Here is a 72,089-nt window from a genome sequence, read left to right as displayed (position 1 = left end):
ACTTACGAAGCGATAAAAGAAGATTGTTTGGCTGATTTTGAAACACCCCCACGCTCAAATGAAGACTAACATCATAGCCTACTCTGGCGTACTGTTTCGCAAAGTGCATGAGTTGGTTTTTTTTTCTAAGGTTACTGGATTCAGCGTGAGTTTTCACATACAGTAAATACTAAGCAAATCTCATACCACAGTGCTGTTAAGTTCTGAGTTATGGCTCTCACTTTGATTTTGTTTGCACAGTGGGGGTGTTCCTCTTTTCTTCTCTTCTTTCCTCTCCATTCTTAATAGAAGATGCTGTTAGAAGTCTTCTCCCATGGGAAGAATGCGACAGATCCCACATTGTTCATTGTTGTTTGCCTCTCCTTGAAAAGAAAGACAGCAAGAAAAAAAAAAGAATCTCCACAATGGTGTGGGCTGGGATTGGGGGGGGGGAAATGGAATTACAAAGATCACATTTTTGTCTTCTTTGATCTGTTGTGTTAAGAGAAGGTTTTGGTGAGTTGGTGTATGTGTGTGGGGAGGGTGACAATGTTTGCATGAGTGTGTCAGAGCAAAGTATATGAGAGAGAGAGGGACAGTAAGCCAGAGCTGCAAGGAGGCGGAGGAGGGTACAGTGATGTGTAGCTGTCCTTGAGGGTTTGAGATGCATGCAGGGAGAGTGGGCTGTTTATTTACTGCAAAGACGCTGTCTCCCTCCAGGGCTTTCCAGGGGAGCTTGTCCCCATCACTACCTCAGCTCCTGCACCTTCCCTCCAGCTAAAGCCCCAGTTAAGCTCCACCCAGCTAGGCCAAGGCAGCAGAGAGAGAGAGAGAGGGAGAGAGAGAGAGGGAGAAAGAGAAAGAATGACTCTCTTCCCATAGCCCTTGGCTGTGTTCTTTCCTACCCCCGTCTGGAGCTGAAAATGGGGGAAACCACGCAGCGCCTCTGCCTCGGCACCAAGGAAAACAAGCAGACTCCTAATGCCAAAGAAGTGCTTATTAAATCCCAGGCAGCCTCGCAATTGCGCTGTGCAGCCAGTCAAAATAAGAAATTGTTTGTTGTTGGTTTATTCACCCTGCCTCCCTCTTATTCCACATGCTTTCTTAACCTCCTCCGAATCAGCCCCGGACTTTCTGTTTTTCTCCATTTCGTTCTCTTCTCCCACCCCCATTCCTCAACCTCCCTCCCTCCTTTTCATCTCTCTGTTTGTGAGAAATGATGTGTGGCTGAGGCAAAAACATGGGACATGACAGCCAAGCAACGAAAACATGCAGATGTGACAGTATGAGAGGGCCACTGGAGGGCAGAGAGAAGGAGGGAGTATTAGGGAGAGAAAATGACAGGCACAAACAGAAAATCTGATAGAGCTGAGACAACACATTGCAAAAAAAAAAAATGAAAAAATGTATTGTGCAGGAGGGAGGGAGAGAGAGCCTGGAGGGATGAAATATTTGAAATAGTGAAGGAGATTGTTAGTGAGGAGGAAAAGAAAGGGAGCGGGGTTGGGGTACACTTTGAACAGCAGATTGTGGGGGCGCATGTTGTCGAGGTGGCCCAGGTCCCTGGTGCCCTCCTGTTTCATGGCTCTCACAGCCTGTCAGTGAAAACAGCCCAGCCATGTAGACAGCTGTGCTCAGGAGGCTGCGGGGGCGAAGAGGAGAGCACAGAGGAGAGCAGAGGACCTTTGTTTGCCATTTTTGCTCCTCATCTCCATCAATGTCCTGATTTTCCTCCCTGCTCGCTGCATATCCATTCAAATATTTTTGGGCTGTGCCATGTTGGTTCTCTTCATTTGCCAAAGCACCACAAAAGCCATATTTACATGTCGGTTTGTTGTGAGTCAAGTCAAACAGTGTAGACGAAAATGTGCCCCTTCTTTGTCTAGTGCCCCGTATTAACCCAATTCCTTCAGGCTATATTGGATTTTTGGAGAAAATGGGTGAGTGTTTATGTGTCAGCATATTAGAGGAGAAGAAATCGCACTATGCCGGGTGACGCACGGACACAGCGACCAGGCTGCCATTTCCACTCACTCAAAATCAATCACGGGACTGTTGGAGTGATTTTTATTGGCCCTAAAAAGTCTTAGCCACGGGCTAATAGGGATGGATTCATCTTCGCTTCTCCAAACAATACATCTCCCAACGTGGAAACTTAAAAGACTATGACAGCTTGTCATCCACAGCGTCTCTGTGCGTTTGTACCTTTTTGTGTTCACGTCCTCAACATCAGAGGGATCACACAGATCAATGCTCTCTCCTCTTTGCTTTGAAGGGACAAGTGCTGTCCCTGCGGTGCCCCCCTCCAAACCACCCCATGCACACCGACCTTCTCTGTGGCTGATGAAGGCCTCCTCATCTCCCTCCGCCTCCCTCCCCCCTGCTCCCCCAGCACTTCCTGCCATCTCAGGCCTTGTTTACGAGCCTCTCCGCTGGAAGGACAGGTTAATAGAGGACCTGGCTCAGCTCAGGCCCGCCTGCTTCCTATTCACTCCCTAATAAGACATTTCATCTCCTGCATTACCTGCGGCAAAGCTTTCTCAGAAAGCACCGGGTCCAGTACAGGTTGTACATGTGTACTCTGATGGTTTTAAACAGTAAACACACAAAAAATAAGGATGCAGATTTTCATTTCCTTTCAGTTTCTCTATTTAAACACCTTTAAATGGTGCTCCGGAAAAGAACTACTCCATCATGTACCAATGCGGTTGCAAGAAATACCTACCCAAGTTGGAGAATGTAAATTAGCAGCTCTGTGCTTCACATGCCCACGGGCTTCAGGCTCATGAGAGGCAACAGGAAGCCTGCTGCTTTGAGCCTGTATGTGTGAACAAGCGTTACAGTCGTACATACCGTCTACCTTGTACTGTATGCTATAAGGCTGCTGGAGACCGCCTTAGACAAACCACAAAACAAGCAAATGTCTGATGTGCGTCTTTGTTTCAAGAGCACATAAGAAATTGTGATATGCTATAATAAATTGAATTGACCTAGTTCACCATTATGAATAAACAGATTCATAAATAAATCTGTGGAGGGAACATTAGGAACTAAAAATGTGGTGTGATCATCTGTGAGGGGCTCACACATGTAAATAAAGTAAATTGTTGCATCTTAACTATACTTTCCAGCTGCTCAAGCTCAGATAAGAATATTGACTTCAGAAAATTCAGCAAAATCCCAGATGTTGTGTTACTGCATATACCTTTGTACAATAACTGTGTATGGTAATATATTATGGGCCAAATTTTAAAGTAACATATGGTGGTAGTTTGGTTGTCTTTGATCAGAGTCGGAGCTCTACGTGCCCATCCACCACCCCAACCTCCAAACTCTCCCCAACTCGCTACAGAAAAGTCACAAAAGGGAATCATTTCAACTGATACTGTTTGGCTGAGTTTCCTAAATCATCGCATGCATCTAATAGAAATTAATCCACCTCTTCTTTTTTTCTGAGGATTTTGAAAAAAAATGCTTTTGTGTTTTCTAATATTTTCCTTCCTGTGTGTGTTTGGCATCTCCCACCACACCGCAGCTCACAATTAAAGACAGAAGAACAAACTAATGAAAGTAGCTCTCAGCGCACAAGGTTACCTTGTAAATCAGCTCCCAAGGACACAATAACAACCTCCTGAAAACACTGAAACACAGGGACTGTGATCTTTTTTTTACTGGGGGACGAATGAAAGACAGGAACTGCAGGAACAAGGAGCCAGGCCTGGTCCATAATGCCTGGACTTTAGGTGGTTTAAATCACCTTGACTGGCTGAGCTCTGAAAGCGAGCCAACTCCCTCCCATCCAGAGGGAGGCCAGGGAGACGTGGCGTCCAGTAAACAATGTTCTCCTCACCCTCTGCAACCCTGGGAGGGAGAGGAAACGCCATGTCCTTGGGGCTTCAACTTTGACCTCCCTCCTTGATGAAATATGGGCCCTGCCCTGTGGTGTAGACTTGTTTGAACTCAAGTCTCTAATGGGTGAGGGTGTGTGTGTGTTGTTTTGTTGTTCATTGTGTCTTTGTGTTTGTGTGCATTGGGGAGTTGCAGAATACAGTTATGTGATTGCAAATAACTCAAAATAATGGCTCTCTGGATTACTGAATAACATGTCTGGTGAGAAAGCGATGCTTTGATTGTGGTTCTGCATCATTTGAAATAATGGCCTTGGCATGGTTTAGGTTTCAAACTCATTCTGTGAATGAGAATAAATTGTTAACTTTCTACTATATTGATTTTGGAAGCGAAGAAACATAATTGTATTTCAGGGAATTGGTGTTACTTTTGTTCTCTGATGTGTTACTTATGAATCTATGCAATTGTGCATGTGCTAGAGGAGTTTTATTATTACAATGAGAGAGCAGAGGTTGAGAGGTGCTGCGAGAATGTTTACATAGGCCTCGCTGCCGCTTTGATAAATGTGCTAGGAAATAACCTGTGTGTAATACCAGTTACTCCGTTCATTCATATTCGATATGATACTTGGCACATGATCCATCAGCAAAGCACAGTGACCTTTACCACAGTGATGAGCAGCTTTTCACTCGTATGTTTCAGATAAGGGAGGATTTATGCCTTATAAAATAGCCCTATACGGACTTGAACTGTGACATTTTGGGAGGATTTAGGAGGCTGTTTTGTCCTTCATAAGTCGTGTCTGTGTGTACGTCAGTGCTCATTTCGCCTCATTTCATCTACTTCCAAAGTCGAGGCTTAAATCTGAGGACGACCGTGCTGTTGCCATCAGGGCTTTGGAGTGACCTACCTGAGGAAATAAGGCTGCAGGATCAGTGTCTTCTCTGAAATCACTTCTTACAACCCTTTTTTTCAATCATTTTCACTCAGAACTGTGATATTTTGGTGCTTTTATTGTGTCGTTTGTAGCAATTGATGTTTATTCTATTAATTTATTTATACCAAAATTCTGCATTCTGCAAATTTCTCTACTTTTTGTTTCTTGTCTTTTTTCTTTCTGTGTAGCTTTACCGGTTTTCTTTTGTAATACTGTCTTCCTGAGTGTCCTCTTGCTTTTGCCTTCAAATTTGCTATATGAATGAAGTTATTATTGTTACTTCTGTGACTATTTTTTCATACGCCACTGTAAAAAAAAAAAAAAAGGTTGCTAGTTTGTGGCAATAGCATGTCAAAAGCAGAAAAAGAATGCACAGTTCTCATGTATTTGCTTCAGGACAACAAGATTTTTACAAACGCAATTGATGACGAGGTAAAATGACTTTGTATCATTTCATGTTTGGTGTCGGCTCAGTGATGGATAACAGGTCAAAATTGGCATTGATATTTACTATTAATAACGGGCACACAGGAACACACAAATGGGATTTGAAATTTTCCACTTCCCTTCAATTCCTCCCGCTGTGGCTGTTAGTTGAGGCAATTTGGAGTCATCTCTGTTTCCATGGCACATCTGAAATACAAGCCGTCTTTGTACAAATTGATCCGTCAGATGTCCCTCATACTGTGCCTGGTGTTCCCCTAATTGACAATGCACATGTTTCCATTTCTGCTCTTATAAATTTCAAATGGCGGATGAAAAAAAAGGAGGCTGCCTTTCGCCGAATGCAAAAAGCACCTTCAGACTATGGATGGTGGCCACAAGTGTCGTAACCTAGCAACCAGGAAGTCGCTGTGTGAGAGAGTGCAGAGAGAGAGAGAGAGAAGAGAGGGGCTTCCTCTAGAAAAAAAAACAAAAACCGTCACACTCGTTCTAGTTTATTCATGCCTTTGTTTGACCAGCTATTTTAGGACCTCTGGGTATTTTTCCCTCACCCAAGGATTCATTTATTTTTAGCGTCATCTCACGCTTCCTGTCTTTTCTTACTGCTTAACCCTTTTTCTATTTCTGTTGTGCTGCCTGCATCTGTTCCACAGAACCGCATGGGAGAACCAAAAGGGAGGATGGTGGCAATGTGTGTGTTTGTGTGTCTGTGTGAGAGAGGGCTTATAGGCAGAGGGGAGGAGAGAGAATGAGGGAGGAGAAGAGACGGAGGGAGTGTTTTCCATCTGTTTTTTGACTGAATGTATTCTTTTTGTTTGAGGCCATCATGCCGGGCAGCATGTTTTGTTTTTGAATATGGTTGTTTCACCATCTGGGCTATTACCTATTACAGAACATTGTCTTTGTCCTTGTTTACACCACATTTGTGTTAGCTGTGTGCACACACTCATGTTAGACTTAACAACACTCTTATATGTGTACTCTTCTGTTGTTTATGCAGAAACACAGACTGGTCTTGCTGCTGCTATTTTTATCAAAATGTCAATTTTAAGGGTAAGGATGGCAATATTGAATATTTTTGTTTTTGTCAAACCCTTTAAAGAACAAAACCAGCAACATGTTTGTCTCTCAAAATTTCTGACTTCTCAGCTCATCTGTACCACTCAGCCCATTCCTCCTTCCTATCTAGGATCCCATAACATTGTCACAACTGACAGACAAAAAGCGCATATCAAAGAACTCAGTAGAACTAGACATTGTCTTACATGCATTTTTCTTCCATGTCAAAACCTCATGCCTTCATGATGCATAAAGCAAGTCTGCTACCGAAAGGTCAGCAGGAGATTGGAGTGTAGTTGCAGCTTCAAGTGGTTACCCTCAAGCAGAGATTAGAGGAAGCAACAGTGATCCGCTTAGTCCAGTTCTCTCTAAGTCTAGACCCCAAGATTGTTTCCAAAACTGACTACTTTTTAATGCCGTACTTCTAGATATGTGAAAACAGAGCAGCTAACTTTGAAAATACTCACAATATATGTGCATTTTTGACTTTTTTAAGTAAAAGGTTAAGGCGATTACTGTACCAGTAGGAAAGTTTAGTAAAACTGGAAGAAAAACTGTATTTCTGGGACTATTTTCAGCAGTTTATTTGCTGTGCTGGTATTTATTTGTGGCACCAGACTCATGTATGTGGGGCTGGGTTAAAATAAACTACAGGGCTCTCATTCCATGGAAGAAACATGCTGTCAGTGCAACAGAGTGGTTCATTGATGTGTTTTTGGTAACAATGAGGTAATATTTGTTAGGGTGATTAGTAAATTCTTGCTTGTAGTCTGTAAACAGGGATTTGTTGACACTACAAAGCATTTTTAACATACTGAAGTTCAAAAATCAAAGAATAGTCTTCAGTTGCACAAAACATTGGAGTCTTAATAATGATATATCTGATTTTGTTTGCATTATTAATTGTCCTGTGTCCCTCTCCTCTGTGTGTAACGTGTCATCATACACATGGATGCTCTTTGAGTCTGAATATGAATTGGATGTCGCCTCTTAATCATCTTCGAATTTGCATAGTCAAAGCAGCGATCATTTACATGATGGCATAGGTACAATTCATTTCAGCCTCAAGTCCCTCCCTCGCTCCTCCTGAATGAAGCACCGCAGCCCCAGACTGAGCGTCTGCGGGGAACGATAGGAAAAATAAATGAGGAAATCATATAGGGATGCTCCGTAGCTGATGCGTAGCTCTCTAGCGGCGATGTGATTTTACTGTCATTGGCTGGAGAAAGGGCAAAGCAAAGGCGCATTGAAATGGGGGAATAAATAGACAAGCATACTGCAGTGCACAGGGAGAGCGGGCCTGCCAATGAAGTCCCAATCTATTCCCCTCACGCTCCCTGTTCACTCCCATTACAGACCTCATCAGCATCAAATCCCCACTAGCAGCAGCAGCAGCAGCAGAAGCAGCAGAAGCAGCAACACACCCTCCCCCACATACAGTATGCTCCCCTCTTTCTCACGGATGCAAACACGCACACACATACATTTGCAGGCCTTGCAAAAAGGAGGCTATTTGTTTAAATCTTCCAGGCAGTCTGTTTGCATGTGTGTTTGTGTGTATGCAGTTTTTTGTGCGTGTCACCTCCAAACTACAAATAACATCAGCCATTCGGAGAGTTGCTTTAGTTTTCCATGATTATCTATAAACTCTAACCAGCAATTTGAGCTGACAGGGAAGATACTTTCTCAAAAGAACTAGATGTTTTAGCTTGACTCAAACCTTTATTATGTAAATTATGAGCATATATCACAGTAAGTAATTTCTACACAGATGCAAGATTTTTTTTTCAAAAGGAAACAGGGAAAACATAACACTTTCACTGAAATGCTAATTGCTAGTTATTTAGCTTCATGGTGATGACCAGCTGGAGGTCATAGTTTCCATTAACCACTACATCGCTGCCTTCTCTGCCCCGTCCTTCTGTCCTCTCCATCCCGCCACTCCACTCGAGGCAGTGGGCCGATACCTCAGCTACATCCAGACAGGCACCACCACCGTCTCCACCTCCACCAACAGTCCTACACTGCTCTCTGTCCACCTCAGCTCAGCTCAGCTCAGCTAACATGACAGGCCGGGCAGATGATGATAAATGCAGAGGAGGAAAAGCAATTACTGGATCAGTTAGGTGTAGTAGAGAGCGCTCAGGGCACTCATTACCAACAGACTGCAGAGTTTGGGGATGCTCACACACACACACACACACATACGCAGATTGCACACACTTGCATCCAAACCAGATTTAAATGCATCAACAGCAACTGTTACATATGACAAAGTGTTGATTTGTTTCTTTATCTGTTTTAGACTTGCATCTATTTAAGCGGATTGAACCACCGAATCCATCATTATTCCTTTAATGCGGAAACACGCTTTAATGACAACAACACAAAACGAGATCAAAAGTGGCAAGCGGATGACAAAAACACTTTCACACACGCATAACATGAATAGGTTAATATCAGCACGGCGGTAATGCGGCGTGCATTCGTTGATGCGAGCTATACAGTTGTGTAATGCGCCATCTGCACACCTGTCAAAGCCGAGGAAGCTGCATGTATAGAATGTAAGCCAGGGAGGATAAGGAAACCGAGGTGATTGACAGTAGCACTGAGGTTGTCATAGGGACAGCTGCAGTCCTCGTCGTCCCCTGAGGAGGATGTAGAAACACTAATAATAAGGGAGAGAAACGTACATACCAAGAGGAGAAAGAGGGAGACGGAAGGAATAAAGGGAACGAATGATTTGTATTTACCCTGCAAATGTGCATGAACACAGACAGAGACACACACGCATGCACATGAGCGCACACTCTTTCTTGCAGGCTAAAACAGAGGCAGTTGCCTGAGCTGTGTGTGTCTATGTGAGTGGTGGGTGGTGAGATCGCAGGTCAGGCCCACGCAGTCCCCATTCAGCCGTACAGTGTTGAAGCACGCACCGGCTACACAGAGGCCAGAATGGCGGATGGAACGAATAGGAGCTCATGCATACACACACACACACACACACACACACACACACACAAATTAATGCATGCATTCACACACACACATAGCAAGCCTCTTGTGTCCACATCTCCTCTGCATTGCTGCCCCCTAACAGGATGATTTTTGCATCATCAAGAAAGCCATCAGCCTGGATCGAGTCAATAAAAACATGATGATGCACATGCAAATCAGAGCTAATGTAGCTGTAGGATAAGCAGCGTTTCAAGGCATCATCCTTCCTTTTGCCCTCACAAACTTTCATTTTCCTCAGATTGAATGTCCAGCCACAGTTACACAAGAGTCCATGGGTCTTAATTGTGGGTTTCCTTTACCGCTACACACAGTAAACATGTGATTACAAAAACAGCTTGATTCTGCTGGACATCTAATCACTGGTTGCATTTGCGGTTCACCCCGGTATCACTTTCCTTAATCTCAGCTGTCAAGAGGAGGTGTGTGTTTGACTTCGATAATGGGTATGTTTGGTTATTTGGGCTCGCTAGGGCCATTCTGTCACATGTCTGACCACATTTGGACTGGACAGGATGTTCTAAACAAGTTATGCTTGAGCACCGCCGAGAGAGAGAGGAGAGAGGATGATGTAGTGCCACTGTAGGTGGCAGAGATACACAAAGTCTCAAAGTGTGTTTACGTGCGTTTGTATGCGTACGCGTGTGTGTGTATGTGTGTGTATGTGCGTCAGCGCCACAGTGAATGTTTGTGTATATGGGCGAGTGGGGGTGGCAGGGCTATAATCTGCTCCAAACTGCTTGCGGGCAGAGGCGAGGTGGGCGAGACAGTGATACAGAAAGAGAGCAAGGGAAGGAGAGAGGAGAGGGTGGGGGGGCAGGGAGGGGAGAGAGGGAGGGAGGGAGGTGAGAGGACAAGCAAGGAAGAAATGAGTTGGCAGGAGAGAGGAAATACAGAAAAGAAAGGAGAAAAAAACAAGACAGCAGAGAGGGAGGGAGGGAGAGGTAGAGGTGAGTGGAGAGCAGAGTGGATTCGTGCAGCTTACTGATGCTCTGCAGCTACTGTACCCACTGTCCTCTCTCCTCTCCCACCCATTGTCATGCCGGGCTCCGTGGGCGCCAGCAAGGCAGCTAATTCCTCTGACATTTACGCCGCTTTCTCAGCCCTCGAGTGATGCAAGCCCGGCCACAGTCGCCGTCAGCACCCACAGCGGCTTCAAGGTGGACAAGAGACGGGGTGCAGACCAGCCGATGGACCCTAACTGGGGCTCATCCGGAGAGGAGACCTTTTAGAAACACTCTCTGAGCCAAGGTCCTGGATATTGTGTTGTATTATACAGTAGGTCTTGAATAAAATAGGATTAGTGTGGGTGGAAGAATGAGAGGAGATAACAGCAGCGGGCGAGAAGAGTGAAAGAAAGTGATGGAGAGGAAGAGGAGAAGGATGGGAGAAATGGGAAGTTGATAGCGTGAGGAATTTTTCCACTCTTCCCTGCCAATGTATGCACTTGGGTTTTAAAAGAACGAATTTCATGAATTCGCTTAGCATTATCAAGAAATACTTTGAAAGAGTACAGCAGTTTGACTTCTTGTTCGCCTCACATACATGTACCCACAATCCCTTGCTGCTTTGTAACCTTTGCTTTCCTGTTCATCACTTTCAGCCATCTTCATTTAAACTTATTTACTGACACGGTTTACATGTTTTATGCCAGTTATTCAAATTCTTATAATAGGTGATTCACACATACAAATGCCAAAGTACTTAAAAATGTGTTCTTGCTGTTATTCCTACTTCTTTATGTTTCCCTATTTCAAACTTACTGCTAATATTGAGATGGCTAGCTCATGTTTTAGAATATAAATGCAGGCACTGGAACAACAATGCAAACTATCAATTACAGCCGCCAGTGTGTGGATTTGGCCTTGTGTTGTAGGAACTGTGTAGCGGAACGATAAATAGGAAAGAAGGGAAATAAATAAAAATGAAGGGAAACAATTGGACAGACAGTTTGAATCTTTATTCACGTAATGAAAAACTAATGACATGTCGTATAATGGACTTTGTTGTGTAATTTCTTGGGACAAAAAAGAAATAATGTAGTCAAGTAGGAACAAATTTTACTTGCCTGCAAACTAGGCCAACACACTCATTAAGGCTTATTTGTGGCTCATTTCTTGTCTACCCAGTGGAGGATATCTGTAAGTTTCTCATGATAAAGTGATCACCTTTAGTAGTCTAGTGCAAAGATTTAAATATGATTTCACTCCAGTGGTTTTGCCTTTTGTTGTGGTATTGCTTTTTTTAGACTCAGAATCAGGGGTAGAGACTGCAGATTTATAGTGTAACCACATCAACTGTGTTATCATATGTCTTCATTTCAAATGTGGGAAAAAGTACGATGCTTCTGTTTAATACAACAGCTATTGTGTGAGCCCTCACAGTCTGTTATTGGGTATCCTGGAGGCTCACACGGTTCACTGTCTCTACTGTATCTTATCTTCACCTCCATTTGCCTTTTTCTCTCTGCCCTCTCATCTGACTCACTTCCACCCCTTGTAGTCTCCAGGCCTCACTGATAAAATTGTCAGGACACTCGCAGAGCTGGAAGGAACAAACCGACACATGCATACATCCACAGACACGTTCATTATTATCTTACGTAATCCTCCAACATGTATATTAAGTTAGTGGAATTCATCATCAGACGCCAACTGACACCAGACGTGACATCTGAATCAGACAGCCTTGAGAAAAACTTTTTTTGACAATGGACACGAGGCATCCTCTTAAACAGCAGTCACTCTTGTCATTCCTGAATTGCCTTTGCAAATGACTGTAAAGAGAATGCAAATATCTCTTTGTGGGTTTTAACGCTCCGAGCTTAAACATGCAAATGATAGATGGAATCCATTCTCCTGCAGACTGTTGCTTTGTTGACTGTTCCATTCACTGTCTGTGCACTGACTCTCCCTCTCTTTTTTCTTTCTTTTTTTTAATAAATGACTCAGAGGCCCAAAGTCTACGCTGCAGTGTTTGTAAGAGTCTGAGATTGCATGCCGGTTCCGCCATCTTCTGTCGATGCTTGTTTACTCTATTCATTCTGCATGGCTTTGAACTTATAAAACACAAGTGCTACTGCCGTCCCGGTTACTGACCACTCTGAATGAAAATCTTTCATTTTTCTCTCTTATGTCATACCTTCGTTTCTGCAAAGGCATGGGTTCAAACCGAGTTCACAGTTGGAATAGAAAAGATTTGGTGGGATGTTATCTTGGGTGGGATGATAGGAGTGGCACTGACCACTCAGAGATGAAATGCTGAGATGAGGAGTGTATGACTGATGTGATCTTTCCTTCGTCATCAGGAAACAATGGCAACTGCTTTTACAGAGCCGGATAAAGAACACTAGATTCACTGTATCACATTCATTTTATATCATACACATTTTTGTCTAAGACCTGCTGCCTCTGTGCTCATCCACCACCCGTATGCAGTCACCTACATAAACACATACATGCAGAACTGGATAGGTGAAGACTGCAGACAACGGCATTATGATTGAGCTACATCTGCAACCTCCTCCTCCTCCTCCTTGCAGCCTCCAGTGCTCACCCGGACAGATCTAAATGATATTGACAGCTGAATAAATTTTCTGCATGAAATCATGTCAGCTCGAGCATGCCGTCCCCCTCTCCGTTCCCCCTCTCCCCACACCTTTATGACCCACTGAAGTGCTAAATAATTACATTAGTTTCCAGAGGCTAATTTGACTGAGAGCAATAATTCTGGTCCCATTTCACCAAAGCTGGTTTCTTCTATTTAAAATTGTTATTGGTAAATGTAAGTGAACTATAGGGTTGCCGCGCTGTAGTACACAGTGGTATAATAAAGACTTTGGATTGAGGAGCACCTGCAGGGTTAATGATGCTATGGGCGACGTCTGTCATCAGCAGGTATTACAATCGTCAATTACCTACCTTGGTATGTCACGACGATCATATTGATGAGTAAGTGGCCTCAAAAAGACCTCCAATGTCATATAAACTTCTAAATATGGAAACATGACAGATGGGTAGTTAAGTCTGATCCAAGAATTTGATAATAAAATCAAGTGTTTGAAGAATAAATGTTCATCTTGGCAAAAATATGTGGAAAAACAGCCTAAAGTAATTAAGAAAGGAAAATAATAATATAAATATACATTTGAAGTAATGATACTACAGGACGGTTGCATTTAGAAAGCTTGTAAGCCTGCTTTTTTAAATTAGAGTCTGGTCTATGTTTTGTTTGTGTCTTATCTGACTCCAAGAGACTTCTAATAGATTCTTTCATCAGTATCTGTCTGCAAATCAGTGTGACTTACGACACTTACATGATTTTTATGCCTGTTTAATAACACTGTGAGCATCTAATAGTAACTGCGTACTCCTTAAGACCTGCTATCCATAGAGGTACAATAATATTGTAATTTATGCATTCGTCAGATCGCTTATGTCTGTTTAATGACATTGCAATTATGGAAAATAACACAGTTTTACCATGCTGTACAATAGTGCGTGTTTATTGCTGACGAATGCCATGACCTTTACATGTCTCCAGGCTACAACACAATGTTTGGCTGCAGTTTCCTAATATGTTTTGGTTGAAGATGCGTCGCTGACTGGAATTGATGTTATGTAAGCGTGTTGAGTTTGACTGGTCTTTCCACTGCTGGAGTTTCTGCCCCTTGGTACTTGAAACAGCAAATGTCTGACTCCTGTGACTACAAGACTGCATTCTCTTCTTTGTGTGTGTGTGTGTGTGTGTGTGTGTGTGTGTGTGTGTGTGTGTGTGTGTGTGTGTGTGTGTGTGTGTGTGTGTGTGTGTGTGTGTGTGTGTGTGTGTGTGTGTGTGTGTGTGTGTGTGTGTGTGTGCGCGTGATCTAACAGCATAATAAAGAGCAGTTACATCATCTAAGAGAAACAGCCTTTCAGTCAAAACAAGGACTACTCTGTCTTTGGCTTGACGTTCATGTGAGACTCAAATGTGTTTCCTATTAAAATAGTGTGCTTTAACTGTTTGGTCATTGTCATACACACACATAAATTAAAATCTATTCCAAGGTTTTTTGTTGGTTTATTGCCATATCTTCTGGGAACAGCTATGCCGTGTGAGACCGGAAGTATGAAAATCACAGAACAGACAAAGGTCGTTGGCTGCAGGGTTAAGGCAACGCGGGTTAAGTAGCGTTAAAGCTTCCTCTCACTGAAAAGCCCTTTAATCCTGACGAGGGCAAACAGCTCACACACACACACACACACACACACACACACACACACACACACACACACACACACACACATTCAGCAACACACACAGAAAAAAAACACAAAGTTTGCTGATGAGCGAGCCAGAGGTCACCCTGAAGTGTAACTGCTGATAATGATAAAAACAGTTCTTCCTCAACACAGACATATGTGTATGAACAAAGTCTTTATCTGCTCAGCATGCTCAGCGCATGAAGTTTGGATTTCTGTTCCCAGTTTCAGTCTGTGTGAATCACGTGTTCACATCTTCAAAGTCATTACCCCTCACCCAGACGCCCAAAGTGGCTTTACCCAAATTTCTCTGTCTCCATCATCTCATCTCCGCTCCCCCTGGCAGCTGTGTCAACACCCCCAGGCCTCTAGCCTTAAACAAATCTTCCACACAGCCATTGTACACCATGCCACTCCCCTAGTGCAGCTACAGGAAGGCTGCGCTGACAACTCTATAAATGTTGGCAGTCAGTCCCAGAACAACATTGATTTTGTTCCAATCAATCCAGAGAGATTGCAATGCATGGTAAATGACACAGCCTGTGTGCCATTGCATACATTTCAGCATTAATTGTTGCTGGGCAGACTCGAGGCTGTCCAAATGGCGGGTTGGTCTCGTGCGTGTTGCGACAACCAGGAAACATCAGCATACTGTCTGTTCACTGCAGCTCTGTGGGAGGCCCAGCTGCCACCCAGAGCTCATCTACAAATGGACAAACTTGATGCCTGTTGGACAAAAATGGTCATCGTCATTGTTCCAAACACTCCGTACAACATTAATTCAGTATGAGACATCAAAAATACTGCAGATCTGACTTAATTTAGATGATAGCGGTAAACAAGAAGGCAGATTTTGCTTAATTTCTTTGCATATTCACATTCTTACAAAAAATTAGATGAGAGGATTGGTGCAGCAATAACATTTATTTTGCTGGGAGATCTTGGACATGTAACACCCACCTTAACATTGACACAGACCAAACGCACCTCTCCCACAGTATTGTCGGATGGCAGCAGCCTTCCTGCAACAGGAAAATGTGCACTGTCACAGAAAAAACTGCTCAGGAATTACTCGAGGAACATTACAAGGAGCCCAAGGCAGCCTCCAGACTTTCCAGATCTTAATCCAATTGCAACAAGGTAGATCCACAGAGGCATCAACCCACAACCTATAGTACCCAAAGGGTGCCAATGGTGCCTGGCATCAGCCCACAGGCCTCATGTCCATACTCCAACAGCTTAGACACTATATTACAATTGTGGTTTTAATGTTGTGGCCTGCATGCATTGTTTTACTGTAAGCTTGCATCTATTCATGATTTGCTAAAGGTTTCATTATCCAATGTATTTTTAAGCCCAAATCATCTCACGTTTCCATTTGTTTAAGTGCACCAAGACTTGCTGTCACATTGCAGGTGCAATGCTGAGATTTTGTTCATGTTTGATGGCGCATTTACTTATTTAAATCATGTTCAGCACCTTTTCTTGTGCTTCTTTGACTTTGAGGATTCTTTGACTCTTTGACTCTAAGGATTTCTGCTGTTTGACTTGCAGGTTCCATATATGCAACATTTCCTTCCTTATGGTTGCAAACTTAAGATTAGATGGCAACCATTTGAGATACGGGATTAGCAAATAGTGTAGGTTGCCTTTGGATGGAGCCAAACTAGCTGTTTCTAGTCTTTATGTTATGCCAAGCAAAGTGTCTCCTGGCTGTATGTGTGTTTATTTAATGCGCAGATAAGAGACTGGTATCTTTTCATCAAGATGGCAAATAAGCCTATTTCCCAAAAAGGTCATTCTATTCCTTTAATCATTATTTTGTGATTTTTTTCAGGAAACACCATTTCCTCCCTCCACCTATGACTTTTTGATTGCTAACGTAAATTGATATTGCAGGCTCTTGCCCGAGGAGCGAATGTACGGTCAAGGAACTGCTGTGGATGTTATTCTAGCTGTCAGGCTTTGTTTACCTTTCATTCGAACATTTTCCTGTCTCCCATTCCTAAGTTTTGTATGTTTTCTCTTCACCCCGCCTGTTGTTTTGTGTCATAACAAAGTGAGCTATATTCCGTCCTCCAAGAGTTTTCTCATCCTCTCTCCTTATGGTTGATTTTTTGCTGTTTATGTTTCCACTCCATCACTTATCCCCACACAGAGATGGGGACAAGGCCTGCTTTTCTACGCTCTGTGATGTGGCTTCGGGGATGGCTGTTTGTGTGTGCGGTTTTGGCACAGGGCATGTATCAGAAAGTATGTCAGGAGAGGCGAGCCGTGTGACGTCAGCTACATATCTCTGGTGATGCAGGTTTTACACAAGCTGCATCATGCGGCATTTTATCTGAATCCATCTTTATGGACACAGATTGTAAGGGTAGGAGGGAGGTCCTGTGCTGACAGCCAGCCTGCTGCCTCCTGACTGTAGAAAAATATTAATGTACCAGCAGGCAGGAACACTGCCAGCACTCCCTTTTCTCTCTGTGTCAGTCCATGTCTGATTGCTGGGAAAGACTTCTAGAGTTCTATGAGTTTTGCTGCTGGACCTGCCGCAGGCTTGGCTTAAGGCCCTGCCAGGGATCAGAGTCGCATAGCAGCACTCACACCAGGGCACACATACACAAACAACACTGTACACTGCACACACACACACACATACAGCTGCACAAATGTGCCAGGTAAGAAATGTCAGTCATATGTTCGTCCTTCCGGGGAATCCTCGGCGACTGAACTAGCGCCATTGGCAACACAGGAGGACGCTGGACATTGCGATGTTACACAACACGCAACCACATTTAGACCCGAGCAGAAACAACCTGGACAGTCTTGAGGCCAGCAGACTTGCGATTATAGCACACACGAGGAACTGCCTGTCGAGGCAAAGGGCGCCGGGAGCAGATGTGACGTACTGCCGAGAACCCGGTACGTAATCACATACGACAGAAGAGCTGGTCGGGGATAATAAAGGTAAACATTTGCTCTTCAGGTTATTTCCTGAGCTTTGTGCTAAATTTAGACTTGGTGACAGGCAAAGCAGTGTCTCGTCCAACCTGTGGCTCAGGGGCATTTCCTATTGGGTCTGACCTTTTCTACTGCTTTTGTCCTTATCTATCTAACAGATATGATAAGCTACAGGATACAGGGTTTATGTCGACATATAACAAGGGAAAAGGCAGAGAGAGCAAGACTTTATTAATCACTGACCAATGAGTGCACATGAGTGAGTCGAAAGTCTGAAGCAAAAAAAAAAGAACAGCAACAAAAAGGGGGGCGCAGACCTGAACACTGCTCTTTTGAGCTTGAAGGTTGTGTTGTAAAAGCAGCAGAGCAGAAAGAGAAGAGAGGTACTGTCCCCATTGGTAAAGAGCGCTCGCTGCCCTTTGTGTTTGGTTTAGAAGAGGAGGAGTAACTGCTGACCACATCAACCACACGCCTTTAACTTACGGCGCAAGCACTTTCTGCATGACCTTCACATTAGAGCAGCTTTAAACTAATGTGTGGAGTTCAGTTAAAAGAAAAAGGACACACACACAAAAAAGCTGGGCTAGAATTGTACCTTTCAGAGTACAAAGCTTGACACTGGGGCAGAACCCTATTAAAGTACAATTCGGTAGCCTTTCTTGCAAAGCTGTTCTTCTACCTTTTCAATTTCTTCTTTCAAAAGAACTGTTATGTACTGCAAGTGACCAAAATGTAACTTTGAAAAATAGTATAATCAACAAGAAAAGTGTGGTGAAATGTTGTTTATGCACTTCTTCTTTGAAACAGTAAATAAGATAAGATATCATGAATAAAACTGTTTGCTATAGAGTTGCTGACAGCAGAATTTGATTTCCTCTGGGAAGAGCAAAGTTAACTTTTTACCCATTTCTGACTTATGCTAAGATAACTAACTTCAAATGTATTAAATAAAACAGGTATCAATCTTCTCATCAAAGCTTTCTGTGTCTGTTTCCGAAGATGATTTTACATTTTTCTGAGAGAGGCATTTAATAACTTTACCTTTAGCTTAAAACAGCACTAGCTAATATTCTAAACATGTGCCTATCAAGTTATTATTTTTCTGTCCTTTGTGTTTACTTAGATTTTAGATTTTTGAAGATTAAGCAAGACGTTAGCTATTGCATACACTTTTTTCTTTGATTGGTATGTTGAAATATAGTGACATAGATTGTTTTCTTATCGACAGGATTTTTGTGAATTTGATTTCAGACTGAAACAAATTTTGATTCATATAAACTGTGACCCAGACTGTAGGTAAGAGTTCGATAATAATAAATCTTTAATGATCCCCAGAGAGTAAGCTGGTCATTACAGCAGAAGTAAATAAAACCTCCAGAAACAACTCCTGGCATGGTATTTCAAATTCAGAAAAAGGGCCAATGCAAATTAGTCCTGCTCTGGATGCAGGAGTTCGCATTAAAATATTCCAGGTTGTCCTGTCACTCCCACACTGCTGCAGAGAGTCTTTTTGAGGAGTTTTATCACCCCGCTGGCTTTGACAGGGCCGCCTCCTCTCACCTCTGACTGCATGTGTGCCTTTACTAAACACCGGCCTGGGACTGATTACCTCCCTCCCTCAGCTCCGGCTGTCTCTGTATATGTCTGCTGATGTTGTTTAGAGGAGCACAGACCACTTCAAATTGTCCTCAGTGCGGAATGGAAAGGGGCGGCAATCGTAGAGGCGGGGGGGATGAGTGCTGGAGTATATTCTTACATGTCACTTTTTAGCAAAACACACAAGCCGAGCTCTTATTCTCTGTCTCCGCGTGGAGTTTTGCAGTGTGGGCAGAGGGTGATGAATACAATGAAGAGAAAATAGAGGAGAGGAGAGAGGGGGAGTGGGGATGGAGGAGAGTGCGTGGGTGAGCAGATAGGACTGGAGATGAGGGGGAGGGGGCAGGTTAAGTTAGTGCCTACACAGGGCTCTATCCCACAGGCTCTCTCCTGTCTCCCACGCCTGGCCCCTCTAACCTGGCCTAGCTTCTGTTTAATGTCTGGCTCTGTCACACCTCGGCCCACTCCCTAGAGATCTGCACGTCTGTGGAGTAAAGTACATTTCAAACTAGTTCTCCAAAGGAAGAAAACACACACACGCACACACAAAAAAAAAAACACACTGGAGAAGACTTCAGTGTGGATTTTTTGGGCCTTTCATCTCTCGAGCAGTTTCTGCTTGGCTACGTCTCTGGCTCTGTTTCTCTCGCTGCTCTTAAGCTCTTTTTGTCTCTGCTTTTGCAGGACTTGTACGAGCTAATGGCTTTTTGACTCAGCTCATTTAATCACACATCCACTTCCAACACATTGCATCAAGCTATGCTCAAAATACCCTTCGTTTAATTTGACTTTTATCTGAAGTAAATTTCATGATGGTAACACGATGACCACTCTGAGCATGAGTAGAAAATGTAAGTTATTTTATTTATTGTGATAGAGAGCAGTGATGGTGGTGAACAGAAGGGTTTATAGTGTAAACAGCTTTTCTGGATGTACGATAATGAAAAACAGCAGATTTCTGAACACTTTTCCAACTTTCTCTTGCTGCCTGCTCTTTCAATGATCTCTAGCAGCACTAGAAACTTGCAGAAAAAGAAATACAAGCAGCTTTTTGTATAATATAACCTTTGTTGTCACAGTGTCAGTCCTTTCTGGGGAGGAACAATACTTGGTATATTTGACAGCATTTCTAAAGCTGTGTATTTATATGCATAAATGTCCATGTTTGTGTGTTTCTATGAGCTTCTTTGTTAATTATTAGTAGTAATATTATATTCTATTTATTTGTTTCTAATCTTGTTTAAATAAGACTCTAGAATTAGCAAATCATGTCTGCTACACTCTGCTACAACAAAAAACCCTGTGTTTGAAATCTGATGACAAAATAAAAATGAAAGTCAGATTGATTTAATGAAAAAAATCATCTCTGTGTTAGTTACATATTTTCAAAAATTAATCTCTTCCTGCCTCAAAAATGCCTGGATGCAGCACTACAAGTTGCCTCCTCTAGATCTTACAGATATATGAAGTCCCTGCCTCTTTTATCACTTGCTTTCTGCAGCTTGAGCACACCAGCTCACCCATGACTCTGCTCAAACACTGTAAAACTACTCTACGCTGCACAATGCCAAGTTGTAATGTTGGTGAAATTAGCCACACGTGTTTGAACCTGGAAACCAAATGTGAAGCAAAATACCGACATAGAAAGCCCAGGACTGGGGCTGACAGGTGTGGTTTCATAAATTTGCTGCAAATGAAATCCCAGAAGTCGCTGTGCTTTTGAAGCTGTTATCGAATCAGTTTCTTTTTACACTTTTAAATCATCTTTTATGATCAGAAATAGAATTTTTTCTCTTTACATAGACATTACCTATTTATAACAAAGACTCTCAAAAAAATCACAGCTTGGTAATTACTCATAATAACATAGTAATAATCGTGGAATAACATAAGACAGTAACAGCAGTCCAAACACAGAAATTCAGTTCAAAATAAAATGTACCCACCCATTATTATTACTAAAAACAACAACAACAACAAAAAATCTCTACACTTAATCTAAAAAGAAACGCTATGGAACACAAAATGAAACAATAAAATTTAAATATACATTTAGAAGTCAGATATTAGTCCTGTCTTGTCATCAGCATGAACTAGCTTTGTCAAAAATACTTGAAGAAAATCATTATAATTATTATTATTATTATATATTCGACTAAAATCTTACATTTTTGCATCAACACCAACAACTCAATTTATTTCAATTGTTTACCTGTACAATGAATGCCCCCCTTAAGTAGAACTGTGGTGAATATAATATATCGTTGTATGTGCTATAACAGCATGAAAAAGCGTTCTTTGTTGCTACCCTGCTGCTTTGTCACTGCTACCGGCACTCCTGGGAACAACTTTGATGCTTGTCAAGTCATTGTGTTGAGGTGTTTGCATTGCTTCCTGTAATCAGATTCTACTGTGCTTATAATATTCATTGCCTGGCATGTAAACACATTCAAAGTCTCACACTAGAACACTTCCTCGTGGCGAACGCTTGCCAATATGGGATTTTCTGTCTGAATGGTTCTCTCCCTCCTCGCTGCTCATCATTCGCTCATGTTGGCCTGGAAACAGGTAATTCTCCATCGAATGACGGCCTACTGTACATAATCATTGAGATATTCAGATCCACATGAGGGCTGGATGAGCAGATTAATAGTATTGACAAATCCCAATTAGCGTCATGCTGAATCAAATGATTAATGTGAACAGTTGTTAAGGAGACAGTGTGTGTCTAAATAGACCCAGAGGCTACATAATACAGTAATAGTCTATGAGTCATGCTAGCACTGTTTTAATGGGAAACAGACAGAAAAATATGACAGAGAGGGAAAGAAAGAAAGAGAATGTCAGAAAAGGAGAAAGTAAGAGAAGGAAGGGAAAGGGAGAAGAGAGAAAAATGACAGTTTTGTATAGCTCTACTGTTGAGTGCTTGCCTGCCTTCCTGCCTGGCTCTCCCCAATGTTTTTACACCTCGAGTTTTAAGCAGCGATGGGATTAGTTTGTAGGATTGTTGGCTTGCATTGTGTGCTGAGAGGATAGGCAGCGAAATCCCTTTTTCAGCCACCACTACTTATCCTTGTCCCTGTGTTGTCTCTTTCAAACAGAAGCGCCTCGCTCTACATGCATGTAATCTAGGTGACAAGAAAGAATGAAAAGAGAATTGAATGTGTATGAAGGGAGTGAAAATGGGACGTCTGACAGGGAGAAGAATGCAGCGAGGTTAGAGGAATAGACTGAAGAGGAAAAGAAGAGGGTGGGAGTGTGGCTTGAATGTGAGCTGACTGCTGGTGCTCAGGTAACCCTCTCGCTTCATTTTAAAAGTGGGGTGCACACTTATAACATGTGCACAGTGCATTTATGTCTGACATCAGCATGTGAATAATTCATCCTCAATGTCGCGCCTGAATTATTGATGTCCAAAGATTACAGAAACAGGCAGCAGAAAACAGCAGTCTGGAGGGAGGGAGCATGATGCAAGTTGGAGAAAAGAATTATGGTTTCATCATTATTTACAGTTTCATTCCAAAATAAGTTGTTCACCAAATGAAAACTGTGACATTTAATCAGATAGAAAATGATTACTGGCACTGTACTGGAAGTAAAACTTTTGGTTTAATATATTTTGTTATTGGCTGGCTCAAATTTACAAAACAATAACATTTTGCACAACATAATTGAGCAAAACAAATCTAGAAACACATGGAAATATGTGGCACACATCTGAGAGGCTGGTGCATGTGGGAGAGCTGGATGAGATGATGTTTTGTTGTCAAGAAGTAGCATGCAGATACTCTGTACTTATTAAAGTATGTGTTCTTCTATTATAACAATGGGAACCTGTGGATGGTTGTGTCATCTGTTGACTTGTCACTTTGCTTGAAGGTGAAATATGTCAATTATTTATTTGGAGTTCTCAGAAATTTTTATATTCTTGGCCCCCAGAGGATGAACAGTGCTGACTTTGGTGATGCCCTGACTTTCCCTCTAGCACCACCATGAAGTTCTGTGGTTTTAGGTCAGTTGTTCTCACAGCTTTTTCTATGTAATTTGCTGCAGATATCATTGTTCCACAGATGATGAATTGCAGTAACTTCACTACCAAATTCCTTCTAAACTACAAATGTTCACATCAACTACAGCTGTGTTTTCTGTTTAGTACTAAATAAATGATGCTAGCATAAGATTTTCATGCTAAGATGGTGAGCACAGTCAATCTTATACCTGCCAACCCACGTACATTTCCATACAACAAGCTGCATTCTCAATAATGCTTTAAGTATTCTGTGATGAATTATGTTATGGTGCTATTGTCATCATGTTTTTTACTCCTTTACTGTTCCTTTTCACCCAACCAATCATATATTAGAAGAGGCGAGACTAATCACCCTGGTAACCCAGAAAATGAAGGAGACACTTCAGACATGTAGTGAAATGGACATATTTTAACCCAAAATATGATATTTATTATTAAACTAACCATGTAATTTAGGTGCCAAACCCAAACCAAGCTTCTAACGTGTAAAAATATCTAACAAATTCAATTCAGTTCAATTTTATTTATATAGCACAGATTCACAACATATGTCATCTCACAGCGCATAGTATAGTAAGGTGCAGACCTTATGCATTATAAACAGAGGACAGAAAACCCAGCAATCCAAAGTTCCCTTTGGATTCCCTGTGAGCGACGGTGGGATGGAATGGAAAAAAAAATCCTGGAATAGGAAGGAGAAAAAAAACACTCAGACAGAATCAGGCTCAGGGAAGGCGGCCATCTGCCTCGACTGGTTGGGTGAGAGTGGGGATGAGGTGTTGGGGTGGGATGGCAGGAGGTGTTGGGGTGGAGATGGCAGGATAGCAGGTGGTGAGGCCAGCAGCTGCAGATCAGAGACGTGTAGCTCCAGACCCACAGACACTCATGGAGAGAACAAGCACGGGACACAGTGTGACATTTTCCCAAAGCTAACCAGAAAGTGAGTGAAAACTGAAAGTAAACAGTGACAGAAAACAGAACTTAATTCTGGTTTCATCCATACAAGATGCAAACTGTAGTCTCTTTGGTGAAAGCCTGGTTGCTGGTTCATGACACCAAATACCACACTCGTGCCGCAGGTCACAGTTTAAAATGGATTTGCGATTGCAGGTTAGCTTTATACTAAGGTAATTTTTTGGAGAGCTAATTTTTTGCACCTATACAGTGTTGGCCTGTTTTTATTGTAACTGTGAGCATCAGGACATTAGCATTTAGCTTGGATAATGACTGTAAGTAACATGGCATCTTGTAAAATGTGCCAGTAGACGATACTCCAACACAGCGGCTTCTCAGAAATGTTGAGCAGTTTCAGAAATACCGTCTCCCTGGACTTTTCTGACTTATGCTGCCATCAGTTTCTGTAACTTGAAACCAACAATCTGACTTTCACACACACCCATTTCACAGTTTGACTGACCAACTGTGCAAAAGTGAGACTGTAAGCAGCTCATGATGGTCCGCCAGTTTTTAGAGCCATATAACCATCATTCCCAGCTTGTTTTTATTATTTTAAAGCCCCTCATGTGGTGAATTCCAGTGTGACTCAATCGTATAGCCTACATCAATAGAAATATATGATTTAACACGTTTTCTCTTCATTGTGTCGCTTTTCAGCGATGAATAAGCTGTATACTCAAAACCAGTGTGGAATTAGTGTTCAGTATGATATTAGAACACAACAATGGAAAATGAAGAGTGTCTCTGTTAGTTGGATTCACAAATGGATGACTGGGATGCACTAAAATTGATTCTCGTCGCAGAATGAAACAAAGAGACCTCCCATTTCTCTGTGTCTTTTGTTTACTTCGCTGAGCCCCCTTTCTGCAGCACCCAGAATGCTACTTACGTACATCTTTTTGTGGGTGTAACTGTGTGTATCTGGTGGCTGTGCTGCCTGCTCAGGGAGGCACGGGGCCCAGACACTTGGAATCATTTAGTGAGAATTTCGTGTGGGAGGAGAGGAATGTGCGCCCAGATAAAAGAAAGAAAAGTGAAAGAAAAACAGAGCAAAGAGAGGGGGTGGAGAGTGCGAGAGATAGACACAGATATAGACAGAGAGAGGGCAGGCAGGGAGAGTGTGGCAGGTGAGGAAGAGGTGGAGGGGAGATAAGGGGAGGAGGAGGAAGAGGGATGAGCCACCTGAGAGAGAAACATTTGGAGTGGAGGAAGACCAGCTCGAGTCGAAGACGGGGGTGAAAATGAGGGCACCGAGAAGGAAACAAAACAGAGAACGGGAGGGAAAAAAGACAGAGATCTGGAGCAAATGACAGACAGTGGGAGCAGCAGAGGAAGAATAGAAGAAAAAGGCTCAGGAAGAAAAAAAAAGTACAAGCTGCCCACTCCTTACCTACTGTTCTCCATTAAGCTGATTTTTTCAAATGGCTCTTGCAGGTCTCGCTTAGGGGGAACATCTATTCCTATCACAATGCTGCCTACACACACCTCGCAGTGACAGGCAGAGCGGGAGAGGGAGAGAAAAGAGGGGGGCCTTGAGTATAAATGAACGCAGATTTAAAAGAAAGAATGGTGGAGAAGGGAAAGGAGGGGGAATGTCCACAGCATAACGTGTGACTGAAAGTACAAGCCAAAAGTACAACATGTTATATTGGTTTTATTATTGGTTGTATCGCATCGAATGTGGATGCTTGTTTCATTACTGCAGTGCCGTCTTCAGTGACTCAGTGGTGAAATAAACAATTACCACCAACACTTTCCCTTCTACCAAATCAGCGGCACACCGACGTTTCATACAGTGTGTTCTTTTTTGAATATCTTTGCTCACAAACTGTTATGACCTCTTTTCTGTATATCTATATATTTTTCTTCGGTTGTTGTTGTTCACAAATATATCCTCCCACATTCCCACCTCATGCTTCCTGTCTCCCTTTCCTTTCCCTGATCTGTGCCAAAGCTAACAGCCTTGTGTGAGCATCTCATTGCTGCCGCATGTGTGTGACTGAGTCTGTGTGCATCTGTAGGTGTGTGTTTGGGTGTGTGCACAGGTGTGTCTGTGGCAGAGAAATTCTGATGGAATGCAAATTAGATCCCGACTTTTCCAAGAAAGTTTGGGCTGCTTGTGACAGCTGTGGCAAAAAAATGTTGGTCTAAATCAACATTAGTAGGGATCGACCGATGTGGATTTTTCAAGGCTGATACAATGCTGATTATTGGTGATCAAGAAAGGTCGCTAACCAATCTTTGGAACCGATATGCATTATGTGTAATGTTTTATCAGCATGTAATATATATGGCTGACTTTAGCTGAACATGTAAAACAGAAATAAGAGTGATTAAATTAGAATGTTCTCCTCTGTTTATGTGGGATCGACTGTGATTGATCAGTTTGTCTCCTGCAGTTGTGTTTTGCTGTTCTTCTCCGTTTTCTTAATCTTTCACTGTTCTATCACTTTTATTGCTCACTAAGGTCCATATCTTGAAGTACTATTAATTATTATTTGCAGACACTATTTCAGGTTAATCTGTGGCTGCCTTCTAAATTAACCATTTTGAGAGAAGCTGATTTCCTGGTTTGTAGCAACGACGTGTGTTTCTTGTTCAGTTTTTACAGTCTCTGCTTGAGAGACATTTCTGAGACCACAGAGTGACTACAGACAGAGAAGGGAGGCTGCATCAGACCTGAAGTAGCATGTTTAATTTAGCAAGAATCGTCCAACAATTTACCGATACCGATAATCGAAAAAATGCCAATGCCAATGGTGATGATAGTCAGTCTATCTCTGCTTCTGAGGCCTCTGAAATCAGCCTTCTTAATATTTTTTTTTCCTGTGGAGACATGAAAGAAAAATGGCTGCACACACACTTTCTCTCTACCCTCATACAGGTTGAAAAGTCAAAGGATTTGATGAAAATTGTCTATCCATGCAAATCCACAATTGGCCTCCTGACCCAGCTGATGAGCTATGTACTTTAGTTGACAGAGAATACACTGAAACAGCACCAAATCAGCAACCATTGTTTGCTATTGACAAGGACCGGGGACCCTTGCTGGGCCCGCAGCCTCCAGGTCAAGATGATTGGCATCTGAAATCAATCTTGGGGAATATCACACACATCTGCATGACCATTTCTCTGTCTTCGAGGGAATAATATGCGTAGGTTACGAATTAAAAACTTTAATGACGAATCAGAGTTCCGCTGATGGAAGTGAGGTGCTATCGACCAGCCGGGGTCACAGAATGAACTGGGCCTGAGCTGACCTCCACGGCTCCTGGCAACAAGGCGGGCACATTCAATCTCACTTGACCCACTCAGCTTTGACCCCTGACCCCTGGCAATGCTGCCCCCGTGTGAACTATCACCTCCAGGGATCAATAGCTCTTGACCATCGCCATAGGCTTTGGGCCAGAGCGCTCAGGGCCATGGAGGGCTGCAGAGAAAGGAGGAACTGGGGTGCAGGCTGATAGAAGCAGCTGACCTCTGAGGGCAGGGTTACTGACCAATAATGATGTGGGAGATTTATATTGGAATTGGATCTGATGAGGGCAGAGGCATGTATACGGGTATGTAAATTTCGAAAACATCAAAGCGAAGCAATTTAATCCCCCTTTAATTCTACCTCTAACTATTCAAACTACAAATGTGAAATTTAGACTACAGACTTCAAAAACCTCCAAGTTGAACTGAGTAAATGAAATCCTTTCAAGTTCTCCCAATCTATTTATGTCATACATGGATACCTCTCTCCAGACTTCAAACTAGGGTTCCACATTCTGATCCTTAGTTATTGTGGTTTTGTTGTGCAGTTTAACAAGTCAGATCACTAATCCTCTTATGTTAGAATGGTGTAGCAGCGGCATCTGAAAGTTGAGCTGCCCTGCATTCTAATCAGGAAGGTAAAGTTCTTTGATCTTGACTCAGAAAAGCTTCCTCAGTTTCTGCTTTAGAGATGATACTGTGCATAGTAGCGGCTTTATGGTCTAAAACCCTTGCAGCGTTTGCTTTGGTGTTGCCACTGACTCTGGTATTAGGCTACTTGCAAAAACAGCCATTTCAATCCTTATTCCCATATGACAATTTCCAGCTTTATTCTAACGTTAGACTGCAACCTCTGGATTTTAAACACACGCATAGTATCACAATGGCAAAACACACACGCAAACAAATACATAGCAGGTCTCAGTGGGTGTCAGAGAGATATGCTGAGGGTGTTATAACAGCAGTGAATCATCGGCAACATAACACAACAGAACACTGAATACATTCTGTTCCATGGGGCTATACACGAGCGAGACAATAAGACAAAAGCAAAAAAACTAATCAAACATACTCCAAGCAACTGTACACTTAAAGTGCGACTGTGTTACACTGAAAGAACAAATGATGCATTCTTTCTCTTACAAATATAAAGTTGGTTCTGCTGCCAAACCCTTCTTTAGTCAGGTATGATAGGTAGCTTATGGTGGCTAATCTTTGTAAACTTTTATTTATACACGAATAACAGACATTAGTGAGCCAGTTTACCAAATTTACAACTCTCCTATGGGTGCTGGAAGAGTGCATCACACTAAAAAACACAACCTAACACACAAAACATGTGCAACATCTTCACTGACTTGCAAACAAATATGCTACACCGAGAAAGTAACACTGCAAATAAGTAAAGCACAAGCAGCTAACGAATGCGTTCAGCAATTTGCCACCACATATGTGGCATGAAGAAACGTGCTGCAAATACAGAAAGCGTAAGTAAATAATGAAGCACTGCAAGTCCTACACAATCAGAGGTATGATGAGGGAGAAAAATATACACTTAAGGAATCCCGAACAGAAGTTTATGAGTTGCTTTTGTGATGCCAGAGATGGCAGTTTTATGACCGGAGTCTCGAACCCTCCCTTCAAAAAGCCAGTTGTGTGCATTGTGGTGTCATGAAAGTGTGCACACACATAGTAGAAGTATAAACTATACAGGAAAAAAAAAATATTTTCCAGCCTTATTTTGGGGGCAAACTGACCAAACTTTTAGATCAGTTTCTATCAGATTTTATTTGTGATTCTATTAATGCCATTTTTAAGTCACAGTGACTGTTAAAACTGCAGGTCTGGCTCTCTCCTCAATCTTTTAGATGGTGACATGGTCTCTTTAGCCTGAAATAAGTGCCCGGTGCTGTTCCCAAGACTTGCGTTTTAGGGCTTTGATACAACACAACAGATATTTCCAGAATACTCCAATAATAGAAGAATGCAAATAACACACTTTGAAGTGTACTGTTTTGTTAGAGTTGTACAGAAAGTATAAACTTACACAAGTTTCTGGGCGACAAAATATCAGATGCCCATGCTAGAATTACTACAATGACAGATTTATACACAGTCAATATCTCTGGTGTTATAGGAGTCATGTAATCTTAGTGATTAAACTAAAATACACAGTTCTAGCTTTAATGTGTTTGTCAGTGTCTTCCAGAATGTTATGGTTTGCAGTTTCAGTACGAGTTTATTTTTGCAGTTTTTTGGGGGTTTTGTCTTGTTTTTTTCCACGCTGAAAAATGTGCTGACTGATTGGCTTATTACTCCACCAAGGAACGCGACAGAGTTATGTGATGATCGGCGTACGTTTGTCCGTCTGTCTCTCTGTTAGCAATATTAGTCAAAAACGAACCAACGGATTTGGATGAAATTTTCAGCGAAGGTCAGAAATGACACAAAGACCACCTGAATAGAGTTTGGCAGTGATTCGGCTTATTGTCTGGATCCATGGATTTGTTAAAGATTTCTGTATCATTTCAAGATAGTGGCATGATTTGCAATCATAAACCGACTGAGCAGCCTTGGCGGAGTACTGCGTCCTCTGAGTGCTTCCCTTGTTTATGGGAGTTTGCAACACTCTAACAGATAAAGAGGTTTTCTTTGTTTGCTCGTGCAATGCATTGATCTCTCATGGTCACCACGCAGTTCTCTGCTAGTGCAACACTTACATTATTTTTTTTTTTTTTTTTTTTACCATAATCAGTATCTCTTAATTTCAGCAATGACTGCTGTTCAGCAATGTTTCCTACTAACATGCTTGCTTTGAATAGGTGAACAGTTGAGGTAGATTCCTGTGCGCATAGAAACTTCTATGCAGACCTGTTTCTATAGAAACAACATCCTGAGATTACCATTATGTGTGCAAAGTAAACTTAATGCCACAAAAATGTCATGAAACTCTTGTCCCATAAAGCCTTAGTCACTTCACTGCAGAAGCAAACACTCATTGTGAGAGACAGGTGCTCCAGTTTGGCTCTAGGCTTATTCATGCCAGAATGTTCCTGATACATAAATTATGACTCTGTTTGTGTGTGTGAATCTGTGAGTGTTTGTGCAAGTGAGTGTGTGTGTCTATTTGTTCTCTCATTTCCCATTTCTCATATCTCATGTCTGTGGTTTCACAGACAGCAGGGCCCATCTCACGAGAGCTGAGGCATGACTCAGACCTACGCAGACTTGTGGCTGGCGGCTGTGACTCAGAAAGGAAGGTGAAGGAGGACAGAGGAGAGGGAAGGGGAAGGGAGTTAAGGAGGAACAGAAACGGAGTGGAGTGGAGGGTGTCGGAGATGGAATGTCTTCTCCTCTTCACCCGGGGTTGCAGAGAAGAGCAGCTGGCCATGAATACATGAGTGGCAGCATCACTCAACGTGCACAGTGTGCACACATGCCACTGATGGTTGCAGACACACAGGAGCAGCTGAAAATAGCAAAAACAGAGGCCTTCCACAACATCTGCTAATTATCTGGCAGAAAGCAGGCCTGGGCCCTGGATCAGAGTAGTCCCAGCTGTGGGCCTGGACTGGAGGATGGCACTGATAGAAACAGAGAGTGAGAGGAGAGAGAGAGCTTGGTGAGAAAAATTGTCAATAACAGACAAAGGGCTTTACAACAAGCAAAACTGGCTCCCAGTGCGACAGGCGCATAGATCAGGCTGTCATAAACACATAGATTTATTTTATCCATATGTGCCGCAGAGAAACAACTAGGGCCCCAGTCTTCCAACAGCATTGGCAGGAATCACAATATCCTTGACAGTCAGTCAGTTTGCCCACCTTCCCTCTGTCTCCATCCTTCTCTCCATCCCTTTGGTCTCCTCTGTGCTCAGAAAAAAGAAAGACACACTCATTTCCATACAAATGGAGTGAAAGCCTGCAGCCCAGGGACCCAGTGGAATTGCAAATATTTCATCTTTGCCTGGGAGCCTTTCGCTATTACTCCTTGGCCATTATCCCCTGTTTCATTCTTTCTCTTCTTTTACTTTGTGTCTCTTCTTTGCTCTCATACCCACTCACCTCTGCTATCCAGCCATGCTTACGCTGACCCTGTGTACCTCCATCTGCCAACTGATCTTCCAAATCACCCATCTGATGGAAAAACATCCTCAGACTGTTTTTGTAGCATTACAGATACACTCACTACTGCTCAGTCAAAAATAACTTCACTACAAGGCTCGACTCAGTCTGAGCTCAATGAAGTAGTTTTTGAGCAACTTTTAGGGTGAACACTGTCATGACTTCCGAGCGTTGCAGTGCAGACATAAAACTACTGCTGCCCTTCTGTTTCAGTTTATTCTTCTGTCTTTCTTTTCCTGTAACATCCCTCCATCCTCGCCTCCTTCGTAGCATCTGCCCAGTGCCCACATTCTTGGGCACACATGGTATCCAGCAGCTGCCAGGTCAGTATAGGTGCTGGAGCACAGATTGCCTGGCGCTGGCCTCCTACTCAGGCGAACTGCCAGTTGTGGACACAGAGACAGCCGGGAGGCGCTGCAGAGGGTAGAGGATTTAACAGACTTTATACAGCACAGCGAGCTAGTGGCGGATTCTAATTACCGATCAAAAGTAAGGAATGTAGAAGATGAAATCGCCAGATATTAAGCTATACATGGGCGGTAATTGCCAAAAGCGTATGGGATTGGTGGTTTGGAATCATGCAATCAAATTATTAAAATTAAGATTTGACATTTTAGCTTCTGTGGAGATATTGACGGAGGCGGTGAACCTGCAACTCTCCAAAGCATTCCTGTTCTATTTGAGCTTGCCAAATTTCCATCAAAAATACAAAATTCACTTACTATTTTCTGCTTGCTCTACATTTTACTCTCTGGAGGAAGACCCCTTAACCATGGGAGTCCTTTACATGACTGATTTTTTACCAGTAGGCTATACAAAGAAGAGCAGAGGGAGGACAGGCTAGGCCCCAGATGGACAGTGTGTAATGTTGTTAGCTATAGTTAGCCAATTTAGTCACACTGCCAGCAGCTCTCATTACATGATCTAATTCTCCCTCTCTATCTCTCTTTCCCTTCTATTTCTCCAGCACACACACACTCCCACACAGGCCAGAGAGGATGGAGGGAGTGCCAGGAGGTGAAAGACGAACAGACGTGTGTGTGTGTGTGTGTGTGTGTGTGTGTGTGTGTGTGTGTGTGTGTGTGTGTGTGTGTGTGTGCAGGTGGAGGTGGTGGAGCTGCAGCACTGTGCTCAGGAGGTTATTCATGGTCTCCTCACTCAGGAACTTCTAGTTTTTCCAACAAGAGAAAGGCATGAAAATTGAATGACGTTATTAATAATTCAGCGTCAGGTTTCTCCAAGAAAACAGGTTTTCTGAAACGATAAAGCAAAAATCAATGCCGCCTCTCTTCCCCCCCGCTTTTCTGTCTCCCTTTCACTCCTCCATCGCTTTATGGAGGAGAAAGGAAGAGAGATGGATGGGGGGTGGAGAGAAGGGGATCAGCGTTATGTGGCTGTATGCCTCTTTGTTTTGAGCCCCATGTGTGGGAGCTTCTGTTGGGTTTGCGCTTCCGTCGGTGTTCTCGCAGGGTGGACATCAACTCCGTGCCCGGCAACATGCGCTGTTACTCAGAGAATCCCCTGGAGGCAGAGGTGCTGCTTCAGCCTCGCTACCTCCAGACTGGGTCAGAGGAGAGGAGACACCACGTGGAGGGAGGTGCAAATCTCAACGGGGCTGGAGGGGAAAAAAAAAACAAAAAACAGCCATACGAGCACAAGCACATGTAAGCATACACCCATCTGAGCACACACACACACACACACACACACACACACACACACACACACACACACACACACACACACACACACACACACACACGCATGCCTAACAAAAGCCCTGACTGTGAGACAAACAGGCTGCTCATGCTTTTGAACAAAGCCGTTGACATGGTCTTGTGTCCATTGTGAGGCTGAGTCAACCGGCGTACAGCATGAGCTAATTATCACCTCTGTATGAAGCTGTCTGAAGAGGAGCAGGTACACACCCAGTGTGTGGGTGTGTGTGTGTGTGTGTGTGTGTGTGTTTGTGTGTGTGTTCATGTCAAAATGTCAGACAAACCACTGCGTCTCTGCTTGGTGCTGCCTTTTTTCATGTCTCCACTGTACCAACCTGTCTAACTCTGCTGCCTCTCCCACTTAACCCATATAGGCGCCCCCCCAAAAACGATACTCAAATCTGTCATCTTTGCTCAGTGGTCGCACGGATGGCTTGTCAGATTTCTCTCATATTAAATTTGGGAGTTTTGCGGCAAGACTGTGTGGGCAGAGGAGTTTACTAATGTTTTTAGAAACACTTGACTCGCAAGGTTAGTTGGTTGGGACATTTTTGGCGCTGACAGGATGAGGAGGAGGAAATGTAAATCAGAGACACAAGCTTGGAGGAGGATGGTTTGTTAAGTTGTTTCCTAAATGAAAATGCATTTTTATTGAGAGACACTGAAATTGGACGTAACAACAGTGAAAATAATGATACATTTTTCCTCAGAGTGCTGCCAGAGAGTGCTTTTACCCAGACATGTGGTGCCTGCTAGCAAGGAGTAGTTTCTTTAGCAGGCTGTTTGTGAAAAGAAGAAGATGCTTTAGCGTTTAATGAAAAATCTAAATCCATATCCCCCTGGTTCTGCAGAGCAAATATGTGTACTTGCATATATTTTCAGGGTGAACATGCCATGTCCACAGTTTGGCTCTTTGCTGGCTGGACATCTTTACTGCATGTCCTACATCTGTCTGGGTCCCTGTTACAGCAATCAAATAATGGGAACAAATGCCCAAAACATGTTTTCTTCAGCAAGTTGTTTCTGGATCTTATATTAAAATATTACTTTATATTCAAAGATGCCTACACTACACTGCTTTTTTTTTCCTTTCACAGTTGGGAAGTGAAAGGAACCTTTTCAGTCCCTCTGGCTAAGGAAGTCCAATTCATTTTTCATATAGAAAATGTGACGTGACTCATAGTGCTTCTACATCTTAGGTGGGCTTGAAACTCTTCAGGGTGAATCATCAATACAAAAGACGAATGACTGAGATGGAAATTATGTGGTTTATTTGATAAGACGAAGATCTCAGCTAGCATGTATAAAAATAATATTGAGTTATATGTTAAATGCTGCATGCTGCACTTGACCAAGAAATATCCTGTCGCAGAGCTTAGAATTTGGTTACGGTGTGGGACTGTCTGCTGCTTAAATAAATTTACTTTACAATTGTAGGTTTGAATGAATTTGGTGAGTATAGCACTGGGTTTTTGCTGCAAAATTGAACACCGATGCATCTAATGTTTTTCGACCTGCCTACCAAACGGAGGGAAAAAATTGATGAAAAATACAACAAATAATGCATAGATTTGTACAATAATCTGTGTTTCTTTATCAAACATAAAGATAAAAATGAAATACTACTACAAACACTTCGAAAACCAGCTTCTCCTATTGCTTTGTAACGTCCTTCATCTATACCCATTTCTTGAAACAGATGAATGAAGCGGCGATGAATCAAACAGTTTGACGCTACCAAACACCATAGTGAGAGATGAAGGTTGTGTGTGTGTGTGTGTGTGTGTGTGTGTGTGTGTGTGTGTGTGTGTGTGTGTGTTTTAATTTATGTGCGTTTATATGGCGCTGAGTGTCCCCATTTGGTGGGAACACATCCTCCATGGGGAGATTAGAAGCAACACTGACTAACTTCCTCTGATTGTTGAGGACAAACGATGAAGCCTTGTGTGTTTGTGTGTGGGCGGCACATCTGGCACTGCAAGCTAATAATGTGTGTGTACGTGTGCGCATGTGGCAACGCACATCTACTTCTGTGCATCTGAGTGACTGAATTTGTACTGTACGTAGCTGCGTCTATGTATATTAGAGCTCTCTGATGTATGTGTGAATGTTCCTACGCATGAACAACCGTGAAAGTTTGTGCATGCATCTGTGTGTACGTTCATTCCAAGCTCGGTGTGTTATAAGAGATGGAGGAGCTTCTGCTCCTCTGACACTGCCACTGTGTCATGCAGATATATCCAGAGTAAAAGAAATCATTACACTATGTTCTCCATAATAAATTAATGGGTTGAGGTAACCCAAGGCAAGGTAATACAAGGTTAATAATGCACTGTTATTCCCCACTGGCAGAAATAAACAATCTCCTCTGTTTATTTGCCTTCGCTACCCTCCCACGAGAAGCCAGAGACAGCAGGACAGAGGCGTGGAAAGAGGGAAACGGAGGGGAAAAAAGATAGCAAGATGAGAGCGAGAAAGATAGATGACAAATAGATGATTCTCCATTCCCGCTCTGACACCCACCTACCCCTCCTGCCGTGTCCTTCGTTTCGCTGCGGAGAAGAAGAAAAAATTAAAACAGGTCGACCCACGTTTTTTTCTTCTTTCGTCCCTTTTTTCTTCCTTCCTCCACATTGGGTCATCTCTCTGTTTTTATCTGTCTTCCTTTCTCTCTCACTCTTCCTCCCACTCTCCTGGTCACTGCATGGGTCAGCATGGGAGTCACGACAGGCTCGGAGATGACCTCCCTCCCTCCCTCCCTCCCTCCCTCCCTCCACCACTATCTGTCATTCATCACATCCCACAATTGACAGCTGCCTCTACCCACTCACGCTTTCACCTCTGCATTTCTCATGGAAGACAATGTGTTGCATGTGGCTTGATATACCGACACGATTAGTCTTTCAAGCTTATCAGTGGAAACTTTGCTGCATTCGCCGTAACACATTGGGTTTGTGCATTAGTAGTTTTCCACCTTGTAGGCCGGCTTGTCAGTGATATTCATAATCAGTGGTTAATCAAATAAAATACATTTATGTGTGTGGGGAGCTGATGAAGTGAAATAAAAAAGCCTGAAGTATAGCAAAACTTATTTATGTCTGTTCATGTGTATTCGTGTCAGTGTAAACTACTGTGTCTGTGTGAGTGTGTGTGTATATGTGCATGAGAATGGAAAACACATTGCCACCTCTTATATCTTGAATAACACCATTGTTTAAGATAAAGTCCCTAATTAGCAACCTTGCCGCTGTTAATTGCACCGAGGGGGTCTGCAAAGGAAGAAAGGCTCATAATCCCCGTCTTGCTGTGAAGACGAATATAATTCCGTGACTTCTTCGAGAACAGCGTGAGTCTTCATGATCGTGCAGCGACGCAACAAGACGCAGAGCAGAGAAAGGACAAGCATAACAAACTTGTCACGTTTTGCTGCGAGAGGTAGCGCTCCTTCTTCGTGACAGCTCTCCCCGTGGTGACATTCAGGCCCCCGCAGTTGTCATACGATGATCTCACTGATGACACTCTCACATAGACACAAGCGCACTCACCTGCCTTGTCATGACCTCAATGCTCTTCCTGAACACACAGATTCTTAGAACTACACTCACTCTTAGCAGAAAGCATGTAGCCTACACCTATTTTCCGAACACACATGCATTCATGCGTATGCGAAGGCCCTCCAGCTGAAAGGTGAGCCGAACTAGTGCACATGCAGCCCCCTTGTCACCTGTGCAGGAGAAGCTGGACGGATAATGCAAGAGTGGGAGGCAGAGGGCAGAGATACAGAGTGGAGTGAGCAGCATGTGTGAGAGTCAGATAGGAAGTGAAGTAGCTAAAAACAGAGCTCACATGTGAGGCGAGCCTATCAGAAGAACTACTAAAACCCACCACAGGGACTTACTAACTAGGTCACCCAGGACCTTTGGGTCTGGGTGAGCACTGCACTTTTCAAAGATAGGCCAACTTCTCTCCATTAAGGTAGAGCAGAGGAGTTTTTGGATCTATCATGTCCACCCTAATCTCCACCGGGGGAATGCTTATTATGCCCTATCTACAGCCATGATCATTTTTTAGCATTTCCATTTCCCTAGGTAAACACTTATTTTCACCTCAGGTCTTTTGTGCTGCGTGTGCATCACTAAAATGAGGTCGACGTATCCCTATTGATTCCTTTCAAAGGAGCACTTCTCTGTAAAATTCATTACAGCGCTTCTCCTGAGGTGTGTTTAAACTGAAGCAACCTGCACTGGTGAAAATGTGGAGCGAGTCAAGCCGATCCAGCATTGGCATATCAACATATGCGACAATATGGCGCATTCAGATTTGGTTGATTTGATTATGTGATAAATTGTTTTCCAACATGTGGCCAAAACCTCATAATTGAAGATTATTGACTTAGTTAAAGGAGCTCTGTGTACCCTATCAAATTCCTGTAGCTCTCCTTTTTTTCTTTTATGAAAATTGTTTCACTTCAATTTTCATGCCAAAACAAAAACTATATAAAAATTTGTAAAATAAAATGTCATTGAGAGATTTTCAGAAAAACTACAGTATTTGCCACATTTGTTTTTGCTAAACCTACATGGAAAACTTCATTCAGCTTGATTTTACAAACAGCACTAATTTTACATCCCCTTCAGCATCATGAAAATCCACAGGAATCATACATTGCTTTTCTAAAGACCTGTAGCTTATCTGACCTGAATTCTAACAAGCAGCCCATCCCAAGAGAACATCTTGAAGGCTGTTTCATTTTAATAATACTGCTTTTGCTAGCCAGACATTTAGATGCTTTATTAAATCCAAATGTATGCTCTGGGAATCTTATCTTAGGAGAGGAATTATTTCTCATTGTGGTTTTATGAGATCCTCTTGAATATTTGATCTTATCAACCAATTATTGCGCTTAACCTCCCAATATGATGAAGTCCAGCCCATCACCACCCCTAACTGTGACCTTAGTAACAAACACGTAGTTGAATAAATAACTTCAAAGAGGTTTTAGCAACATAAACTGAACATTATAATCTTTGTTTCCACACTTTACACTTATTTGAAACTTTCAGTCACAAGTTCACTATTCGGTCACATGATTCCATGTGCACCAACATCGCTAAATGAAGACTGTGAGAGGTTTCTGAAAGCTCCAGTTCAGTACAAAATAGACTTTTGAGCTTAGATTTTCTCTATTGCGACTATGATTTGTTTAAATGTAGATGTATGTGAAATACTGCACAGAAGAAATGTATTTTTTATATTAAGTATAAGTAATATATAAGTACAGTGGTGGAGAGGGAGGTGAGGACTTTATAGATCTGCACAGAACAGTGCAGAGTTACATTTATGCCATTTTAAGGCATGAAGGGATTACTTGCATGAAAATAATGCTGAAAAATGGAGATGAGCTTTCGGGGTTCACTCACTGGCTGCAGAGGGACTTTAAAAATTAGGCAGTGTCATTTTTGTAGCAATTTGTTTAGAGCCATTGTAATGCATTGAAGATTTATTAGATTTTTTTTCAAGATATATTAATTTATCAGTACCTATTCTTAATTCTATTCAATTCATGTGAGTAATAAAAGAGGGAATCTTGTAAGTCTGAGCATCTGTGTGTTCTTCGCATTTGTCGACAAGCCTTCATCCAAACCTCTTCAAACTTGGCAGGTACATGGCTGGAAATGGGAGAAAGCGCAGTGTTGAGTGTGAAGTGTTTAAATAAACGGTGGCCATCTCTGATGTCTTTTTGGTGTCCTCGGTGGGCTTTTGGCTGCCTGTGGGCGGTGCCTAAATTGCAGCTGCCATTTAATTCAATTCATACATAACATCACATGCTTAGCGCATGACCAAGCCATAAACAAAAAGACGTTGTGGTTAGAAAGTATACGTCAGTGTCATCAGTGTTGTTAACTGAACATGTTTGAACATCTTTGCCGATACCTGTTGTACCTGTTGAAATATATATTATTGTCCATGCTGGAAGAAAACAAGATGTGTGTGTGTGTGTGTTTTTATAATATCATACTTGTCATATTAGTTGTACTTTTCATATCTGCGCAGACACATCTGCTATGCTTTGGCTCATGGTTGTCACAGAGAGAAGTGCTTAAAGTTCTTGGCTCAAAGACACTAATGAAACCAACACCCACAGCCCACACAGAGCAGAGGGGCCAGCAGCCCACACGTGCACAAAAATGCACAGCAGAAACTCAGCAGAAGCAGGAACACTCTAATACAGGCACACCTACGATCTCACATAGCTCCCAGCACTTACCTGCAGCTTCTAATTGCACTTCCTGTGTTCTTTATTCCACGAAACTCCTGACACCCACAGTCGCTTCGCTGCCTACCTTGTTGATAGTCCTTTTTCACTTTCTTCAAGACACAATGCAGTTATTTTTTTTTCCCAGGACTACACCTGTGAGTTGACCCACTGCATTCTCTTTGTGTTGGTTTGATTATCTCACCACAGTGTGCCACAATCTGAAGTCTGCTTACATTCACACAGTATGCTGTCAGTTTGATTTGAGCGGTCAGACAAGGCAGTGAATGAGAGGCAAGCATTTCAGTATGATTAGTGAGGAGTGACTCATTCACCATGGCTTCCTATCACACTCACACATAGGTGTGCAGGCACAGAACATGCAAATCATTAAATACATAAAAGAAATATATGTATGCATTCATTCTTCACCCTCACATGCATTTCAGTACTCAGAGAACTCTTGCCAGATGTCAAATGCTTTTTGTGCGTTTAACATGTAGGCTGTGACTGTTGATGTTCTTATTCATTTCGACAACACTTGGACTCTGCGGTTGGCATTCAGTCCATTCAAAGGCTAGCACCAGGCGCTGAGGCTTCATCGCAAGAGTGTCTCCTTTCACAGAGCCTGGACGTATTTTACGGTTTTCTGTCATTTTGGGTGGTTCAGAGCCAGTACAGTAATTCCATATGTGTCAGCAAAGAAGGAATTCAGTGTGGGTGATTGTAAAACATAATTGCTTGAGGAAAAAAAAGCCTCTCAACTTTTCCTGTTATTTGTGTGTTACTAAATCGTCTGACATGTGACATGAACCTCCTCGTGTCAGTTTGAACGAGGACGCATCTGTTTGGGTCATTTTGATATTCTGATCAGTAGTCATATAGAACTCAGGACTTCTTGGGAACATGAATGTAATCTTTACCGCTTCACATATTACCAACAGGCCCAGTGTTCCCTGAGAAGGAGAACATCTGTTTATATTGGTACATACGATCTGTCACCTGTTCTTCTGTTAATGCATGTTTGTGTGACAAACCTGTGAGTGTCTGTACTGTAGGTCAGTAAAGGCCAGTAAAAATATTCTTCCCTGTTGTGTGTTCCGGCCTGTCTCTACCTGTATTCCCCTGCACTTCGTCACTCACAGCTCCTCCAGTTACAACCCGGCCCCTTCTTGAGGGCCTCTGGGGCCCACCGGCTAAATTAGTTTCAGCAGCACCAGGAACCGGACTTGCAGGCCCCTAACCTCTCTTTGGATTACAGAACTCTAAACCGTCTCTCTGTCAAGGCCTCCCAAGGCCTTTGAAGTTTCTCATGGCTTTTCCTTCCTTGCCCTGAATGAATGATCTACCCCCACCTCTGCCCTTCAGCGACCCTCCCTCGTCCTCTCACCCTCTTTTTTCCTGCTATCTCACCACTCCTCCTCCTCCCTCCTTTCCATCTCTCATGCCTCCAGGGTGAGGTACCCCTCCCTCGACTTCCTCCCACTCCTCTGGCCTCGATCCCTCTCCCTCTTGCTTCGGTCCTTATTCCTCCTTTCTTTGTCTCTCCACCCCTAAAGGCATTTCTACTGTCTTCTACTGATCCTCCTACTGTCTCCATCTTTCCTCATCGTTCATTCTTCTACTCCTCTTTTGGCATTATCACATCACTCCTCTTTCCTCCATCCAGGCCTCAAAATCAATTTCCTCTCCCACTCTGTTTCTTCAGCTTCTCACATCAACTTGTATGCCTCATCTTATGGCAAATTTTCCTCTTTGCCCACTCTCTTGTTCTCTGTTCCATTTTCCTCCCCCTTCCTTCCTTTCTTCACCCCTCCCTTCCTCCTTTAGACTTTGTCCCTGGGGTTTTTTGCGTTCCTCATGCATTCCTTTGCGCTGACTGGCTGTGTTTACATTGACATCCTCTATTCTGTGTGTGGAAAGTAGCACCGCAAAACCCAGCGGCACCAAAGCACCAGTTCATTAACCCTCTTCGCTCGCTCTCCGGAGAAAATAAGTGAAAGTAAGAATAAATAACGTGATGAGAAAATAGAAAGTAATTCTTCCTTGTAAATACCAGCCACCAAGAATGCCATGCTTAATATGTGCACATTCTATTACCCCTTGACTCTTTCTCCACTAATTACACTTCCACATGCTCTCTAAAGGTGGGCATTTTTCATCAACATGCTAGGGATGGCAGGATAGCTGGAAGTTCAAATGGAACTCAAACACATTAGAGTGCATTATGCCAGCAGAGGTTACAGAGTAAAGTCAAGAGCTGCCAAACTGTAATAGCGCCCTTAATCATATACCACCTGATCCTGCAGTGTAAAGCAGAGGGGAGACACAGCCCAGTTTCATTGATAAATAAATGCAGCCAAGTGGATCTTTTTATAGCTCCAGCAGCCAGAGGACAATACACAACCACGTGAGCAATGTTTATTTTATTAAACAGGGTAAGGTAGAGAGAACAGGGTAGCATGGGCAGAAGGGGAGACAAAGGACAGGAGCTAGAGACTGAGGCAGAAGTAAAGAGAAGAGAACTGGAGGGAGCAGTAACAGTTTATCTATCATAAGGTCATCTTTTTCCGCCGCACACACGTCACCCGTGCGTTGCCTACCAAAGGACAGTCAGCACATTCAAATGTCACTGTCGGCTGGTTGTATTGTGTAATGCTGTGCTCATCCGACTACAAACACGTGCTCGTGTGTCGTATAAAAACAGAGGTTTAGCATAGATCTACCGAGCCCTACCCAGTCCCATTCCAGGTAATGTGAAAGATCCTCCCAACACATCCACCCCCTCCTCCATTAAACTCCTCCATATTAGGATGTTATTTTCCTCCATGACACTCTGTGTATGTGTGTCACTATTTCCTGTCTTGTGCTATTCTTGTATTCACCTGTCAGTTTGGCTTAATGCGTCTGATTATTCCTAGAAATAATGCTCCTTTGTGGACAAGCTCCACGTATTCAATGGGATGAGACTGTAACAGTTGGCTTTATCGCTAATCTGCTATTGTTTATAATGCTCATAACCAACATTCATGATTTAGGGAAGCTTGACTAAACCCTGTGTTTATGGGTTAAACACAGGCGTGACCAATCCGGAGCTCCTCCTCAGTCTACCATGTTTCATCTTGTGTTGCTGCTCACCTCCCCTAGTGATCCTGTGTTCTTTCTGTATGTGTGTGTGCTGACGTGTCCGTCATGCCGGGTCACAGTTAATTGCAAGGGAAGATTATAAGGTGTTGCATATGGATAAAAACATTTGTGCAGTGAATCACTTTGACCTTACCAGCACACACGCCTTCACTTCCAGTAAAGGAATAGCTGCATTCCCGCCCCTCTTCCCCCCGAGCTTTCCTTTGAAAACTCGCATCAGTGCCAGTGGAGCTGGAACTGCCCAACAAGGAGTTAACACCTCAGATGGAAAGACATAGTGGAGGGAGGAGTGGGAGGAGAAGGAAAAGGATGGTGTGAAGGAGAAGAGGAGCGGCTGGCAGCAGACTGCAAAGGTGGTGAGCTCAGGGCTGAGGAATCAGGAACTGCTCTTTGCTCTTTACTCTGCTACGCCCCTGCACTACCGCCACCGCAACACCCACACCTCCACCCATGCTCTTTACTCGTACGGCCTCTGCTCCACTCCGGTCCAGCTGGAATGCTGACTTTCCCCCTCCATATTTCTCACCCGTACTTCTCTTACAGTACAGAGAGAAATAAAAGGGGAAGCGGCTTCTCCTGTCACGAGCTGCAGCTTTGTGCGGCCAGCAGTCTGCCTTTGAGTGACGCTTATATCTGAAAACTTCTAAATCAGATAAATTTACCCTCTGTGCCGTCTTGTACTTGAGCAGAAGTGCCACTGTCTGACTAAAAATATCTCTCCGAGCAGCAGAAGGAAAGTCTGATTCCACACGAGGCTCTATTAAAACCCACAGATTGAGCAGTGCAGACCTCAGTCTTGATTCCAGTGAGGATCATTCTTGCCTCTAGAGCAGGAGTTTTCTACTGTATGAGACAAGGAAAAATATTCACACACGGTCTCAGCTGGGGCAGATTCCAGTAAAAGCAATTTGTGTAAATTTGCGTCCAGGGAAAATGGCTTCAGAGTGGGTGCGCTGATCTAAAAATTATTCCTCTTTGAATGAACTAGAGATATTACAGCTCTTATGTTGATACGCAGCCAGTTTGTTGTAACATCTGTGAGTCATACAGAGAGGTATCCTCTTTAAAGTTCAGGAAAGAGTGACCATGCATCTTTTGTTTATCGCTTCCTCTTAGGACCTCTAACATGAGCCAGTTCAGCATTCCTTCTGAGTTCAGACACTTCAGGCATGGCTGGCATGAAGCGCTCATCAACGTATTTGTCACCATCTATCTTTGGTGGTAACGGACCATGTCTATCTCCTGTCTCACAATATGAGTCACCAAACCATACTGCATTATGGTTCTCAGTAGCGGAATATTTCCAGTTGGCTTTCAAACAGTTATTTGGTCAACACTTCTGATAGAAAATGAAGATAAATGTGTTTATCTGATGGAGCGGCTTATTAAGCAAATAAGTAGTTTCCTTTGAAATAGGTCTTTTTGCTGCCGCTTAGCAAGGTCAGCAGTTGAAGAGCACATGGGAGATTTAGTGGCACAAAGAAAGAAAGAAAGAAAGAAAGAGGGCAGTAGCCGGCACATCTGTCATCCATTTGGAATGGGGAGGGAAGGGATGGCTTTCTGCTTACCTGCGCACCATCAGCCCAGGAGGGGCAGCAAGGACATTTGTCATGAAGCCGGGGAGTAAATAGTGAGGAAACAAACCGCCATCTGTCTGGGCCCATTGATTTTCACATGAAAAGCAAATACATCCATTCTGTTTGCGCTGCCTCCCAGTTCTGTCTGCCTGTTGGGCGGGCGCAGAGTTTAAGTTTACCTTTCGACATCATGTTCCTTTGATAATCCTTATATATGACTGAACCTCCAGCCTGATGACTCCCTCTTTGTGGGGTGTCACCGACTGAGAAGAGGAGCAAACATCGAGTGCCTGATCCCTAGTGAGTCACTGAAAGGACACGGAGAGACTTACATTGCCAGATCGGCGGCAGGTTGGCGAGGTAAGCAGATAGCACGTCTAGCTCTTTAAACAATGAACAATGCATGGGGGGAGTGACGTGGCTGACCTGAACAAGGGCACTGACAAAGAAAGGTGAAGGATCTAGCCTCTTACGTTGTGATCTTTCAAAACACAACATTTTCCATCTCAGTCCTCAAACAGAATGTGTCCACTCACAGCTGCGATGTGTCACAAAGGTGTGTTTGGAGGTAGGCATGAGAAGAAAAGACAGGAAGAGCAAGATGCAGACACTGATCCTGAGGAAGGGAGAGAGAGAGCTTTAATGTCTTGTGTCACCACCACCTGCCTCCTCTTATGAAATCTCTTCATGTTCCACCCACTGAGTTTCCAATCCTCCATTCTGCCCTTGAACAGACACTAATTCAGCCACCGAATCTAATCCCTAATGTAAAGACCTGATAAATACCTTTCACTGCCACCATGTAAATGTTTATCATTAAATGGGTGGTATTCATAGAATTATCACTGAGGGGCGTAATGACTTTTTATGAGGCCTGACTAAGGTTTGTGGGTAGATAACCTAACAAAGAGTGCCTAGGTGCTCTCTGTGTGTATTATCCTCCCTATTTGGCTTTGATCGTTTTGGCATTTTGCTGCAGACACTTTAGATATACAGCTGATGCAACCAAAATGTCATCCCTCTTTTTGCACAACCGCTGGAGAGAAGGGCCTTTTCATTTAGGGGGAGAATTTGAAACAGCTCTAACCTTTCATCAACAATGCTGCCACGTTACGCTGTGGAATTCCTAATTCAATGAGAGGCGTACCGAGGCACCTGCTTTCATCAGCGCTTAGGTCCTCTGAGAAAGTCAGCAGAAGGGGGAGAAAAGGGGACGGAGAGAGGCATTAGCAACTTGTTGACAAGAGCGTGGCGTCAAAAACAAAATGAAACAAGCGCCTGAGGGCTTCAGGATGTCATGTGGCACCAACAGGCTTTTGCTGTTGGGACAATAGCAAAACATAACACACAGTCACACATGCACAAACACAGTATACTGTCAGGACTAAGTTAAAGTAAGGGCAGAAACTTTGCCATGTTATCACATAATTATGTAGGTGTGCTTTTTGTTTTATATTCAGCGCATTTATATGTCCTTTGTTCATATCAATCCCCACCTGATCCACACTGGAAAACCCTCAACCATGCAATCCCCCCTTTCAAATGGCCTCCTGTACATCATGGACCCACATGATGTGTCATCACTGGCTTACATTCCTGCCCCTGTTCTCTAATTACCACACAAAAAAGGCCTGATGTCTCCAACTGCTGTCATGGGGGCCATTTGTTATTACTGCATTTCAAAATTTGTTTCTGCCATCTTTCTTTCTCTCTCTTTCACCTCCCTGTCCCTCCCTTCCCCTTTGTATCCCCCCATCTCTGCCTCTTATGGTCCCCTCCTCCTCCTCCTTCTCTCCACATTCCTTGGTGAGTGGGTGGAAAGTTCAATGGGGATGTGGGATCCCAGAAGGGCAGAGGGGGGGAGAGTGGGTTTTTGCCTCTTACCAGAGCACAGTTTTGTGTGCAAACCGGGGGCTTGTTATCCACCAATCTGATCTTTCTCCCTGTGTCGCCACAAATCAGCGGCGGCCCCCTGCTCCTACACACTGTCAGCAGCTGAAGAGGCTGCTTGGTGGTGTGAAACTCATAGAAAATGACCAAAATGTGACCCAGATATTTAAGGATTGAGATTCCCAGCATTTCCGACTGATGAAACTTTGTATCATGCAGTCATGTAAGCATCTGGTCTCTGTTACAGTGTTCGAGCTGTTCCTGGTTCACCTTTACCACCTTCTTACTGCTTTTGCACAACAGCTAATGAGAGAAGGACCTCTGCTGGACATGTCTCGGTACTGCAATTCTTATATTGTCATCTTTGTTGACTGCAGCCTGAGTTTGGCAGAACAACTGTTTATTGTGAATATTAATAATCTATCAGATCAGACGAGGCAGACAGACTGCTTATCATTTAAAGGAGGATCTATTTTTTTGCTGTAGTTACTGCAACACTTGCATTGCCTCATTTAACACACTTGGCAAGCAGAAAATGAAAGGGTAGGGCCGCGTGGGTGAGTGATCTCCAGTAACTTGCATAACCTTCCTATAATGACAAAGACATCGCTATTGTTCTTGTGGCATTCCTCGCCCCTTTGTCACCATGTTTACCTTTGGTTCCATCTTATCTCTGCTAGACTGCAAGCAAACAGACTGGTTTTAGAAGCAGCTCTGGTTCGTGGGCTGCGAGTGTAGGAGACACACAGGAAGAAGTGGGCGACCAGCAAACTGTATTTCCCCTTCCTGTCTATGTCCTCCCTCCCTCCCTCCCTCCCTGCCTGCCTGCCTGCCCTTTGGCTATTAATGTAACTCTAAGCTACCCACCACACACCCACGTGGCCACTGGGAGCTGCTGTGCACTAAGAAAATCGTGCACACACGCAAGCATGCACGAAAAACACAAACACGCACGCAGTCTCAGCAGCAGATGCCAAGTGATATCAGTGTAAATAATTAGAAGCTAAACAAGCGGGCAACATATTAGGTTGCAAAGTGTACAGAACAGTATGTGCCCTACTGGCTGGCTCTCGTATCAATCCATTAGTTCTTGCCTCTCCCTTCTACCTTACCAGTACATGCAACACACAGCTGGGTGCAATTAAATAGGTGTCCATCACTCAATCACCGTGTCTATCACCACCGAGGAGGAGGTGATGTATAGCATGCATGCACAGTAGGAAAATACCAGCAGCGTGATAACAAGGTTCTCCATTCTTTAAGTTGGTGCACCTGCTCCTGCACACAAGCAGGCACGTGTACAGCACACACACATTACAGATGACGTTCAAGGCAGCAGTGGAGGAAATGATTGGTCATTTGTGTTTTGCTATTTTTTACTCCCTCCTCCAAGTAGGCCTCAAAAGTGGGCTGATAAATTTACCTCTTCAGCTGTGTGCATTTTCAGTCTCTTTGTTCAATTTAACACACATGGCACAACCTACACACATGTATGCACACACACACACACACACACACACACACACACACACACACACACACACACGTGCCAATGATCCATGTTCCCACTGCTTTTCCTTATCTCCTACCCCCGGTCACCCAGCTCATGTGTGAGAACAGAGAGAGAACACACACACACACACACACACACTGGCATGAATCACAGTGAATCATGCAGCCCAAATAGCACCCAAAGAGAGGTGTTGCATTTAACCAGGACACGGACTATTTATAATGGCCTGGGCGTGCACGTTCTCATTATAGGCCACGGAGGATGCAGACAATGGACAGGCAGATGAGGGGTTAGTGAGGTAGAGACTCCTTTTAAATGTCACCAGCAATGTATCTTCTCATCTACAGGCTCTTGAGGTGGCAGTCCGCCTGAACACAATATTTAGAGTAGGATGAATGAACTGGAATAGAAGGAAGAGAAAATGGTCTTTTATAAGACACAATGATTTGCAGATGAAGGGGCACAGATACCATATGGAATATTGATTTTCTTTTCTTATTTAGTAGTAAAGGCCTCTGATGTTTTACCTGAATAGTTCCAACTCAGCTGAACTGATTAATATCAAACACTGATTGAAACACTGACTATAGATTGTCTGGATTCTGATGGAAAAAAGAAACTTCTCACAACACAAACATGACAACAAACTCCCATGCAGACCTTTGCTTAATAAGCTTGTTAAAGTCTAATTAGTGTAACAAGTAGCTGGGAAATAAACAAACATAATTATCATATCAAATACATTAGCTGTTGGGGGGATGATAGACTAATTTGACAAACACTTTGTTCTTCTGTTTTCTTTTGGCTTATTTTCTCTCCTCACATGCCAATCATGCTCAATGCATCACATCAGGACAGAGTTAGCAAGTGCAGGCTCATCAATCTCTGGCAAAGCTAACATTCAAATTATACTCTGTCTGGTCTTGAAAGCAACAATGTGCTGAACTCAACACCGCCCCACACAAGAAAAATTGTCAAATAGCAGCAGCAGAAAACACAATTTAGGTGAAAACAGCTTCGAGAAGCAATCAGCGCCTGAACAATTACATCTAGTGAATTGATTAGATATTGACTGAGGGGGAGAAACACACCTGACCAGAATCTGCAGAACACCCACAGTACAAATCAGCACAGGCCTGTAACAACCTAACAACAAAACAATGATAGCATGAGGATGAAAAACAACAAAACACTGCAACACCGTGACAGTTAGCCTGTTTTTCTTCTGTTCCAGTAGAAGAGGGAGAGGAAGAGCAGAAAAGGAGGGGCCCTTTCATTATCAGCCAACATGTCGTCTCATGCTGCATGGCTTTACCCAACCAGCCGTTGTCATGGTAGCAACTTGTCATGTCATCTGCGTCTCACCTTGAATGAGTGGTAGACCTGCGGGACGTGTGCCGTCCGCTGGGAGGATGCAAAAGGAGGGAGGCGTAGTGGAAGTGCGTCAGCCCTGCGAGCAGCTGGGGACACACCCACGGCAACCTGCCTTACGGTTTGTGTGTGTAAATGTGTGACTGCTTTTCCTGGGAAACGGCAAGAGAGGCCGGCTTCCTCAGGACCACGTTGTCACCACAGGGACAAAATCAACAACAGCAGCAGTCGGCCAGCTGCTCCTACAGCTGAAAATTGCACTTGGTTTGGTGGGCTCATCAAGGAGCGCCAAGTCCTGTGGTTGTTTCTTATCAAAAAGGACATTTCAGTGGTTGATTGCATTCATGAACCTTGGCCTACAGGCTACCACCACTGAGTTTCAGTTTTTATATGCCTAAAACCAGATTTCAGTATTTACAATGCCTGTGCAGTATGAATTATTAAGATATTCAATATTGCAGCGAAACAGGATTGTTTTGCTAATCTTTAGAGTGAAGTACATATACATTTCTATGAAGAGTAAACTGGAAAAACCTGTGAAACATGCCTCTATCCGACTGCAGGAGAGCCTTAGATCGTGTGTAGCTTTTCTGTGACTATGTGCAGTATGCATTGATCATGACTGATCTTTTTTTTTGGCCTTAGCAGACAAGTGAAAAAAGTCATCTTTATTGGAACTGGGAAAGGTTTAACTTATACATCTGAATACAGAAGATTTTCTCTATGTTTTTGCTAGTTTTACTCCACATAGCACTGCTGATCAGAATGTCAAATGTGAATGCATTGAGTACAGCTCCTCATATATAACAAGAATAAGAACACAGAGTAGGACACCCATAGTGAATAAAGCCATGCACCCTGCGTCTGATTTCTTATTTTCTCTAGTGTTTCTCTGCATTCTGTCTCCTGAAGAGTTGGACGTCTTTATTTCTTCTGACGTTGCCACTTGAAGTGTTTCTCGAGCGTTTCTAGAATGAGATAGCTTGCCGTGTGTGTGTGTGTGCACATGTGTGTCTACAAGTTTGAGTGTGCCGAGGGGGTGATGAGGGGAGAGGAGGAAAGGCACGGCAGGTTTCCATGACAACAACTTTTTATTTGCGCTTCCTCAATGGCGTTGGTGGAGGAGACAGACAGATAGACTCATAAACTCATAGATAGATAGATAGACAGATAGACAGACAGACAGACAGACAGACAGATAGACAGATAGATAGACAGACAGACAGAGACAGAGTGAGTCTGGCACAGTTATTAGGAAGAGACAGGCTAGTGGGCTGGGGTGCATGGGCAGGCGGGGGTGGAAGAAGGCAGCAGAGTTGTATGCCTGCTTGTTTGCTTTGTCTAGAACAGAATGTCTCTTTGTATACACCCCTCCCTTGTTGGAGGACAAGTAACCAACAACTTGCTCGCAGTCATCCAGAAATACCGTATGAATATAGTGAGATGTGTCTGCACGATCTGCTAAGAAAGCAAGCACGCCTCTCAAGAGCAAGTGGAACAATAAGAAACTCGTGTGTCTGAACGATAACTGTGGGTGGACGCCTTTAGGTGTGTTTGTGTACGTGCGTATGGTTGACGTCTGCATAATGTAAAAAAAAAAAAAAAAAAGGTCTCAACCTCAAGACACTATTCTGATGAGATGAAATAGAGATAAAGAACATGCCTCTGAAACTTCTTAATGCGCTCGCTGGGTTTCAGGCCGCAGGAATCTGACGTCCATTCAACCCAAAAACCAAAGTCGCTGTGCATCTGAAACATAATGAATGAGAGAATGAGCAATATGCATGGAATTGTATACACATAAATGCATTTAATTGATGAAAAGTGTGCAAATATGCAACTATGCATGCAGGCAATGCTACTTTGAATAAAGAGATCATTGCAGATGTAAGATGCAGCACATGTCAAATAATTATTTCCCTCAACTGAAACTCCTGTTTGCCCTCATTCTTTATGCTGAGCATGTGAATCTGACGCCCACCTAGGAAAGTAAGCCGGCCTAAAGACCACAGATAGTCGCAGAGATACCCACTGTAACCAGCAACACAAAAATCACACAAACACACACAGAAATGCACAGTGTATACAGTTGCATTCATCCTTTATTACTCTATTGCTCACAGCGCTATTTTATTCTCTCGACAACAATTTAGGCACGCACACACACACACACACACACACACACACACACACACACACACACTGATAGACTGTCTATCTGTGTGGGGAATGACTCACCTCCTCCACCTGGAGTAGAGCCAAGCCTTTCTCGCCTCCTCCCCCTTCATCTGTGTGAGCCCTTCACTTCCCTCACTCCGGCTCCACTATGGAAGCATTTCAATCATTCAAATTAGCTGTAATCACAGCCAAAGGCATAGAGTGGGAATGGCAGCACGTCACTCTGCATACTTGAGAACACTTAATACATTGATTTTATATTGAGTATGCTGTGTTTCAAAAAGGGAGCTGGAGAGGAAATAAATAAGCTATCCAGGCCAAGCCTTTTTTTCCCGTTTTTTTTTTTTTCTCTTGCTCACCATGCTGGCTTCCAAGACAAAGGATGGAAGCAGGGATGAGAGGCCGGCTTTATAATGAGCAGCGCTAAGACTCCTTTCAGTCTTCAGCCCCGACATGTGAGAAGCAGTGCATCAGTAGCACCAGCTGCAGTCTTCACATAATGACACAAATTATTGGCTCGTTAATGGGTAGTAGCCTTGAGTGTTCAGCCTGCAACACCATTCTGGAGGAGAGAGGGGGAACACAGGATCAATCTGCCTCCTTTGGCGGTGCTGTAAAACATGGGATGCATCTAAAGGACATCTTATACACATCTCAGTCTCTCTCTCTCTCTCTCTCTCTCTAATCCATACTGGCCCCTTGAGACTCATATTAGGAGACTCCTACACTCGCCCCTCCCACACCTTCTACCTCCTCCACACACCACCCTCAGAACCACTATCTGTCCACCTCCACAGTCGGCTTGTGGACAAACCCAGAATAACAATGTGATCTTGCCTCTTAAAGGCACACGGGCAGCTTTCTGCATCTTTGTCTTTCAGTTCGACACTGTGCTACTACATTTCTGTGATCCTCACAACGCTGATGTCAAAAAAACAAACAGCCACTAGCACGGTTGTCTCAACTGCTATGTCTGGAAAATTCTAATGTGTATTGATTTTTAATATGCAGTAGATTAGCAATCCTAAGTAAATAATCATCAGATACAAACAAAGCAGGCATCACAGTCACATTCAGCTGCTGAGGCATCCAAACACTGGACCTCTGCAAAGCTGCGGCTCTGGAATAGCAATCAACATCAAACAGAGAGTCAAGTGCAGGACACAGTACTTGTAGGCTGCAGTCAATGAACCTCTCAGAGAAGGTACTGGTCCAGACTCCAGTGTGCACAAGGAAGTGTGCCATAGGTTTGCTTAGAGTGCCCCCTTCTGTCATGTCTACGAAAAATATAAATGACATGGCAAAAAATAGCAAAAACATTCATAGATTGGGACACTTCAAGAAGTACTGTCACACAAAGGGTTTCTCTTCTTCAAGTAATTAGCTAATTTAACTAAATGACAGGTTCTTTCTCCCTCTCAAGTTGACAGAATTCCATTAAATAATTCACATATGTGTACAAGAGAAGCAATGAGTTTGCCTTTTTCTTCTGATTCTGCACACCATTCCTCTATAGATTCTCTGCAGGTCTGTTTTGCAGCTTCTCACCTGACTAACATTGTCAGTGAAGCTTCACAGGACTGAATCTGCCACAATGGAAAACTGTGGTGTTGCACAGGAAGCCATGAGGTGTGCTTGCGTAGGAGGTGCCGAGGTAGAAAAGGGGTAGTTCAGAAGTTAGAGTGCTTACTGCAGCACTATCAACGTCTATTTTTAACACGACTGTGGTTTTGACTCTCTAATCTTAATTGCCTGCACCGAGTGCATTTTGTTTAGACACAGTGCAGGATTTCCAAATAGCTTATTGCAAGTGCATGTTTGTGTTTCTGCAAACTGGTCTGCAGTTGTAATTGTGCATGACAATGAACTTCCATCAGCTTACTCCTTTGTTGTGACCTTTTGTTTTGTCTTTTAGTAGCTTGAACTTGTCATCAGCCAGCCTTCCAGACTTGGTGTATGCCATTATTAATACTGAATATGACTGAGACATAATCTCTGTGATGCAAGGTGTTTAGTAAAAGGTGTCCCTCAACATACCCCACACTGTGCAGAAAATTGTGTACTGCAGCAGTTTTCTACGAGGGATTGTGTTAAGATTCACCGGCTGCTACCTAGTGGACATAACTAGACTAGCGTAGCTTATTGAGGCCTCTGAATATGAACCCTGCAGTTACACTTTTGCCACAGCCTTGAAGATACACATCTTGATCAACGTCCATTTTTAGTAGCGTTCTCATGCAGACACTAACCTCAAGGAGATGTTAACTTTCAGTTGTGGAAAATAGTAACTCTTGATGCCTCTTAAAAACATTTACGGAGCTGATGAATTACATGGTGCGCTGCCAGCCAGTGGAATATGTTATATCCATTGATGGATGAGATACTTAGACCTTTGGATTAAGCAAACTTGTATTACCTCTCTATATATATTATCTGTAAAATTAATTTTTTTTTTTTTAGATTAGAATTATTATTATGTAAGCAACATTTTATGTAGGTCAAAGTGAACAGAATAAAAGCACAGAGGCGCTGCTGCTATGTTAGTCTAGCTATAGCTGCTATAGCTGTCAGTAGGTCAACTTGTTTGGTTTTGTTGTTGGTGGTGTTGTTGTTATTTGTTTCCCCAAATCTGGCTACTTATCAATTCAATTCAGTTTAATGTAATTCAGTTCAATGCAATTCAATTCAGTTAATTTTAATTAAATTTCATCTCTTATCAATTCAACTTAGTTCAATTACAATTAATTTGGTTTATTTCAATTCAGTTCAGATCAATTTAATTCAATTCAGTTCCATCCATCCATCCATCCATTATCTATACACTGCTTAATCCTCACTAGGGTCATGGGGGGGCTGGAGTCTATCCCAGCTGACTCAGGTGAAGGCAGGGGACACCCTAGACAGGTCACCAGTCTGTCGCAGGGCTACATACAAAGACAAACAATCACTCTCACATTCACACCTACGGGCAATTTAGAATGATCAATTAACCTCAGCATATTTTTGGACTGTGGGAGGAAGCCGGAGTACCCGGAGAAAACCCACGCATGCACAGGGAGAACATGCAAACTCCATGCAGAAAGATCCCGGGAAAGCCGGGACGCGAACCAGGGATCTTCTCGCTGCAAGGCGAAAGTGCTAACCACTACGCCACTGTGCAGCCCTTCAATTCAGTTCCATTAAATTCAATTTAATGGGGCTTTATTACCATGAAAGTCTCAAGAAACAATATTGCCAAAGCATCAAAATATAGTTTGTCCAGATATTTGAACAATACTCAGTAGTACATAATAATATTTCAAAAATAGTATTACAAAAGTCACAACAAAGGTACTTTAGATGGGTTGTCATAATTTTTAATATTCTGTACTACTAGGGAGTTTCCACATACAAAAAGTTGAAGAAGATGCTAGAGAACTGCTTTGGTAATGCAGAGGGAGAGAGATGAGGTAAATTGTGTATTGGTTATAGTTTGTCCACTCAGCAGAATCAACTGCAGGAGTAGAAGAATGAATCACACAATAAAATGATACCTGTATTTTCAGATTCAGAGACGTTACATACAGTGACTCTGAGGTGCAAAACAACAGAACAAAATAAGAATTCAAAAAAGGCATAAACACACTGGGAAAACAACTGGCATATGGAAAAGCACAAGATTTCACACTGCTCATAACTAGATGAACCCAGGTCAGGTTAGAGTTTGAACAGGACTAACTGATGATACTATATATTTGCAAACCCTCACTGATGCTCTGACTGGCTGGGGGGTTGATCTGGGTTCATTTTCAACTTTGACCTCAAAGCATTGTATAACATACTAACTCATATGGGTTTGAAATGTATAATGTCACTCTTGATGCTCCTTTAACATGGCAAAATATTGAAAAACTTGACACGTTTGAAAGTCAGGCTGAAGCGCCTGTCGCAGAGCTGGTTATTAGAAGGCTGCTTTAAAGTAATCCAGTTAAGCCACTAAAAGTAATTACTATTGTACTCTATTACACATTTAAAGAAATCTATTAGACAATAATAGCCATCTGTAGCAATCTGTTACATATTTGTTGTAATCTATTACTAGTTTAATGATTGACAATTTAATTTTCCAAGTAACCAGTTGCTCAGTAAAGCCAATTTATTACAAGTTATCTATCTGTCTCTGTCTGTCTGTCTGTCTGTCTGGTAACTGTATACTAATTTAAAGGAATCTATTACCTATTCCAATAATGTATTACTGGTTTAGTGTAATTCAGTACAACTTCTAAGTAACTTATTACTAGCGTATAGTAATTTTTTACCACTAAAAAGAATATATTACATATTGGATAGTAGGCTAATTCTCATTCAAGTAATTTATTATGTATTGATAGTAGTATATTATATATCTAGACATGTAGGACATATTTTAATATTTTTACTACTGCTCTGGAATCTGTCACATATCTATAGTAATTTATCACCAATGCAAGTAGTTGTTATTATTTATTATTAATTTATTATAGAGATATTGTAGGGGCCATCTGCAGTTTGTGCACTTCTGCATTATTGATGTTCACACCACCAAGTGTTGCTTCTTATAAGAGAAATGTATTTAAGGAAGTGAAAGTACGGCTTCTCTTTACTGCGTCAAACTTTTTTTTTTTCAAACAGCTGGTACTTAATTTGTTCTTTCGTTTCTGTCTTCCATAGTCCCTGACAAAATAAAGAATACATGTCTTGTGACATGATTGTCAGAAATGATGCTGTAGAGACATGTGCATCTGAATATAAAAAATAAAGAAGAATATATAACATTCTGAGAGCACACAAGGAGCAACCATATGTAATACTTTAAACAAAGCCAGCCGATGTTCCTTGTTTGTCTGACATTCCTGGATTAAGGGATGAGATGGAGATCCACTACAGTGTGCTGCAGTGCAGCAGCAGTGATGTAACTCAAGTACATTATGTAGTGTCTCTACCATTAATGTGCAGCTCCACTGATACATGAAAAGTCCTCAAGCCTTCCTCTGTTTCTGAAAACTCTAAAAGCTCCCAGAGTGCCCCCTTAAATGTGTCCATCTATCTGTTACAACATTTGAGTTAGAATTTTGCAGTTTCACTTTAATCTAGTTGTACACGACCCATCAAGAAGCATGCTTATGTTGTTCTTGAACATAATACTGTTGCTTAACCGTGCAGATATCTTACATCAGTGCTGTACTTCAGAAAGCAGGTTTAGAAAAAACTGAGCATTTCTTTGGCCTTAACAAACTCATATTCCTTTGGAGCTTACATATGAATAAATATAGTTCGCTAAACAGTGGTTGGGTGAACTAGTTGACTTACTAAATCATTTCTCCTCTATTACCAAATTTTTAAAGATGAATACACATTATCATATATTAAACAGAGGCTCTGCATGTATTTACTGCTAGAATTTATTTATGTTGTCACCAAAATGATCACAAAAACATGTAAAAACGGAAACTGCCTGATGGTGGTGCTAAAGTGAAGCTGATACAGACAGCAAATTGAAATGTCTTTTGTTAGTTTTTTCCTGTTTTGAGCATTAATGTACTCGAATCACTCTAAATCATCATTATCCAAGGCATGATGTTGACATAAGCAAATGTGCAAACAGGTGGTGGAATGTGTTTGACTAAAACATGTCTCACTGCTATGTTTATAAGTAGGTTTTATACTGGTATATTTACACAAATTATATGTACTTTTATACTGGTTTTATACTCAGCATGTTGAATCATTTTATCTTGATTTAAAAAATTTAAAAAAAGACAAATCTATAGCATAGCTGTTAAGCAAATGAAAATGTAAATTACTGCAGGTACAGATGATTGACTTGGTAGGAATTTATACCAATAGTAACTGAGAGGTGGTGTGTGTTGTAATAGACCAAAAAGTAGGAGGAAAACTAACTCAACATGTGAGCACTTTGACACCTACAACAACAACAAAAGTGATAAAGATCTTTCAGTAAAAACAGTTTTTCTCCTTAGCCAGTGTAATTTATCATTCTGGTGTGGTAAATCTCCATTATTCCAATAAACCAATAGACTCTGAACAAATAGGGGTTGGAAACAGGCCTTGCTAGGATTAGTTTTGTTGTTTTTGAGTGTAATTTTGACTAATGGTAGTACTGATGAGAACAGATGTCAAGTCATCAACAGATCTATTCTTCCCTCACATTATTTTCAGCACAAATATTCTGACAGTAAAACATAGCCTATTATCTCATTAATTATAGCACTGTGGTTTAAGCATGCTTTAGCTTGTATGTTTCAGATTAAAAGGCCTTTTACAGTGTGCTATGACTTTCTCCTAATTTACTGTAAGTGAGCTGCCTGATCATGTAGGATTTGAGAGAATAAGATAAATTATCTGTTTTGTTTTTTTTTTTTTAATCATTTATGCTGGAAAAAAAGTTCTGAGACCACACAGTTGGACAGCAACTGTTTATTGGTAAAAAACAAACAAACAAACAAACAAAAAACAAATGTAATGAATCCTATATTTTCATTTAAGCAAATCAAAAAGCAAATAAACAAAGCAATATTTCACTTAACATTGTTGAGGCTGTATTAAAGGGCAGATGATACAAAGTCTATTATCAGCAACTACCACACCTGTATTTTTGATTTAAAGCGAAAACTTCCTCAGAAATCAAGTTTATTATGAACGTAACAACATCAGAATAATATGATTTTATCCTTTTGATTCAGATTCCAGACTTCAGTCTTACATCTCAGTTCTTAAAATTCTTATTTAGCCATGTTACACAAATGATATCTGCAAATATTTGATCAATCAACTGTTGCGTGTATTAGAACTTTCCCTTATGTTGCATGATGGTATCGATCCACTCTTTGTGGTCAGGTATCTTCGTATACTTATAGACTATCGGGCCATCCAGGTCTGGTTTCTTGCTGCAGGACACCAACCCATAAGCCTTCCCATCTTCACAGACCAATGGACCACCAGAGTCTCCCTGGAATGGCATATACAGTAATCAGTGATTGCTTCAAGTGAACATTGGACTCATTATGATCTTTACAAAAATAGACAAACTTCTCCTGGTCCAGTCGGTCCCTCAGAGCAGTACAGCTTTCTCCCAGCACAGTGGCTGTTGTTAGTCAGGGTTACATTGACTTCCAGCAGTATGTCAGACATATAGTTATCCTTTCCTGTCAGCCCCCAGCCGGAGACCATGCATAAATTTGGCAGATGGCCGTTGTCCTCTTCTGCGAGGGGAATGGGTTTCACGTGTTCGTTGAATTTTGCCTTGGAGCTCAGCTTCAGGAGTGAGGAGAAACAAAAAGATATTTTAAAACTGTTAACATGTACACAATTTTAGTGTCACTTTCTACTCAGTTGAGTATTTGTTAAGCTGTACTGATTTTAAATAACACGAATTCTGTCTTTTACCTTAAGGAGCATTATGTCATTTTTTACATGCTTTGCATCATAGTCTTTATGTGGAAATGATTGTACCACAGACAATTCCTGTGTTCCGTTTTTATCGTAATATGAGTGAAGACCAAGCAAGACTCTGTAGGACCTGAAATGAAAGAAACATGAGCAAAAACTTATCTGGGAAGAAAAAGGCATCATTGTATTAACACACAAGGGAAATATTAGATAACTTATCAGGGGCTCTAGAATTGTTGACATCATCCCTGCCAGACATAAAATGTGTTAAACTGACTCGGCTTGACAGTGAGCTGCAGTCATCACAAAATCCTCATTCAGAAGGAATCCACCACAGTGTCCATCATCAGGGTCATCTGGCATTTTCGTCTTTAAAAGCACCATGTATGGCCGGCTGTGTGGCTTAGCCTCACGGCCTCCAATGATTCCTCCTGAATGAACTGAGACAAAAATATGTTGTATGTCATCAAGAGCTGAACACCACAGCACTGATTCTCTTTTACACCCTCATGGAGAAGGATGCTATAAGGGTGCTTAGGCGCCATTGAAAGAAGCTTACCTTGACCACAGAGAGTCAGCACAAGTGTCAGCGTTGCCAGCTTGCAGTTGATGAACATGGTGAGATCAGAGTCCTGCTGAGCTACTGAAGAGCAGTGGCTCACATCACTGACAGCTTCGGTCTTTAAATGCTTCCTTGTAGTCGAGGTAGAAGGAAGTGTTTGTGTAGTTTAAATATGCAAATGATGTGGCTCCACCTCTGTCACCTCCTGAGCCTGACAAAAGTTAGAAGTTTTAAACTATAAATGCAATCTGGATTTGGTTAATATCCACACAGCCTTAAAGAAATCTTTTGGCAGTTTGGGTCCAAAGCTGTGGCTCTTGTGGAGGTCACATAGCCCCAAAGGAAACATCCTCACATTCTCATAAGATTGTTCATAAACATAAAAGCTTCATTATCTTTTATTCTCATGATGGGAAAAGAATGCTTTGGTCACCCCTTTTCTTTTAGTCATTGTGCTCTATCAGAAAGAAAAAATCTCTCTCCATGAGATTTTTCCCAAATGGTGAAACCAGCCACAGTTTGTTGTTAAAATCAAAAAACCTTTATAGCTACTGCCTAAAAGTTTTTGGTGTATGTGCTGATTCTGTCAGATCACAGCACAACAACCTCAGTTAGAGTAATGATCAAAAGATTTCTTGGCAACATGACAGTAGCTTACGGCATGTGTTTTACAGTTCTACAACAAAACTGCTTTTCACAGTACTAAAAATAATAATATATGAGAAAGAAATTCCCAGCCTCTACAGTGGTGTTAAAAATAAGTACATCCTTTGAAAATGGGTGACTTTTTAAACATATTTTTACGCATACAATCGACATTTCTAGTCATTTTCATAATCCTGATAAATAAAAAACAGGCCAGACCCGATCCTTCAAAACTTTCATATCATTACAAACACAGATCTGATGAAAGTCTGGATGAAGTTTAGACTGTTGGAAGCTGTGCACATAGCTTTAAGGAGGAAATTTCTACTGACACGAGAAAGGCACCAGTAAAGTTTATGGTTTGCAAATCCTCTAGCAAGATAACAGGAAAAAAACAGGAAACCATGTAATCTGAGAACGATTAAATGATGAGTGACATTTCCTTCAACCCCTTCCAACTACCAGCCATCACAAGGACACATCTAAAACACCGTGAATTAGAAAACACGCAAGCGTAGAGACCATTACTGCTTTACTGTTCTGCAACTAATAATACTGACAGTAGGGATTATATTGCTAATGGCTTGCATGGACTGTTCTAATTAGCATCAGACTTTATTTATGTAACAATTTTTATTTAAACGATATTTAAACAAATATCCTCTGCACCAACTAGTACTCTGAGGGTTCAGTCCAACCCCACAGTGTTTTTAGACAGATTCATCTTCTTATTAATTTCACATTTGATTAATCCACTTTCTATGACTTGCATCATCCTCAAAAGTTTATGATAATGGACAAAATCTGCATCACATTATGATTCTATTAAAATCTGACTCTTCTCTTTCTGAATATTGCTTTGTCACATGCATTTGAAATGCTCTTGCATCTTTCACCCTGTTTGTAATTGGGAGGAAATATATGGATTGCTATCAAAAACCATTTCCTCTGGCTGACTTGTGAAACAGCAACATATCACCCGCTGAATATGTCTCAGTCTTTGAGATGTTAGTAACAGATCTGTTCTGTCACTGACATGGTGTTAACCCTTTGACACATCATGTCAAGCCTCCTCTGAGTTGCCACCTTGCAGATGTCTTTTCTGATACTTTGTGTACTTTATTTTAAGTTTAAGCTGAAGTACTTGAAGTTGAAACTCTGTTCAAACAATTACCCCTTTAAAAAAATTGTGCATCAATATTAAACTAACTTCATGGGGAGATAGAGCTCATTCAATACATACTGCCCAATGTTTAGGGTTCAACAGTACAAGTACAGATTCATGTAAAGCAAAACAAAATAATCAATGCAGTATTTTGTCAGAAATCCTTTGCGGTCACAGACTGCCTGTATTCTTCACACGTCAGACATCAGCAGGTGTTTTGAGTCTCACACTGGTGATCATCTGTCAGGCCTGCACTGCAGACACCTTCAATTCCTGTGTATTGTGAGGTTTCTATGTCTTTAGTCGTCAGCAAGTGGAATTCAATTAAATTAGAGTGAAGTCAGTCAAACATGGATATTCTCCTCCTCATCCTGAAATGCTGGCTGATTGTTGAGGAAATGTTGTCCTGCTGAATGCTGACCTTTTGTCCAGTGATATTTGGTGCATTTTGATGAGTTTAGCACACGGGCTGCTCCTGTATTCATCTGCATTCATCCTATTGCTTCCAGCAGTGGGGAAATCATCAATAATTGGCCATGCTGTTCATTTTCTGTCAACCTTGTCCTCTTTCCATAATACTGATAGAGCTTAAGTTTTGTTTTAGTGCTGTACAGAACTTTGCTTATGAGGATATTACATCTTGTGGTAAATTCCCTGAGGTTTTGATCACTGACAAGGTAACACATACAGCTACATCCTGGAGAGTATTCTGAGCTTGTTGCACAGCTATTAAGGGGCCAGTATGCAGATACATTTTCTGTTCAAGACATGCAAACTATCTTTGCTAAAATGAACCCGAATGCTGATTTTGGCAAACCCACCACATTTAATACGTATATATTTTTTCTTTGCAATCATTATTTTTCATGTCATCTACTGTTTTTACTCTGAATATTGACAGACAACTCCACCTCGGAGTTTCTGACTTTCTAAGGTCAAACCAACATTGAAATGGCACAAAACTGACCAAAAAAATATGTAGCAGCCATGTGTTCAGTCACTTCTGAACCCCTGCAATTTGGACACTACGTGTTCAAAGGATTTTTCCGTGCACAATCTACTGATGGCATTTTCTCATATGACAAAGAATGTCCCAGTACTTATGGCCTGAACTGTGCGCACACAGGAGGATTTGGAATCCATTTCTTTCACTTTCTATGCAGATGAGCTTAGCAAGCAAAGTGTGAATGAACTGATTAGAGTTTGGAATAGAGGATTCAAAGAGGATTGCAGGCCATCAAGAGATGTGATGAAATGAGGTTGAGAAAGACACTCAGCACCTCATAAAGTGTCCCATTGTGACCCTACTGCTCTTAACTTACATTTAAAAGGCAGTCAGGGAGACATATATGATTCTCTGGGAAATACAAGGCTTATCTCAACCGAGTAGCTTCTGCCCTGACCAGATATATATTTAGATGTCAAGTTTGTTTCTGGCATCAGGCCTTATCTCTGATTTACGGGTCACTATTTCTGTGTCAGCTGGACACAGTTACCTAATTAAAGCAAGGAATTAATGTAGTCTATATATTTGAGTTTAACATGCTTGTGATTATGCAAGCAGATATGTGTACAGTGTATGTTTAAAAGGTTTAAATGCATCTTAAGGAACTTATAAAATGGTTTTTAAAGCCTCCTCTGGTAAAAACTATTTTTAAAAAATCGAAATGTTTGTTTTTTACCATGTCAACTTGTTGCAACATGTTTTTTGTTTAGCTATAAGACATCTTGTGCATGAAATCAGCAGTTCCTGTACTGTAACACATTTCTTCATATCACTGCTGTATTCAAAGCTATTAAAAGACATTCGACTATAGTTAAAATAAACTAAAATAAATGTAGCTAATTTCTTAGTGGTAATAAATGAAAAATGCCTTTTTTAAATGTCTAAACAATGTCAAAAATTAGAAACAGATGCACTTGTGTAACTGAAAAGTGACGGCACATGCTATCCATTAGCTTGATTAGATTTAAAGCTCATAAATGAAAGTGAATAGTAACATTCTTCAAGATGCATCAATTCACTTTCCCCACAAGGAGGCAGTGTTGTCTTTTCTGTTGCCTTATTTCATGCCCAAGAAGAGGAGTACACAGCTTGCTGAGAGAATACAGAGTTTATAAGGTACAAAACAGATCAGATTTAATTTTTAAAAAATCATGCACAAAGCAATAATAAATTGAATGTATTTAATTTTAAAGCAGAAATGCATACAGTGTCTAATCTAAGTGGGTATTACAACTTTTTGTGCATCACAGATGAAAGTACAGCCTCAAAGAAAATGTTTGTGGATTCATTATAAAATTTTCAGTTATTTGAAATTTATTGTTAAAAAATAGTTGCCAAATTGTAACCCCTGCAGCAGCAAAGAAAGGATTTGTACAAGAAAAAGCCATCGTACAATAACCAAATTAAATTCACATATTTAGAAACAAAATTTGTGTTTGTGTGACTTATAAGCATCAAAGCTAGGTGTCATTTGATTATTTCTTTCTAAAGCAGGCAAGCCAAGACTTCTGATCTGCAGTGTTATTAATATGGAAGAACCGGATATTAGCAAATTAATTATTATTTCTGTAATGCACACAGTAAAACCCAGGTGTCACATGCATCAGACCTTCATCAGAGCATTTTTAACTGTTGACACGATCCAGCCTCTGTAATCAGGAATCTTAGCGTACCTATGCACTTCAGGGCCACCAGAATCTGGCTTGAAGGTGGAGGACACAACCCCATAGGCCTTACTGTCTTCACAGACCAGTGGACCACCAGAGTCTCCCTGAAACACACAGTATGGGATTCAGATCGACAGTGAAACAATTATCATTAATGACCAAAGTTTGTTTGCACGTGTCACATACCTCCCCCGGTCCCTTTTCTCCTTTAGAGCAGTACATGTTTCCTTGAGTGCATTTGTCATCGTTAATCAGTTCCACACTGACTTCCATGAGTATGGGTGACATATATTGATTGCTCCTGTTTGCTCTTCCCCAGCCTGAGACGCTACATGATTTTGGAAGGGAGTCATAATTGCCGGGTGGAAGAGCGATGGGTTTCACATTCTTACTGAAATTTGCCTTGGAGCTCAGCTTGAGGAAGAAAAAAGAACAAAGTAGCACACATGTGAACCAGACATTTCTTCTGTGCACATTTGCCTCTTGTCTAACACATTTCATGCTTTGGTATAATATGCCTGCAATATTCCAGGCCTACTATAGATTAGGATATCTGATATATTAGTTGCAATGCAAAACAAATTTGGAAAAAGCATAAACAGACAATATTTTCTCTTTATGTTCTTACCTTAAGAAGCATGACATCATTGACGTATGTCTTTTCATTGTAATCCTTATGTGGAAATGTTTGTTCCACAGTTATTTTCTGTCTTTTTTCATTCTTGTCCATATTGTGAACTCCTAGTAAGACTGTGTAAGTCCTGAAATGACAAAATGACATATAAAAATGTGACAGAAATATTAAGAGACTTAATATCTATCACAAACATGAAAAACCATGGCGCATAGTCACCAAATACATGTCAGAGATTGATGAATTTTAAATCAAAGTCCCAGTGAATGACCCTAGGTTGTAGCTGGAATGAGAAAGTCTATTTGAGGACCCAGAATATTTGGTAACATCTGTGTCTGCAGGTAAAGCACAAAGTGTGTTAAACTGACTTGGCTTGGCAGTGGGCTGCAGTCATCACAAAATCCTCATTCAGAAGAAATCCTCCACAGTGTTTTGTGCTACCATCTGACATGGTCCTCACCAACAGCGCCATGTATGGCCGGCTGTGTGGCACAACCTCATGGCCTCCAAAGATTTTCCCTGCATATGCTGGCAAAAGGGGAAAAAAACCATAATCATCTCTATATGAAGAATGCAGTTTCTCATACACGTGCTGTAGTGTAAAATATTTTCAATAATGACTTGCAGTATGAAAGTGTATATGTAGCACCCTAAAAACACCAATTAGCTTACCTTGACCACAGAGAGTCAGCACAAGTATCAGCATTGCCAGCTTACAGTTGATGAACATGGTGAGATCAGAGTCCAGCTGAGCTACTGAAGAGCAGTGGCTGATGGCTTCAGTCTTTCAATGCTTCCTTGTACTCGAGGTAGAAGGAAGTGTTTGTGTAGTTTGCATATGCAAATGATGTGGCTTTGAACCTCATTCACAGGAAGGGCATATTTATCACCTCCATAGTCTGACTAAATGTAGATCTTTATGGGGCAAAATGTATAATTGAGTGAATAAATAGGTGTAAGTAGTTTAAGTTGATATCTTAGCTGGGATGAAAGTAAAACCATGGTATGAATGATAAGATGTGAAAAAGGCACGTTTGTTACTGTGCTTGACTCATTTTTCAAGTGAAGTCATGACTTTTCTTAGCTAAGCAATGCTTTTCCCTGAACACTCTTTGTATCACAAATAAGTTGACTTGGATTTCCATTTCCATAAATTTACATCACATGAAAAACCACCTCTCAAGGCCACAGATTAACTCATAATTGTACACGGGGTGCAAAGATCAAATATAAATGTGATGTGATATAATTGGTCATAATATCTCCACCGATGTCTCCGTGGCATCACTCACAGCTTCAAAGATCTCTGTTGAGATTTTCTGTTCAAAGCCCCGGCTTTCTCCGAGGAGCCTCTGAGTCTGTCACACGGCCCCAAAGGTAACATTAGTCCGATGTTATCACGTCATAAGACAGTGCATAAAAATAGGAATTGTTTGAAAGTGTGGTTTGTGGAACTCAAAGTGAAATGAAACCTCTGAGCTACCAGAGGAATGAAGAAGTCGTTAGGATTCTGTGGGAGAAAAAAAAAGACTGGATTTTTTTCGAAACCAGCATTATAGCAAAAAAAAATGACTGCATTTTTTTTCTAAATCAGCATTATAGCAAAAAAAAAGAACAGTTGAGTCTTTTTCTTTTAAGCCTGGAAGCCAAACTTGAATAATTTCTTTATTAGAAAAATGTATGTGCAGCATAAATCAAATGCAATTCATAATGTCTGTTTATAGCTTGTGGGTTCTACAGACCCATTTGTTTCACTTTGGCAAATACACGGGAAAATACACTTGTGAGGCGACTGCTGCACTGAATATACGGCTGTATTTTAGCTAGCAGTGATAAATGAAATGGGAATGTGGATTTTTTGCTCTGGCTAGGGATTAAACATGAGAATGCAACAATACAATTATAAATATTTGCAATGCTTAAAACAGTGATGGCTACAGGTTTAATTTTTTTTGCATCACCTTCTCAGACTCAAGTATGTCCTTCTTATATCTCAGTTATAAACTTTACTGTATTTGTTTTGAATTATGTACAGCAGAGTTTTAATGTGTCAGAGAAGGAATTAAAGGGAAAATTAGGGGAGGATGGGAGGGAAATGAGTCAACGGGGTTTGTGGGATGTGAGCTCTGGAGTCCAGGGCAGTAATGGGAATTACAGGAGGAAATGCAGAGAGGAACTTGCCTGGTAGAACAGGGCCTTTCCCGTTAGCCCGTCACTTTTATGAGGACCACGGGGCTGAGAGGACGGGCTGGTTTAGCCATCGGACATAGCAACGAGGAAAGAGGGAATGCAATAGCCGCCATCAATCAAAGTGCAAATTACATGTTTATTAAGAAGAAAGGAAAATGACAACAATAAAAACCAACAGACAGAGAAACAGACATTCCTAGAACGGTCACAATAGATCAAACTGTGTGTTTAACTGAAATCACATATGGGAGCAGCAGTTTATTGTCTGAGACCAGAGCTGAGGTGACACCGACTGCATCCAACAGTCATCCTGATAGTAGCTGACTCATGTCTGTGGCTGACAAGTTAACTCTAGACATGTTCTTACAGAGCTTATCTCTACTGTTTCATTTTTTGGTTATTCCATCAAGTTTATTAAGCACAACTTGTCCACACAGCTGTATGCTACATCTGGAGTGTTCATGCAGACGTGGATTTTGTAGCAGGATTCTGGTTTGCTTAGTGACTTTTGGCCCAGCACTATGAGGACCAAACAGAAGCGCCTCTCTGCAAGAAAAGAATTTAGTTTTAAGTCTATAGCTTAGCGTCTACAGTGGGAAGATGTCACTAATCCTGTTCCCAAACACAAGCTTGGTTTCACTTTAGCTCATGTATCGCTGACCTCATAGGATGAAAATAATCTACTTACACAAAACGAGATTTGATCAGTTTTTTTGACACTCTCAGTGCAACAGAATGCATGTGATGCTCGTCCTGTTCATTTATTTGTCCGTCTGGCAGTAAGATTAAGCAAACACTGTCGAGATGAATTTCATAAAACTTGTTGAAGATAAGAAGCAAAAGAAGATCAAATGAAGTTTCTGTGTGAAACTGGCTGCTTTGTGAAGTCACACATCACAAAAGAGAGGACAATTGGTCTTCCAGTTTCGCACTTTTATCTGTGTTGTAATGGCAACCAAAGCTAGAGAGAGTTGAGTGCCATTTATTCATTTTAGGTATTTACATTAATTACATTGCAGTTTTAAAATCCTACACTGTCAATCAGTTTCTCAAACAAGAAAGGATATTTTTGCTTTTTTCTTCCGACAAAACCTGGCACATGATTAGCATATTTTTAATGCCTTTGTGTTGTTTTATTGATGCTGCTAAATTCAAGAGCTTCTAAACCGTCTTTTCATCTGACTTTCACAGTGACAATGAAGATCTAATAGCATATCCTACTGGCACTTTGATGAACAAGAATAACGATTTTTGCTGTTAAAAAAATAATGTGGTAGGATTAATGCTCTGAATCAAAATGATTTGTGAATGATTTTTAAAACTGTCAACGCATGCTAACTGAACAACTCTGTTGAAAATTTCAGTATCGGGGCTGTGACAGACTATGTTGAAGTTGAGTGTTTGATCAATCTTGATGCTGACACTCATTCAGTTTCCACAGAAAAGGAAACAACAGAACAAGTGATGCACGTACACATGAGGTTACTCATAGTGTGAAATCAACAACGAAAAGCTCCTTGCTCAAGTTAAAGAGATTGGATGTATAACTACTTTTGGTTCCACTCATGCAAAAACTCAGAGATGCTTTATTTGAAGCAGATCTTTTAGATTGTTGCACGAATAAGCTACGAAACAAGTCATGATCTATCCTGTTAAAATACACAATAAATATATAACTTGATGGTTAATTGAGTTAATTGAGTTGATTGAGTCGGTATGAAAGTAAAAAAGTCTCGTAAACATCTGTGAGGTGAGCTTTAGCTGTTTGTAGTAAAGTAGCACAAACAATAATTCATATATTCATTTTTTCAGTTTTCTCAGCGGTATGTTTACAGACGGAGGAGCAATGTTGCACAGATACACAGATCTGACTGTTGATACCTGGAGAGATTCTGCAAGACAGCAGAGAATAGGAAGCATTCTTGGATGCACCTGTGATTTCTGCAAAGCACTGAGGCTTTCACTGCTTCCTCACAATTTAGGCTGTTTAAATAAGCTTTGACAGGTATTGCACAGTAAAAACGAACTGACTGACTGAGCTGATATAGAGTCAGTGAGTGTGTTTTTACCTGACTGAATATATTCTTCATTTTCATTTAATCTTGATGTAACTGTACAATGCTGTGACATTACAGTGGAGATTCATTCAAAACATATTTTTGCCCAAGAAAAGACCAGAAGAAGCATCATAATCACCCACTTTGTATTAGAATGTGCACAGTAAGCTGTATTGACTTAACTGGCATGAGTTGATATGGTAAAAGAGAGGTATAAACATGTCAATTTGGAGTAAATATTCATAAATCATGCGCACACACATGATGTTGGGAAATACTGAAAAATGTGTTTTCCGTCTTTCTTCAACCTCCACTGCAATCAAAACACTTTTATGTGTTCAGCCATTGAAAGGAAACCATGTGTTTGTGTGTGTGCTGGACACATTAGATATAGAAAAAGGAATTTTTTTAAAAAAAAGAAAAAGTCCACTTTCCCAGCACAGACAAACATTTCTCTGATGCAAACTCTGGCTTCTCATCTGACCGTCGGTCCCACTGCACTGACCAAAGCTCCAGGATATTAGATCTTATGAGTCAAACCTCTAGGATCTTATGTTGATTTGTCTTGCTTCTGCTTGTTTGACAGCTTTCTGTGAAGAATGTGCTCTAATTCTCCGGCATTACATCTCCAGCAAATAATCTGGTTCTTCCACTATAAGGCCACGACTTCTTAGTGAAATGCTACATCAGGGGCCAATCCTTAGGTTCTTGTCTGCAGTTTTGTTCATATAACACAGCTGGGAATTAGGTTTTGGAAGTCTCCCAGTCACAACTCTGACCTGAACAGGCAAAGTGTGAATTGGGAGATTAGATGTTATTATTGACTGCATGTAATTACCTAAAAAAAGCACGCACACAGGTGACTTCTTGCTAAAATCAAGCCTCTACTCAAGTAACATGGCTCGGGGGAAAAGGAGAGAGAAAAGAGACAAAGCATCTGACTGAGCCTTGAACGTCATAAATTATGTCAGCTCTATGGGTGTTTTTCTGTTCTGCTCAAACCGTTTCAATCCAAAAAACATATGCTGTCTATCCGCTTTGGACATGGGATTCATATTTAGATGTATCAGATTTAAACCAGTATAATGAGAAGATGGGAATTCCAACAAAACAGTTAGGCCACATTTTTTAAAATATTTTTTGCAAGAAAAGTGATACCAGTATGAAAGCTTCCACGTCTTAAGTTATGCTATTCATCAAGCCGTTGAAGAGAAGCTGTCAAAAGTGTGGAAATGGTATAAAAACACTCGTGATTACTAAAATAAACGCCGTTCTTCTTTTAGTCTTCTCAGAAGTTCTTTAACAAAGCTTGTAGATTCGAAGTATTGCAGATGTTATTCCTCCTGACGTCCATCTACAAGACAAGTGACTATCCTGGCACGTCACTGTTTCCATTCTCACACATGTGGTTTACTGATAACAGAACTATCTTCACCATATGAAACTGTTTGTAATTTGGTCTTAGTTCCAGACAGAGATTAACAAAAGCGAGCTCCCGATTTCCAGCCAGAATGATGGAAGCTGGCTAATAAAGCTAACAATTGATCAGTGAGGTGAAAACTTGTCTCCAGCTGACTTTTTAATGCATCAAGTGATTTGATTTAAATAAAGAATCCTGCAAAGGGAGTCGTAAATGTGCACCTATTGGCTACTTCCAAAAGGCTGAAGCTACAGCTGTGTGTTGCAGGCAAAATGTCATCATCCTCACCAGTCATGATCTACGTAAGAACAGAATTATTCATTTATTCTCATGTACAGCTGTCCTCGAAATATAAGGTTAGATTTATGCTTTACTGTTTGTATTCCCAGTATTGCATAACAGACAGAACTACTTTCTTTTACATTACATTTCAACTTAAAACCTGAAACACACCTGAGTCTTCAAAGGTCTTTAAGTGAAATAACTAGTTTTCAAGTTGTGAAACTGTAAAACCAACCAGCCTATGCTGATTAAGCCTAACAGAACAAGTTCAGTACACTTACATGTTTAATCAACAGATGTTAAGTCACACTGACAAAAAGAGCCAGAACTTACAACTGCCAACTACACCAACTATCAAAGAAGAGCAGCAGGTTAACATGTTTCTCTATTTCAAAATAGAAAGTGGATGACTCTCTGGAGAGTTTTGACTAATTTTAATAACTTCATTTAAGTTGAGTGAACATTCAAATTGTGAAAAGATGAAAAGCAGACAGTTGAAAGTTGAGTTTACTTGAAATTTATGAACCTTAATGTAATTTAACAAGACATGTTCCTTGTCAGGTACACAGGTGGTTAGTACTGTCGCCTGAGCAGCTAGAAGATCCCAGTTTGCATCCCAGCCTGGGATCTTTCTGCGTGGAGTTTACATGTTCTCCCTCTGCATGCATATGTTTTCTCCGGGTTTTCTGACTTCCTCCCACAGTCCAAAAACATGCTGAGGTTAACTGATGACTGTAAACTGTCCGCAGGTGTGAATGTGAGCGTGCTTGTTTGTCTCTTAATAAGGATTATGCGGTTTATAGATAATGGATGGATGGATGTTCTTTGCCTGGAAAGCAACACCACTCAAGTCCAGTCAAGATATTTATGTAGCACATTTAAGGCAACAGACATTGAGCCAAAGTGCTTTTCAATAACAAATGTGAATAACAGCAAAACTGTCCACCAAAATTTTTAAGTATTACATCCTACAGTACTATTTAGAATGGAATTTTATGTGAATAAGCTTTTACTAAATTACTAAATTCTAATTTTGCCATCGCTCATCAGCCAAACATGCTAAGGTTTCCAGCACACATAAACAAGCACCCTGCATTTCCTTTACTTCAGTACACTTACAGGTGTGCTTCAGAAAGGTCTCAGATTTACCAGAAAACATGACAGGAGAAAGACAGTTTAAGCATTATTTTTCAACATTTTCAACTTCAACGCACTTGGTCCACCTATGTTCAAGCTTCGCAGTAGAGGTCGCTTCTTGTGCCTCCAGATGTTCCTCAACAGCATGCTCATCATCATCATCATCATTTAGAAAATGGCCACCACAGCAGGATTTCAGTTTGGGAAGCAGACAGAAGTCAGACGGTGTCAAATCCAGCAGTTCATAACCACATTTGGTTGCTTCTGTCTCCTCTGCTGTGTGGACAGGCTTATTGTGCTGGAGCAACAGCATGCCACCTCAAACCTTCCCTTTACTTGCAGAGAAATTACCACAAACATTTGAGTTATTGTGGACAGTGATATAAGGCTTTATAGTATATTGTTGTGCCCCAAAATGGGAGTTATATTCCTTGTTTCCAGGTACTTTCTGAAGTACCCTTGTACAACAACTATACAGTTCCATGCACACTAATAACATACAGGAAAAGCTTGATAGGCCTGTCTAGTTACAGTTGCTATGCCACAACCAAGTTTTGAGAACTGTCACTTATTAAATTCAGACGGTTACCTTAGTTTTTATTCCTCATCAACAAAGACACAGGCAGACGGAATCTCTTTTACAGCATGTAATAGTGACTGAGACATGAGGAGCCTGAGGGTACCAAGAGATGTAACACCGGGTGACAACTGCCCCTCTGTCTTTAGCACATTGAGATGTATGCATGCACTCAAGTATGTGCAGAATACCTTTTCAGCGCAGCGTCTCCTCATCAGTCCGT

General features: G+C 41.7%; 1 protein-coding gene and 1 long non-coding RNA gene across 3 annotated transcripts; one reads left to right on the top strand and one right to left on the bottom strand.

Moving 5' to 3' along the window:
- The first annotated feature begins 44,229 nt into the window (after positions 1-44,229).
- Positions 44,230-49,779, top strand: LOC129350975 (uncharacterized). Of its 2 annotated transcripts, none has more exons than XR_008604576.1 (2): positions 44,230-44,504; positions 48,785-49,779. It is a non-coding gene; the product is annotated as an uncharacterized LOC129350975 (long non-coding RNA). The 2 variants fall into 2 exon arrangements; XR_008604577.1 differs by having other exon boundaries at positions 48,782-49,779.
- Positions 49,780-57,537: 7,758 nt separating this feature from the next.
- Positions 57,538-65,012, bottom strand: si:ch211-212d10.1 (transmembrane protease serine 9). Its single transcript, XM_055005791.1, has 10 exons — positions 64,876-65,012; positions 64,572-64,731; positions 64,198-64,330; positions 63,756-63,983; positions 63,512-63,673; positions 59,084-59,240; positions 58,802-58,964; positions 58,522-58,654; positions 58,165-58,389; positions 57,538-58,084 (listed from the first exon to the last, which is right to left on the bottom strand). The coding sequence occupies exons 1-10, from the start codon at positions 64,931-64,933 to the stop codon at positions 57,920-57,922; spliced, it is 1,584 nt and encodes a 527-aa protein (XP_054861766.1). The 5' UTR covers positions 64,934-65,012; the 3' UTR covers positions 57,538-57,919.
- Positions 65,013-72,089: the final 7,077 nt, after the last annotated feature.

The sequence above is a fragment of the Amphiprion ocellaris genome, chromosome 2 (assembly GCF_022539595.1).
Source record: "Amphiprion ocellaris isolate individual 3 ecotype Okinawa chromosome 2, ASM2253959v1, whole genome shotgun sequence".
Taxonomy (NCBI): domain Eukaryota; kingdom Metazoa; phylum Chordata; class Actinopteri; family Pomacentridae; genus Amphiprion; species Amphiprion ocellaris.
The sequence above is the reverse complement of the archived record's forward strand: the minus strand, read 5'-3'. Positions and strand labels throughout refer to the sequence as shown.

Coding starts and splice junctions, on each gene's coding strand:
- si:ch211-212d10.1 (XM_055005791.1), bottom strand. CDS start 64,933: ATGTTCATCAACTGTAAGCTGGCAATGCTGATACTTGTGCTGACTCTC. Junction 64,331..64,571: donor GCAGCCCACTGCCAAGCCAA/GTCAGTTTAACA, acceptor TTGTCATTTCAG/GACTTACACAGTCTTACTAG. Junction 63,674..63,755: donor GAGAAAAGGGACCGGGGGAG/GTATGTGACACG, acceptor TGTGTGTTTCAG/GGAGACTCTGGTGGTCCACT.